Source organism: Bos mutus, chromosome 5 (assembly GCF_027580195.1).
Source record: "Bos mutus isolate GX-2022 chromosome 5, NWIPB_WYAK_1.1, whole genome shotgun sequence".
NCBI lineage: Eukaryota > Metazoa > Chordata > Mammalia > Artiodactyla > Bovidae > Bos > Bos mutus.
Window position 1 is genome coordinate 105,476,082 of NC_091621.1, and position 70,807 is coordinate 105,546,888.

General features: G+C 52.2%; 2 protein-coding genes across 2 annotated transcripts; both read right to left on the reverse strand.

Moving 5' to 3' along the window:
• Positions 1-1,463: 1,463 nt before the first annotated feature.
• Positions 1,464-32,134, reverse strand: SAMM50 (SAMM50 sorting and assembly machinery component). Its single transcript, XM_070371469.1, has 15 exons — positions 31,976-32,134; positions 26,734-26,844; positions 25,388-25,489; positions 24,569-24,656; positions 22,298-22,404; positions 20,981-21,111; positions 20,654-20,741; positions 19,379-19,507; positions 18,810-18,881; positions 17,470-17,556; positions 14,617-14,687; positions 13,291-13,358; positions 7,727-7,873; positions 6,578-6,719; positions 1,464-1,668 (listed from the first exon to the last, which is right to left on the reverse strand). Exons 1-15 carry the CDS (start codon positions 31,994-31,996, stop codon positions 1,623-1,625), a joined length of 1,410 nt encoding a protein of 469 aa, XP_070227570.1. The 5' UTR covers positions 31,997-32,134; the 3' UTR covers positions 1,464-1,622.
• Positions 32,135-45,112: 12,978 nt separating this feature from the next.
• Positions 45,113-67,465, reverse strand: PNPLA3 (patatin like phospholipase domain containing 3). Its single transcript, XM_070370149.1, has 10 exons — positions 67,206-67,465; positions 67,163-67,170; positions 64,466-64,698; positions 63,221-63,286; positions 59,920-60,129; positions 58,357-58,417; positions 55,103-55,303; positions 52,158-52,290; positions 47,120-47,224; positions 45,113-45,606 (listed from the first exon to the last, which is right to left on the reverse strand). The coding sequence occupies exons 1-10, from the start codon at positions 67,358-67,360 to the stop codon at positions 45,600-45,602; spliced, it is 1,179 nt and encodes a 392-aa protein (XP_070226250.1). The 5' UTR covers positions 67,361-67,465; the 3' UTR covers positions 45,113-45,599.
• Positions 67,466-70,807: the final 3,342 nt, after the last annotated feature.

Sequence of the window (70,807 nt, forward strand, 5' to 3'; positions counted from 1 at the left end):
GGAGGATGAAGCTGAGGGGCACTGAGCCCCAGCCGGGGGCGTGGGGGTTGGGAGGGATATCTGATAGGAAACTCTGGCTAAGGCCCACTGGGATAACACCTGCACCCCTGGACATTTTTACAGGGTACCGTTTTTAGAAGAATTCAGAGGAGGTTTAAATTGTTAAAACTTTCTTCTCACGTGAATAATTAAGTCTACCCTAAAATATTACTTTGAGAGATAGATACTACGTGTGTTAGGCAGGATAAAGGTTCCCCAAAGATGCCCACGTTCCAGGTTCTCCTGGAACCTGTGGGTATCTGACTCAGTGTGGCTGGTGCATTATTAGATTGTTGTAGAACTGAGGCTGCTGACCACCTGATGGTAACATCAGACCAGCGTGGAGTGTCCGGGTGGGCCAGAGACGAGGCAAAGAGTCAGAGGGAGAAGGAAGATTGAGCTGTGGCATTGAAGACACAGGAAGGGGCCATCAGCCAGGGATCGTGGGCGCCTCAGGAAGCTGGGGAAGGTCAGGAAACCGACCCTCCCCTGGAAAGTCCAGCAGGCATGCGGCCCTGCGGACGCCTGGTTTCAGGCCAGCAAGACCCATTTTGGACTCCTGGCGTATGGACTGCAAGGGGACAGCTCTGTGTCACGCTGAGCCTCTAGGTGTGCGGTGCTTGGTTAGGGCAGCACGGAAGCGGATTCACGCGTCTTTAACACGAGGTGGCTGCGCCTCCCTCCCTGCCTCCCTGCCATCAGGCTGGTTCATCCTTGCAGGGCGCTCACACTGGCTGAGATGACCCTGTGCCTGCAGCCCTGCACAGGCCCTTCTCAGCCAGCACTGAGTCAGAGCATGCACGCCCCCTAGCGGCGGGCTCTGCGGATCGCTTCATGGAGAATGCCCATCACGGTCATGAGAATTTGAGGCGGGGGCTCACAGAAGCTTTGAGAAACAGCCCAGATGGACTATTTCAGTCAATCCACCAAAAAATATAATAGTAATGATGATAATGAGAGTTGTTAGTCACTTAGTCCTGTCTGACTCTGAGACCCTATGGACTGTAGCCCGCCAGGCTCCTCTGTCCATGGGACTCTCCAGGCAAGGATACTGGAGTGGGTTGCCATGCCCTCCTCCAGGGGACCTTCCCGACCCAGGGGTCGAACCGGCATCTCCTGCACTGGAGGCAGATGCTTCGCTACGGAGCCAGCCACCAGGGAAGCCCAGGAATGAGGATAATAATAACTCTTTCTAATGCTGTTTTACAGTTTGCACACAGCCATCCCATTGCTGATTCCACCTAATCTGTGGCAACTGAGCACTGAGACCCGAAGAGTCCGGGATGAAAGGGGAATCAGGAGGTGACTGGCCGGCCCCCCACCCGGCGGCACGCACGAAGGAACGCGCACAAGGCCACCTGACCTCAGAGAAAGCGGCAAGCGCAGCCTCGGAGAAGAAATCCCATCCACGACGCGGCCGAGGATCTGTATTTGAAAATTTATTGACATGGTTTTCCACAAGGACTGCAGTTGAAGGATCCGTGAAGCGTGTCTGTCTGGAGAGAGAGTGTGGCCCTGAGAATCTCAGTGCTGCCTGCATCCTGGAGCCGCTGCTGGGGGGGCCGGAGGACGCGCTGCATCCGCTACAGGAACCTGATCCCAGCTCCGAACTGGACGCCGTCACAGATCCTGGAAAACAAAGTGCTTTCTCTTAAGGCAGGAAGTCAAAGCTCAGGTCTGCCCTGCTCGCCCCGCCGCTGTCGGCACCAGAGACGTGCACGGCTCAGACACAAGGCCCGTGGCCCTGCCTCTCGGGAGGCCCGGGCCCTCCTGGCCTCCCGGCCTCACCCGCTGGCCCTGGCCACTCCCTCCTCCACCTTCGGAGGATGGATGAGGGAACGAAACGGGAGACACAAATACCCCTCCCTGCTTCCTCCTCTACTCCTGTTTCCCCAGTCCTGACCCAAGTAGAGACAACAGGAGGACCTCGAGCGAAACAGTCACCAACAACAAAACTCTGGGGTGGGTGGTGGGGCGGGTTGGGGGAGAAGCTTTGTTTATTTCTAAGGCTACCAGGATGACCCAGGGAGGTCGGGGAGGGAACTGGCAGGAGTGCAGAACCCAGAAGAGTCCCAGGGTCTGGCAACAGCAGAACCCACAGTCCCGCAGGGTTTGCCCCGACCACCGCTTGGCAGCCTGCTCCTCTCACAGGAAAGAAAGGATGCAGGAGGTCACGCGGGTTGCAGCATCTGTCACCCACTGAAACTTTCGCAGGTTCCCTTCTGTGTGCTGTTGATCACCAGCTGACAGGCCCCTGGGCCCAAGTTCAGATGGGCAAGGGGGCCGAGCAGCAAGGAGGCGGCTGTGGTCACGGCAGGGTCCTGGGAGCCGAGCTCCGCACCCAGACGCACGCGTGCCCGAGGGCCTGGCAGTGTCCATGACGGCCTGGCCCCTGTGCCAGCCGCATGCAGCACACAGGCGGAGAATCACTGGCCGAGGTGCGTTCCTGGGACCCCTCCAGTGATGTTGATGCCCACCGGGCCAAGAACTGCCCCCCAGCACGGAAGGTGGTCTCCTGCACTGCCCACCTGCTGGCTGGGCTCAGAGGCAGGACCAGGGCTGTATGATCCTGGGGTCACAACGCCAGGAAGCAGAAGCTTCCAGCGAAAGCGGAGTTCCAAATCCCAACCGGCAGTTGATGACGATATGTTTGTGGAACACGGCGTGTTTTTGCAAGTTCTGACAGTTTCCAGAAAAACTGGACAAGAACAGCCCCCTCATTCAGAGGAAAGCTGATGTTTCAGTGTCACAACACCTGTGCCTCCCCGCCCCCCATCCTTAGAACTTAAGATGCAAGAAAGCTGACAGAAAGTGGTTTTCAGCCTGACTGTGAGCCGGGGAACAAAATAACCAGATCAATTAAGAGACTCGAGACAGAGAATCACTGCTGTTGCCAGTGACCACCTGCAGGGTCAAGGGTACTCACTGACCGACGGTGTCAGCAGAAGTCACCTGACCGGAAGGGACGCCACAGTCCAGCCCCAACGTGACCCTGAGTAAACCTCACTGCTGTCCTTAAATGGCAAAGACCCACAGTCAGGACACGACTGTGTTTGCACAGCTTAATTCCGCTGAAACCCAAACAACGTGTCTTTACCTTTTATATTTCCGGGTCCATAAAAGGGGGCCCAATGCCTACGTTCGCTATTTAGGAAAACGTCTGAAACAGGCTACAAGATAAAAACAAGTCAAGTCCTAGGTTCACATGTTCGCTATTTAGGAAAACGTCTGAAACAGGCTACAAGATAAAAACAAGTCAAGTCCTAGGTTCATATGGTTCAGAAACAAGCAGGCATTCCAATAAAGGCTCGTTTACTTGGACTATATAAACAGATTAAACAACTTTACAAGTGCATGTTTATGTTCAGAGACCGTATAAACGTGTCACAGGAAAGACACCTGCCACACACACCCAGAACGGTGTGGCCGATGCCAGGAGCATGGAGACAGCCTCACCAAATGCCCCTCATCCTGTTCTGTGTCCCCTGTAACTTGTGAGCTTGTAACTCAGGAGGCGCGTCAGAAATCCCCCGTGTCTTCAGTCGCCCCCTCCCGCCGGCACAGTCTCCGGCCCTGCAGGGTCCCCCAGCATCAGGCTCCCATCATCCCCCTGCAGGCCCCGGGCCTGATCTGGCACGGACGACTCCGCGGGAGGCAGGCTGACGAGGGCCAGAACTCAGAGACCCTGGTGTGTGCCCGAGGGGAAAAGGCCAGAGGAGACGCGAGGGGATGCGAGTGCCCGGAACTCAGTCCCCGCCCGGCATCAAGGCCGCCCCACGCCTCGCTTCTGCCCCTGCAGAAGGGGTGCAAGCTGGCGCCCGCAGGCATCTCCTGCTTGCAGAGTCTGCGAGGAGAGTGGACCCAGCCGGGCTTCCTCAGAGCCTCGGATTCTGGGAGCACAGCGACACCCAGTGGACTCCAGGGACGCTGCAACTACACTTCCAGTGGGAAGGATGGGAGGCCTCCCCAGAGCCAGCAGGGCGGGCCCAGGTCACACAGCCAGGGACAGGCAGGGGCTGGCCCTGCAGCCCACCCACAGCTCAGCCAGTCGAGGGGCCGTGGCCACTCCTCCGCGGCTGACAGTCACGGTGAAACAGTAGAGCTACAGCGAAAACCCCACCCGCGTGTCCAGGCTCCCCTGAAACAAGGAACACCTATGACCTATTTACTTGTATGATTGGGACTAATATTACACACGGTTAATCTCCATCAAACAATCGTCATGGAAACAGCCTGGGTACTCTCTGAGACAGAGAAGCTGGTAGCGAGTCAAAGTGTGAATGAGGAGACAGAGACAGTTTTCATCTTTGCTTTTGCCTGCGGTGTGGCGCAGCCTCACGGCAGGGGTCTCTGAGCAGGTGGGTGGGGTGCTGGGCTCCTCTGCTGGCATCGGGGGTGGAGGGAATGGCGCGCGCTCTGGCCTCAGCGGGCTGGTGCTCCCTGGCACCCCTGACGGACACACACACCATCGTCCTGCTCACCCAGGCACATGATGGCTTGAGAAGCGCCGGCTGGAATGGTTCTCCGTAACTCCATCCCAGGGCGGGTGCAGGGTCAGCACCGCACCTCGGCCGCTCCCTGCAAGGATTCAGTGAGCACCTGGGTATTATGCCAGGGAGCCCTGGGTCCACACCTGTGGCGGGCAGGTAAGATGTCACCTAGTGCACAAGCCTGGCTCTGGACAAAGTGCCCGATCCCCCACACTGCACTCTCCCTGAAATCAGGACACATCACCCACCTCTATTACATGTCTCCATCACAGTGAGCCAGGTGGCAGCCCCGGGCACACTGCAGACGGGGAGGGAGCGGGGGGACGCGGTGTGCTTCCCAAGGGAGCAGCTGGCCGGGGTGACTGCACCGGTCACAGCAGCACCATGAGGAACAACCAGCCCTGCTGACGCCGCACCGGACACGGCCTGCACATGAGTGGGCGCTCACTCACTCAGTCCCCAGACCGGCGGAGCGCTCACTGCCACTAGTGCCCGTTCTCTAGACGTGAAAACAGAGGCCTGCAAAGGTCACGCCCCTCACCCCAGGCCACACGGCGGCCGAGCTGGCTCCAGAGCACACCCAACCTGAGCACCCAGACCCTCCTCGGCTCTGCTCCGTGCCGAGAACAGGCAAGGCGTGCAGAGGCGTTAACCATGGTCAGAGCCGCAGACCCGCGAGGGCGTGGGGAGGAAGGGCTCCGACATCACGGGGGGCCCCGGCCCGAGCCAGCCTTCCAGCGAGACGAGCAGGGCAGACTGCACTGGGCCAAGGGTCACAGGGGACTCAGGTGATGGCTGCTGACCCACACCTGAGAGCACAGCCTCGTCAGAAGGTCCCTGACACGGCTCCTCCTAGAACACCGTCACCCAGCGCGCCGAGCGGAAAGAGGAGGGAGCAGAGGCGGCACGGGACCCCCTCCAACACCGCAGACCACAGCTTGGCACTGGATGCCTGGGCAACGACGACTCAGCATCACGGCGGATCACAGACAGAACGCCGAGGATGAAAACACACAGCCGTCGAGACTCTGAAGTGTGTGCGTGTGAAGATACTCAGAGGTTAACAGAAACATGTGGCCTCCCCACCCGCATAAGCTGAGGCCCGAACCCTAAGCTCACGTGACGGGACCTGGGGAGGTGACCCAGTCACCACAGACGAGGGAGCTTAGCCAGGATGGGGTCCTTGGTGGGCTCAGTGTCCCTGTGAGAAGAGACACCAGAGAGCTCGCTCTGTCCCCAGGTGAGGATGCAGAGAGAAGGGGCCATCTGCCAACCAGGAAGGGCGCCCTGGGCCACAAACCGCACCTGCCAGCGTCCTGACCCCAGCCTTCCCAGCGCCCAGACAGTGAGGAATCCACGTCTGCTCTCTAAGCTGCCAGTCTGTGGTATTACATACTGTGATGATGTTATCTCTGGGCTTCTTAAACTTTCTAAAATGCAAACCAAACACTTTAAGAAACAGAATTAATTTCTTCTTCAGCACAAATCAATGACGGCTGGAGAAACTCCAGACAGCCGGGTCCTCTGCTGCCCAGAGAAGGCTCTGGAGGGCGCAGAGCTGCGTCCACCCCAGCCTTTCGGGCTCCCGGCCTGCAAAGGCCCCACGGCAACACCTCATCCCCCTCAGCACAGACCAGCAGCGCAGGCCACCACCTCCAGCCAGACTGCCCGGGGCTCCCGCTGCTCGGCAGCAAGTGCAAATAGCGTGAGGTGGGGGGACGAGGACACCCCACAGCCTGTCCTCCAAATCGGATGGAAAGAAAAACCCCGCGGAGGAAAATCCCTGTATTTTCACTCCTTTGCCAACTATTCAATTTCTCCTAAAGTCCTGAATCTTAAAGGCTGTTGGTGAAGTGACTGCTGCTGCTGAGTTGCTAAGTCGCGTCTGACTCTTTGTGACCCCATGGACTGTAGCATGCCAGGCTTCCCTGTCTTCTGGAGTTTGCTCAAACTCCTGCCCATTGAGTCGGTGATGCCAGTGATGAAGCAGGCTCAGAGCACAGTGACGGGAGAGGCCACGTGCCTCTCGAGAGGACCCCCGCACCTACCTGTCCCCGCGCTGCACGCCCATGGGGACGCAGTAGTTGAGCTCCAGCCGCGCGATGTTGCCCAGCCTGAGGACGATGCCCGCCCCGTAGGACCAGCGGATGCACTCGGCCAGCTTCCGGATGTGGGCTTTGGGGCCCTCCCCTGAAAAGAGAGGGGAGGGGGGCGTGACCAACCGCACGTGGCCCCCCACGCGCTGTCTGTGGACAGCCCCGGCTCTCTCCGCGTGGCCTCCGATCGTGAGAGCCAGGTCGAGCTCTGTGAGGAGAATGCACGACAGTGACACCAGGTCCCAACTCAAGACAGGGCTGGGGACCACACCACCTCGCCGCCCAGGAGGACGCAGGCCTCAGTTCTCTGGGCCCGGCGCCTTGTGGCCCCTTTTCTGTACCCGGGCGCCCAGGAAGCCTAACTCCAAGCCTTGGTTTCCAGACACCTCCCATGTCTCTGCTGCTGGATATGTCTGTGCCCCTCACCCAGCCCTGAGCTCCGAGAGGAAGAGACCGGCTCTGTAGCCTTAACGACTGGCACAGAGTTACGTTTGCTCGAGAAATGTTTGCTAAATAAATACCTTTTTTTTTAATTTGGCAAGAGAGCACCAGATGATTTTCATGCATGTTTCAGTCATTTGGCCAATCGCTTTACTCTGAGCATCGTATCAGATGACGTAGGCATTGAAGGTGAGCACGCGTGTGCACGCTCAGTCGTGCCCAGCTCTTCGTGACCCTATGGACCGTAGTCCACGAGGCTCCTCAGTCTGTGGAATTGTCCCAGCAAGAGTACTGGAATGGGTTACCATTTTCTCCTCCAGGGCATAGTTGGTACATTTAAAGATGACATAATCTAAACCAGGGGCTTCCCAGGTGGCTTAGGGGTAAAGAACCCTCCTGCCAATGCAGGAGACATGAGGGACGAGGGTTCAATCCCTGGGTCGGGAAGATCCCCTGGAGAAGGAAGTGGCAACCCACTCCAGTATTCTTGCCTGGAAAATCCCCTGGACAGAGGAGCCTGGCGGGCCACAGTCCATGGAGTCAGACACGGCTGAGCAACTGAGCACAGCAATCTAAAGGAGAAAGACACCTACTCGCGTCCCGTGCCTTTAAACATAAGGTCAGGTGTGCCGACTGGCTGCTAAGGAGTCCAAGTCTTACCGTAGTTGAGGTTGCAGAGGTTCCCCGCGTTGAGGAAGAAGTGTGTCCTGAAGAGCTCGCCAAAGCCGCCCTGGCCGGGCCGGAAGGGTAACGGGGTGTACAGGTGCAGCCCACCGGCCCAGTAGGCTTCCCCGCCCAGGTAGTCACCTAGGCAAGGAAGGAGCACAGATCAAAACGAAGTCACAGGTTCAGGACCACCCCGACTGCCCACCAGGAACAAGAGTGAGGGGTGTGCTGTGATCAGGACACACTCCATGCCCGGGCCACGAGCAGCTGCTCTTCTAACCGCTGAGGCCGTCAGCCTCCTTTTAAACAATGTTTCTTATTCTCTTTGTTTGTTTTATAATTTGCTTTAACTGAAGGAAAAAAAAAGCTAATACGTCATTTAGGAAAGAATGAAACCAGTAATTGATCGTATCTGTGAAATGCTTACAACAAGCGAACTAATGGAAATCGCTTTCTCCGCAACTGCAGATGACTAGATCATTGTTGCTTGACAAATGAAATGCATTATTCTGCAGAAATTTCAAGACCGCACTACAGAGAGACAAAATGCAGAAAATGTCTCCGCAGTTTCTGGAAATGGTCAGACTAGCTATTAACCCAAAGGTACGGAGGGCCAGCTCCCCACTGCACAAGGACGCTGTCCCAGCTCAACGTCTTCAGAGAAGAGGCTCGTTCTCAAAGGTTCATGACCACGTGGGGTTTTTTTTGTTTGCTTACATAATGCATAATAATACAAATTACTTCTACAATTGTCCCTACTATTTCAACTACAAATAGCCACAACATTGAAACAACAACAAAACCCTCTGAATTGTTTATACTTTGTTACTAAATACTATTTGTAAAGTGCCTCAGTCTCCTTTAATACAAAATGACCCGACCATGACAAAGAAAACTGCAGGTTGTCTCCAAGATTAACCTCTCAAGGGATGAACTGCTTATTCGAGACTCCAGTGTCTCCTCACCCCGGTCAACACTGGAGTTCTAGAGGGAACAGCGGACCGAGAGCAGGAGGTCAACCGGGCCTGATGTTCATTTCCCAGCAAGTGCTCCTCTCCTTCCTTAAATAACCTCTTTATTCTCATCACGGGAGTATAAAAAAGGAAATTCTCCTTTAATTTCTACCATTAAGAGAAAACCAGCTAACATCCTGGTGTCCTTCCTTTCAGTGAATTACAATGAAACATTAAATAAGAAAATAAAATGTAAGTATATATATACATATTTTTCAGTCCTGATTTTTTTTTTCATTTACTGTACTATAAGCACTTCCCTCTAAGACTGCTTATTCTTTGAAAATGTGATTTTGATGCCTGAACAATCAGATATATGGACCATAATGCAATGACCTGTGGTTCGGTCGCTAACTCATGTCTGAGTCTTTGACCCCACAGTCTGTAGCCCACCAGGCTGCGCTGTCCATGAGATTTCCCAAGCCAGAATACTGGAGTGGATTGCCATTTCCTGCTCCAGGGTACCTTCTGGGCCACAGATGGCACCTGCCTGGGCTCCTGCAGGCAGTCTCCCGCACTGGAGGCTGATTCTTTACCGACTGAGCCAGCAGGGAAGCCCGATGTGACGGCCTACCCTTGACTACTGTCCTGTCGGTGTTCAGCTTCTTGAGAGTGGACGTTAACCTGTGATGGGCTTTCCTGCACACGCACGTTTTTAAACCGTCTTGAAGGATAATATACACACAAAAAGCACACACATCCTAAGTGTACAATGCAGTGAATTTCCAGGCCCAGAACACACGATACAGTGAGCACCTAGACCAAGAGACAGACACGCGCAGCGCCCTGGGAGGCCCGGTGCTCCCCTCTAATCACCACCCACGCCAGGGCAACCGTCAGTGTCGCCCGACAGCGCAGAGCTCTTTACCCGGCCGCCACACTTTGCACAGATGGAACACAGAGTGGGCACCTGCTGGGGCTGACTCTTTGCGGGGAGGTGTATGTTTCTTAAGTTTGTTCAGGCCACCCCATCAGTGGCCCTAACTTGCTCGTCCTCGTTGCTATATGATAAACCACAGTGTGAAGACACACCGTTGAGCTGCCTGTCCTATGGCTGGCGGGCATTTGGGTTTCCAGTTTTCAGTGCTGTTATCCACGTGTGTTGGTCACTCAGTCGTGTCCAACTCTTTGCGACCCCTACAGACTGTAGCCAGCCTGGATCCTCTGTCCATGGGATTTTCCAGGCAAGAATACTGGAGCGGGTTGCCATTCCCTTCTAGTTCTTGTATATATATATACGTTTTAGGCTCCTGATAAATATTGTCAAACCGCTTTCATAAAAAGTTACGGCGATTTACACCCTTACTCACAGAATCCTACCAATGGCCTTTTAATAGGTAATTAAATAAAACATCACTGTGTTTTAATTTTCAGGCAAACAGAAGACTCCAAAACTTTTATCTAGTCACTAAATAATACTTGCTACAGTGAAAAAAAGAAATTGTTACTTTTCCAAGAGAAAAGGACAGACTAATAAAAGCAACCTAAAAGCAAATGAAAACAAGTAATTTATATTTTGTACAAAAATTTATGCTGTGGATGATCATTATTTTTAATAATATAAAATAAGAACAACAAAGATGTTTAAAAAAGTTAAGAAAATCAGGATAGACTATTTTATAATATAATAACATGTGTCCTATCTAAATGATGTTTTTCATAATACATGGCAATTCTCTAATAAAACGTCAGAGACTGGAGAGAGTTCCCGAAACAGGATGCTTACACTCTGCTAGACAGACTATGACTGAGCACCATATAAACCCCTGAGGATACTCAAAACCCATCGATCTAGCAATTCCAACCTAGGACTTTATATTATATAGTAAAACTTATAGATAAGCACAAAGATTGAGTTAGGTTATTCACTGACACACAGTTATTTAAAATAAGAAAAAAAGAAAACAGTCTAAATGTCTAACACTTGGGATTTGGTTTAGAAAGGTCACAGTATGGCAAGAACGTGAAATATGCAGCCATTAAAAATGATAAGGCTTTTATCTTTCTGAGTCATTGCTGGTGGGAATGCAAAATGGTATTGCTATTTTGGAGGACAGTCTGGCATTTTCTTACAAAGCTAAACATAATTTTACCATACAATCCAGCAATTGCACTCCTTGGTTTTTATCCAAACGAGCTGAAAAATCTTACGTCCAGATAAAAAAAAGCTGCACACAGATATCTCTATCAGCTTTACTGTAATTGCGAAAAGTTGGATGTCCTGCAAGCAAGATGTCCTTCAATAGGTGAATGGATAAACCACCCTGTGAAACAGCCAGGCAGTGGGGGGAGTATTATTTGGTGATAAAAAGATATGAGCAATCAAGCTATGAAAAGACACAGAGGGCCGAGTCACTATATTGGACATCTGAAACAAATACAATGCTATAAACCAGCTACACTCCAATTAAGACACACACACACACACAGAGCTCCTTAGACACACACACACACACACACACACACACACACACAGAGGACATCTGAAACGAATACAATGCTATAAACTAGCTACACTCCAATTAAGACACACACACACACAGAGCTCCTTAGACACACACACACACACACACACACACACACAGGACATCTGAAACGAATACAATGCTATAAACTAGCTACACTCCAATTAAGACACACACACACACACAGAGCTCCTTAGACACACATACACACACACACACAGAGCTCCTTAGACATACATACACACACACTGGACATCTGAAACGAATACAATGCTATAAACCAGCTACACTCCAATTAAGACACACACATATACACACACACACACACACAGCTCCTTAGACACACACACACACACACACGTAAACAAAACGTGATAAATACATTGACCAAAAGAGGGAAAAAGATACAGAGGAACCTGAAATGCGTACTGCTTCGTCAAAAAAGCCAGTCTGAAAAGCACATGTACTGTGACTCCAACTATATGACATTCTGGAAAAGGCAAAACCAGGGAGGAAGTCAAGGTCAGAGGCTGTCAGGAGCAGAGGAGGAGGCAGGGAGGAGGGAATGAACAGGTGGAGCACAGCGAATGTTCGGGGGTGAACGCTCGATGGACGCGTGCCGTCACCCATCTGCCAAAACCCGGACACTTCACAGCACAGGCAGGGGATGCCCACGGGAACCATGTGGCTTAGTTGGTAGTAACAGGTCAGTACCTGGAGAAGGGAATGGCAACCTGCTCCGGTATTCTTGCCTGGAGAATCCCATGGACAGAGGAGCCTGGTGGGCTACAGTCCATGGGGTCGCAGAGTGGGACACAACTGAGCCATTTAGCAGCAGCAGCAACACGTCCCTGCTGGCGCATCAGCTGTGACACCGCCCCACGCTAACAGAGGGCGCTGGTGAAAAAGGGTCCCATGGGCGTGTACGGTGAGCGCTGCACTCGGTGCCCAATTTTTCTGTTAAACCTAAAACTACTCTCAAAAATAAAGTCCATTACACAGGGTATAGAGTCGACGACATTTTATGAATCCCTACGCTGCACAACTAAAATTTATGTGATATTATAAACTGACTATATATCTCAGTAAACAAGCTTAATGTAAACGTGTGAAAAATTTGCAAAGTGCAGAAAAACACTTTAAAAAAAATGTCATTCATCGGTCCCATCACCCAGATAAAACCATAACTAATGTTTAGTTATATTTTCTCTAAGTATTTTTATAAAAATGCATGTTTATTGTTTACTTTTACTATATGCATTTTTTAAAATTTTAAATAAAGTACACTACTTAAAAAAATTGTAGTTTGTAGCCAGGACATGGAAGCAACCTAGATGCCCATCAGCAGATGAATGGATAAGAAAGCTATGGCACATATACACAATGGAGTATTACTCAGCCATTAAAAAGAATACATTGGAATCAGTTCTAATGAGGTGGATGAAACTGGAGCCTATTATACAGAGTGAAGTAAGCCAGAAAGAAAAACACCAATACAGTATACTAACGTATATATATGGAATTTAGAAAGACGATAACAATAACCCTGTATACGAGACAGCAAAAGAGACACTGATGTATAGAACAGTCTTATGGACTCTGTGGGAGAGGGAGAGGGTGGGAAGATTTGGGAGAATGACATTGAAACATGTATAATATCATGTATGAAACGAGTCACCAGTCCAGGTTCGATGCACGATACTGGATGCTTGGGGCTGGTGCACTGGGATGACCCAGAGGGATGGTACGGGGAGGGTGAAGGGAGGAGGGTTCAGAATGGGGAACACATGTATACCTGTGGTGGATTCATTTCAATATTTGGCAAAACCAATACAATATTGTAAAGTTTAAAAATAAAATAAAATTAAAAAAATTGTAGTTTGTCAATGAGATAAAATAAGCAGCCATAAAAAATGATAAAGTACTTATTCTTATAAACATCTTTTCATATACTGTTACTGAGGGGGTGGTAAGTATATATTATTTTGTAATTTAAACAAACAAATACAGGGTTCAAAAATGAGACGTAAATGCAGCTTCGGTTTTTTTCCAACATGGTGTATTCTGGGAAAGGACAGACCTTCGCTCTGTGGCCCGACGCTGTGCATGCTGAAGCCCCGCACGCTGGTGGGTCCGCCAAGGTAGAACCTGGAAGAGGGAAGAGCTGTCAGAGGAAGTCGCTGTCACACACCGCAAGTGCAGAGGGCACGCTCGCTTCTGGGGGGCCCACATCGCCACGCGCTGCACATCTCAGGACTGGGGAGATGCACGCGAGAACGGAGAACGCCGTTAAAACCCAAGCTTTGGGGGGGGGGAGATACTTCATTATATTAAAAATTGTATGTTCTCTTTGAGTATGAAAGAAAAAAGTTCATACGGGTTATCGTTTAGTCGCTTAGTCCTGTCCAGCTCTTTGCGACCCCCACGGACTATAGGCCGCCAGGCTCCTCTGTCCATGGGATTTCCCAGGCAAGAATACTGGAGCAGGTTGCCATTTCCTTCTCACGTGGATCATCCCGATCCAGGGATCAAACCTGCATCTCCTGCATTGGCAGGCAGATTCTTTACCACGGAGCCACCACGGAAGCCCCGTATATGTTATAGAAACACAGAGAAACATTTAAGAAAGTAATAAAACAATCCTGTCATTGCAAGCAGGGTTAACATTTAGGATTACAGTGAATCTGTAATCTGTAAACAACCCACTGGCTTCCCTTGTGGCTCTGACAGTAAAGAATCTGCCTGCAATGCAGGAGACCCGGGTTCAGTCCCTGGGTCGGGAAGATCCCCTGGAGAAGGAGACTGCAACCCACTCCAGTATTCTTGTCTGGGAAATCCCATGGACAGAGGAGGCTGGTAGGCTACAGTCCATGGGGTTGCAAAGAGTCAGATACCACTGAGCGACTTTCACTTTCTTTCACTTGAACAACTCAGAGGTTAACCCAAATATATCCTGCGGTCAGTCCTCTGTGCCTGGGCTTCCTCCACAGCCACAGATGTAACCAACTCCTGGCCATGCAGTGCTGCAGTGTACTGCTGAAGGATGCCCACCAACAGGTGGACCCCCGTGATCAAACTCACGTTTGTTCAGGGTCAAAGGTACTTACTGTTAATCAATTTTTTGTGAATGTGTATTTGTGTGAGAGTATATACATACAAATTTATGTACACATCTGTATTAAATTGGTGACATACTACATTTTGCATACATTTTTGCATCCTTCTTGTTTTTTAAAAATTAGCATAAAGCTATACAGGGTATTTTGAAATTAGCTTAAACCTAAAAACTAAATTAGAATGTGAAATAAGTGCTCTCCTAAATAGTTAAACTTCTTTTGTAAGAAACCAACCAGAAAGATCCAAAGGAAGCCACTTGCAAACCACCCATTCGTTTATTATCACTTACCTATCAGCAATGCTCGACGGTTTATCACCCATGGGTACCAACATGCCACCCCAGAGAGATGCGGAAAAAACCTATTGAAATAGAAACAAACAACCGTTTTCTTCCAGCGTTTCTTTCCTTCCTAGTATCAGCGGACAGAAAATGCGCTGAGGTCTGGTCACGGCCCCGCGTGTCCAGTGCGGAGCTCTGGGCTGGGGCGTGAAGGCGCAGAGGGGAACGCCTGGCTCGGGCAGGGGAAGAGCCACAGCTCGAAGCGTTCTGAGGGTATCTGTGTAACTCGCAACTTCAAATTTCAAGACGTATGAGACATAAGCAAAAAAACAAGCCCAAGCCCTCAGCAGGGCCTGGCTCTGACACTGGGCAGCACCCTCCCTTCTGAGAAGCCAAGCCCAGTAGCCATGCCACGGCCAGATGGAGGGGGACCAGGCCCCGACAAGGGAGTCGGCATCCAAAGGCCTCTGTGGCTTGGCCTCATGTCCTGAGGGTGCCTGGCATCTCAGGAGAGGGAGGCAGCAGGTAAGAAAATGCTACAACTAAGAAATTCAGGGCTTTGCTGGTGGCTCCACGGTAATGAATCCACCTGCTGATGCTGGAGACACAGGTTTGATCCCCAATCTGCGAAGACCGCAGGTGCTGCAGAGCAACTAAGCCCGTGCACCCCAACTACCGAGTCTGCATTCTAGGGCCCAGGGGCGCAATGATGGGAGCCCTAGAGCTCGCACTCTACAATGAGGGAAGCTGCCACAATGCGAAACCCTCACAATCTGACCAGAGAAAAGCCTGCAGAGCAATGAAAGCCCGGAATGGCCAAAAATAAATAATAAAACAAAGGAAAAAAAAAGAAATGCAGAGAAACACACGTCCAACCCAACCCTTGGGGACAGCACTTTCGTCTGACAGGTCAGGGTCGGGGCGGTGAATGATCCCATGCAGGGATCTGATCTTCACGCCATGTCATCCCTGCCCAGAAATGCCCCGGTGATGCCTGAGACCACAGTGGGCCCTCTGGGCTCCTGACCCCTGGCCGTCATCATGCGCCCCGGCATCTCCTGAGCGCTCCCCACAGGCTTCTGCCCAACTTGTCCTCTTGGACATGCAAAGTCCACATCCTTCAAAGCTGCCCAGAGGGCTCTTTTTTAGAAGCTTCTGTAGGAAGAATCGCAGATGAAAACCGGGGCAGAGTGGGCAGAGAGGGCCAAGCGCACATTCTATTCTGAGAAATGCGTCTTTGCTCAACAACGGGACAGACTGCTGCAAAACAGGGCGAGGGGCTGGAGCCTGGTGCGCGGTGGGGCGGCCGCCCCTTGGACAAGACGCTCCTGGCAGACTGTCCTCCCCGCCCCGACCCCCCAACGGTCACGACCTAAGGGGCGGGGGGCGACAAGGAGCACTGATGCCCCGCCAAGACAGGCCCACCGTGCCACGTGTCCCACTGAGCTCAGTGACCACGGGAGCCCCAGGTGCCCCCACAACTAGGCATCTCCACCCGCTCCCTCCAGCACCGGGCACCCCAATTCTTCAACACCAGCAGGACGATGAGCCCACCCCCTGGTTCCCTCCTGTCCTGACTCCCCACTCACCCCACTGAAATCCCACGGCCTGTTACTAAAAATGAGCTGCTTTATGCACCTCACATGGCTGTCCCCGGGTGGGTTGGGGGCAGGGGGAGACACCCCTGAGGGTAGAGGGGCTCATTAAAGACGCCCCCCTCCCCCCCCGACCAACGACGATGAGGCAGCACCCCCATGGCCACCTTCTACCCCTTCAGTCTGCTGCCCTGCTCCTCCCGCCTCTCATCACCACCTGCCGGGTTACATATCCATCTCAGTGCTTGCGGGACTCCCCTTCCACTAGCGTGTGAGAGCACGGACTGCTTTATTTACTGGGGTGTTCTTGGTGCCCAGACAGTGCCTGGCAGCCAGCCAGTCTGTGTGAGAAGAAGGGAGGGATGGATGTACGCCGAATGGACAGGTGGGAGGACAGATGGGCGGGCAGACGGATGGACGGAGGGAAAGGAGGCCAAGGAAGAGACATCGAGGCATGGGAGGAGAAGGCATGATGCAGTCCAGGAGGGCTGGTGGTGTGCCAGGGAGCAGGCACAGGAGGGGACAGGAGAGAGCTTGCTGAACTCAACAGGAAATCGGCCCCGGCAGCCTCCGGAGAAGCAGAGAAAAAGAAAAGGCAGGGACCACATTCTGAGTGCGCTGAGTCCAGGACCGATCGGAAGCAGTGATAAATGATTTCACGGTCAGACGTGTGTACTGTTTCGTCAGAACTCGCGCCTTGCCCCCAGGTTCTGAGGCAGCAGTGGGGTGTGGAGGGCTGTCCCCAGCCACCCAGGCGCTAGGAAGAGTGGACAACAGGCACAGTGTCTCCCGGCCTGGGGCTCCACTGCCTCGGGCAGAATCTGGTCACTCGCTCCTCAGGTCCTGAGGGAAGCAGGAGGAACTAAACCAAAGCTGGTTAAAAACATTTAACACACAGATTCCTAGAGACACCCAGAGCCTAAAGACCTAGAAAAGTCAGGTGAAGACGCAGAATTTCTAGGGACGTAACATCAGGAGGCAAAGACGGAGGCACACTTGTCCTCCAGACACGTTTCTTGACGGCCCTGAGATGATGGTGAGTGGGGAAGGGGCTCTTCCGTGTGAAATGACTGACAGGTGAGTTTTAAAGGAGCTAACCATCGCTTCTCCCCAGAGCAGCCTCAATTCTGGCCACACTTAAGAGATGACACACTTGAGCTTTAAGCGTGACTGTTCTCATTTCCTCTTCCGAGCTTTAGATATTCGGGAACTAGGATCTAGTCAGATTCCAGAAACACAGGTGACAAGCAGCTGACGAGATACTCACTGTGTCAAGGATGAGTTGTTTATTCAACTGAAGCTCAAAATCTTCTTTTAAGAAGCTCACGTCCCCTCCGGTGTAGCCAGCCAGCTCCTGTCAGGGAGGATCCTCAGGTGGTGTGGAGCCCACAGACTGACTGCAGAGTCACTGCAGTCAGCACTACAGGCTGTTGTTCTGTATTTTTAGAAAGGCAACAGACCACGTCTGTGTCCCAGAGGCTGCCTGCTGGTCGTTCGGGACAGCATCAGGGGCCTGGCAGAGACACTGTCACCAAACACAGAGCGACCACAGAGAAGTCGCTGCTTACATGTGCCAGGAAAACACTGGTGACACCGATGTTCATTACAGAGCTTGCTAAGGATGGTGGCTCAGGCGCAGAGAACCTGCCTGCTGATGCAGGAGATGAGGGTTCAATCCCCAGGTTGGGAAAATCCCTTGGAGTAGGAAATGGTAACCTATTCCAGTATTCTTGCCTAGGAAATCCCATGGACAGAGGAGCCTGGAGGGCTACAGTCCATGGGGTCGCAAAGAGTCAGGCACGACTTAGCAAGTGAACAGTAACAGGATGACATGACTTGTTCGGCCCAATCAGTGCTCGGAAAAAGAATATTAGCCCATCTCTCACAATTTCATTTTCATATGAAAATGGGAGAAGGAAAAGGCAGCCCACTCCAGTACTCTTGCCTAGAGAGTCCCGTGGACAGAGGAGCCTGGCGGGCTACTGTCCATTGGGTCGCACAGAGTCGGACACGACTGAAGCGACTTAGCATGCATGTATGCATTGCAGAAGGAATGGTGATCCGCTCCAGTGTTCTTGCCTGGAGAATCCCAGGGACAGAGGAGCCTGGTGGGCTGCCATCTACGGGGTCACACAGGGTCGGACATGACTAAGTGACTTAGCAGCAGCAACAGCATATGAAAACTGGATTCCCAGCTGCTCCTCTGACACTGAGTTCAGGCAGACAGAGGGTCGGAGCCCCCTCCCCAGCCAGCTTCTCCCCGAGGTCACCAGCTGGGCCCTGCCAGTGTCAGGGTCACAACCCCGGGCTTGTGTGCTCATCAAGGATCACCAAGGAAACCAGCCCCACCAAGGCCCGACTGGGCTCCGGTCTGTGAAGTGACACGGCATCCTGGCACCTCATCCCGACTCAGCTCCGTGAAGGCAGAGTCTGAGCGGAGGGAGCAAATCCAGGGCTAGGAACCCTGGGAGGGAGGGACACCCTCGCAAGCCATTCCAGAACGACCTTTACAGCTAAAGGCAGCTGCAAGTATTAACGACGTGACCGCCCCGAGGGACGCCCCAGTCCCCCAGGAGCCTGCGGGGCCACAGGGGAGGGACCGCTCACCTGGTTCACTTTCAACAAAGCACCTCTTTTCGGCAGGATGGAGGAGTTCCGAGAGTCGATGACCATCGAGTGCTGGAAGAGGTAAGGACAGGGTGTTTGTGCTTTAATATGGAATGACACTCCCTGAGCGCTGGCTGCTCACCAAGCTCAGTGCCGAGTGTTCCCTTAGGTGGCTTCACCTTCAGGAAAACCTCCCATTCTGTGTGAGGACCCAACAGAGTCAGGGAGACAGGTCATGTCTGCTGGCTGGGTGACTCCGAGCCCGTCCCCAGCCCTGTTTTCTCAGGGAGCTTGATGCTCTGATGGACGTCAGCTCAGCCTGCTTCCAGCTAAGACACCATGGTGGGCCCTTATTCCCTCCGTTTCCATCACCTCCAATGTTACTTAGGAAAAAAGGACATGAGGCTGTGTCCAGATATTTACAGTGACCGGTCCTAGCCACCGTTCTAGCTGCCCCAACCGTGACGCCACTCAGTCCCTCCTGATGGAGGTAAACGCGATTCTCGCAACGCACACGGCCTGGCTGCACCAGGGCAGGCACACGTCGACGGCAGACGCAGAGCCCTTACTGAGAGAGACGACTTCAGCGAGTGCCCGCTCTCCTTCCGGACGGCGAAGGACGCGACCCTGGAGAGGCAGCCCAGCTCCCGCCAGACGCCCTCCCACTTGACCGTGTGGCTCGTCTTCCAGGTGGGAAACTGCGAGCAAACACAGAGAACCGTCAGCCTTCGTGCTGCGTGGACGCGGCGTCATCCCAGCCCGGGTCGTGGGGTGACGCGTCATTAGATTGTTAGCCGATCAAAAACTAAGATGCTCTGTGAAACGATGGGATGGGAAGAGACCAAGACAAGGCAAGCTGGGAAGGAGGGAGTGGAGGCGGGCGGGGCAGGGCTGGGGGAGAAAGCCAGGGTCGCCATCAGAGGGAAAAACTGTTTGAGCAGCAGGGCTGTGCTCTGAGCCAGGAGACGGGCGTCGCTGGTCTGACGCTGCAGGGAACTTTATAACCACCTGGTTTCTTTTCCATCCGAAAGACCACGGGACACGCACCCCACCTAGTTTGCTGAAGCCAGGCAGGGTGACCCACGTGAGCCACCTCAGCCCCCAGAGAAGAGTAGGGAGACGGGGTCACAAGTCCGTGATGAGTGGAGGTACTGGGTGGGGGGCATGCCACAATAGCTTCCTGGGCCCCTCTCTGGAGATGCTCACCCAGCAGGGCATGCAGGGCCATGAATGTGCAGGAGAGGCAGAAGCAGCGGGTCTGAAGACCGCACGCGAGGAACTACTTTTACAAAGCACGTGCCTCAAGTCTTTCCTCATCAAACTAAAGCCTACACCAGGAGGGGAGGAAGGGGGACAAGCTAGAAAGGAAGGTAAAGAAGAGCAGGGTTCGTTGTAAAATTGAAAAATGGTCAAAGAACAGTAATTCCACGCGATGCATCCCGCCGGAAGGGAACGCGCTATAAACCGATGATGAAAGCATCCGGTAACCTGATGTGACCTTAACTGGCTGTCAGGAGCGATCGATCTGAGCGTTCACGAGGAAGGACAAACAGACGGTGTCCCAGGAAGTCAGGGGCAGGGAAGAGACGCGACAGGGGCAAAGTACCTGCCGCTGTGGGAGTTGGCCACCCTCTCTGGCCCTGGCAACGGGCACTCGGCGAGTGGGGAGGGGCCGCCCGGGAGGCAGCTGGCAGCAGGACAGGCAGCGAGGGTGACCCCAGCGACGGGGCCCCGGCTCCAAGCTTAGCCCACTGTGGATGCGCGCCTGGCCCCGCCCCCTCGGCCGAGCCTGGGGATCAGGTCCCACGTAGGCACACAGAGGGAAGGACGGGAAAGCCACTCACGCTGTACTCTGCTGACACGCCTCGGTCTGTCTCCCGGAGCGAGCTCCAAGGGAACTGTCCCGTGACTTTGTATAAGTTTACGGAGAAACTAGAAGACAAGGGGACAGAGCTTTACACGCTGGGAAGGTGGTTATGCCTGGAGCACCACCTAAATCAACAGACTCACAGCTACGCCTCGGGGCTCATCTGCACGGGGAAATCTACGTGTGTGGTGACGCAACAGAAGCGTTGGCTGATCCTGCAAAGTTTCTCTTCAGAAACGTCCACTACGGCTACCTTAACCCCTAAACCAGGCCACTGAACACAGCGATCCGCTGGGCTTCCTACTTTCTATCGAAGTTTCCAGGCTGTGGTTTGAAGAAGGACAGGCCATACGAAGTCTCTTTTGTTCCATAGGAAAACTGGAAAGTCACCTTTTCTGCCCGGCCTAGAAGATTGGGAAGTTTGAGGCCAAGGACCTGGGAGCAAAAGAGAAACAGCAGAGGTTCTGTAAGTGGGTTCATCCGCGCCACTTCTTTTTAGAGCCCACGTGCAAGGGCTGTGTGTCCTTCCGAGTTACCTCACTCGGCACGACAGCCCACTTGCAAGGGGTGTGTGTCCCCTTCTGAGTTACCTCACTCGGCACGACAGCCCACTTGCAAGGGCTGTGTGTGTCCTTCCGAGTTACCTCACTCGGCACGACAGTCTCTAGATCCACCCACGTTGCTGCAAATGGCATTGTTTCGCTCTGCTTAATGGCTGAGTAATATTCTGTTATATATACACACCTCTCACGGACTTAGGGGACAAACTTAGGGTTACTGGTAGGGAAGGGAGGGGGAGGGAGAGTGAGCGAGTCTGGGATGGACATGTACACACGGCTGTATTTAAAATGGATAACCAATAAGGACCTGCACTCAATGTTTCGCAGCAGTCTGGATGGGAGGAGAGCTTGGGGGAGAATGGATACACGCATGCGTACGGCTGAGTCCCTTTGCTGTCCACCTGAAACCATCACAACACTGTTTATCAGCTACACCCTAATGCAAAATAAAAAGTTTAAGGAAAAAAATGGAATCATACAAAAAAGAAAAACAGTAGGGGTTTAGATGGAAGGAATAACTCTCACAGACACGGAGTAAAGATGTACACGAGGGTCCACCTTTCATCTGTAATTGCTCTTCTTTAAAGCCTGCCTCTGCCGGGGGCACAAGCCTGATGAATGTTAGGGTTAGGCTAATCCTGCTGACTGTGAAGCTCAGAGAAATGGACTCTGTGTACTTGGAGTTCAGGAGAATTTGAAGAAGAAACTATTAATATGAACATGGGTTATCGACACCCCGTTCTCAAACAACCCATCTTCATAACAAAGCGTGTTGTAATCAGCTCTAGGAAGATTAATGAGAACCACAGGACAGCTTACAAATAAAGACTAAAGGTCATGGAAAAGTTCTGGAACTACCATTAGTTTTTAGAGCATAGTTCACAACTGGGGACTTCCTGGTGACTGGGACTCCACACTTGCCATGCGGGGGCCTGGTCAGGGAAGCAGATCCCTCACGCCACAGCCGAGACCAGAACAGGCAAATAAAGAAACATTTTTTAAAAAATTAGAACTTCACTATGGCAAGTCCCACCCTCAGGAAGGGAAAGCCCGTGTCTTACCATACTGCCTTCGTTGTTCCCGACCATGGTGTTGTAACTGCCCGTTAGCCTCCTTAACTCAGTTACTTCAAAGGTAACATCTAACCCGTTGGGAAGTGCATCATCACCTAGTAAGCGCGAAAGATGAAACAGTTAAGGCAGCGTGGGTGTGCAGCTTTATTTTCAGTCCCGCTGAGATAAATGGCAGGATGCAAACTGAGCCTCCGCTGACTTTATAGCCTCCTTCGGAACACACACACCGTGGTCTAAAGCCCAGGAACGTGCGTGAAAACCCCATCACATCCCGACACACGGCTCTGGTTTCCGTGGTGGAAGACCGCGAGGTCTTTCAGCTGCTGCTGAAAGGAGTCATAAGCAGCAGCAGCAGCATTATGTAAACACACATCATTTGCATTACTTCCTTACGGTACTTGTTCCCCCACAAATGAGCTCCTTAAAAATGCCGGGGGCCTCAGTTCAATGGACGTTAAAACGTGGAATTCGAGTGAGAGGGGCTCGAGTAACCCTGACGGAGAAGCAAGAGCTGGAGCCGGATGTAGGACGTGGATGGTTCTGTCCTTCCCAAGCTGGTGGCATGGGCCTGAGTTCAGTAGAGCTGCCCCTCACCCATCGAGGGTCCTGCAGGGCAGGGCCCTGAGCGCCAGAAAGGCCGAGGTTGATCCTGCAGCCCTGGCTGGACACCCACGGCCTCTGGGAGCTGTCAGACCCACGGACACCCAGGCAGGGGCTCCCGAACTCTCAGATTCAGCTGGTCCAGGCTGGAGCCTTGGCGCCACTTTTTTTTTTAATTAGCAGAATTTATTGTTTAGAGGAGCGGTTTTAGGTTTATAGAAAAACTGAGCAGAAAGTACAGAGAGTTCCCATAAGCCCCCTCTACACACACCCCCTCCCCCCATTCACATGCTGCACTGGTGGCCATGTTTGTTACAACTGATGAACCAACAGAGAGATGTTCCTGTTAACTCAAGTGTGGCCTGCGCTAAGGTTCACTTTGGGCACTGCACATTCTAGACATCTGACAAATGGATGATGTCCACATTCTTTCTTAAAAGCTCCTGGGTAGTTCTAAAGGCAGCCAGGGTGGAGAACCACAGACAGGAGTGAACCAGCTGACCACATACACATCACATTCACAAAAGACAGGAGAGCGCTAAATCTAAACGTCACCCCAGGACTCGCCACCAGTAAGCACTCCGGAGCACTGGCAAGGGCCACTGTCGCACCCTGTCCCGCTAGGGGAGAGAGACCACGGGCCTCTGTTAGTCACAGATGACTCTGTATTCCAGGTAATAGAAACGTCTTTCATTTACACAGCATTTTATATTTTTGCAAGCACTTTCATATACTGTTTCATTTTCATCTTCTCAAAATTATCTTTCACTCAATCCTGAAGAGTTCACTTGTTCTCTGATTCATTCCAAGTATGTATTTTTCGGGGGACATCGGAACGGAGTGAACCGCCACACACGGAGTCCTTCACAACCCGTCTCCTGATCCTTCTCCTGCCTCGTCTTGCTTCACTCATCCCCATGACTGCCTTCTGGCTCTGGAGCCCTGGCGTCCACCCAATGACCCTTTCTCTCTGGCCACAGGGCCTATTCTCTCTCCCTAGAACATTCCTCATCAGCCCTGCTCCCCAAACGCACTCATGCGCATCTTTTAGGTCTCAGCATCTGTGTCACCTCGTCCAGGAAGTCTTCTCTGATCCACTTTGCTGACCGAGAGGAGGTCTCCTCCTCCAGGGCCTCGCCCCCATACAGCACAACCTATCAGCTGAACTGTCCTCACTTCTCTGTCTGTCCCCAACCCTCTTCCACTTGACCAGAAGCTTCTTTGGAAAGATACCATGTCTTATCTGCCACGGGCTCTTCCTACGGCATGGACTCATTAACCAAAGAATAAACACCAAGGTAAGACAGCTGCCCAATATCATAGCAATTGAGAAAGTGAACAGACGCTCAAAAGTGAAATCTGACTCCCACTTGCCTCCTCTTCTTAACACATATTTAGGTGGAATCTGCCAAGAGCTTATCCAGACACCCGCTGGGGTGGGCTATCCCGAAAAAGCCCGGCTCTCTCCTTCTCAGAACCCTGGTCCCATCAGCAAGCAGCATCTTCAAAGTTACCTGACCTCCCTCAGCCTGACTTGAAGACCCAGTGAATTCCTTGAGAACGCACGTGCTCTCTGCCTGGACACGTAAATAGCGTCCGTGATCCTAGGGGAACATATCCTAGGTGAAATCAGAGAGAAGCTGCAACCAGGATGCCTACCCTGACACGTATCGATCAAAACATCCACTTGTCTGAATATTCCTAGACGCAGCAACTTTTCACGGGCTTCGTGAGATTTCCTCATAACCTGTAAGAGAGAAAAACAGAAACTGTATTCCTCTAAGATACAGAGACATACACGGTGGCTGTGAGACCAAGCTGGCGGCTTAGCATTCGTGCAAAGTTGATGATTCCCTGAGAAGAATATTAATCTTTAAAAAAAAATACTATATTTTTAAAAGCGGGAATGGCTGAACACTGCTTAAGAGATCACATGCAATGGGGGCTGGAGCCAGCCAGACGTGGTCACGAGGAAGCTGCTGGCGACTCTGCCAGGCGCCTAAGTGTGGTTCCGAGAGCAGACACAAGAAAGCCACAGAGGAGAGGATGGTGCAAGCCGGGAAAGATGCGGGGCATAAACAAGTAAGGGCCCGAGGAGTCGGCAGGGGTGGGTGGCAGGGAAGAGCCCAGCCCCCATGGTCATGGAGGGCCCTGAAGGGAAAGTGCGCTGAGCACCAGGGGGGTGCAGGAAGGGTCAAGACCCCCCACCAGCAGCTCTGCAGCAAAGCTGGGATGGCTGCAAGGGACACGGGGATGGGCGGCCCTGGGCAGGACGGGGAAACACCTCTTCTCTGGGGTCAGGGTGGACGCGAGAGCATGTCAGTTTGTGGGGGGGCTTCTGGGAATGGAGGGGGTTCAGCCCCCTTCCCGGGAGGAGGCGAGCTCATCAGTGGGGGCGGGATACCCGGTGGTGCGAGCAGAGGTCCACGGGGTCTCCAGAAGGGATGGGAAAAAGGCCACACAGAGGGGAATACTTGCCTCAATAAGGTTTTTAGCCTTAAAAACATCTCTAATTTCATACATGATGATGTCGTCCTTAGTCCTTCCAAGTCCATCGAAATGCACATGTTGAACCACCACCTGGACGTGATAAGGGGACACAAGACTGTTGAGGACAAGACGCGGCAAAAGATCAGACGCCAAGGCCAAAGACAAATGCCTAAAGTTACTTTCAAAGACTTTCTTTTTTTAATTTAATGAGCCACGTTTCTTAACTCCATGCCTTTTCAAAACAACTGGTCCCTTGAACTGACTAGTGAACTAGACTTACAAGCTCCCTGCAGCCAGATGACCAAGGGCCAGGTCAGTCCTAAAGCCAGGCAGGGTGCAGAGATCCTCTGGACCCCCTTCCCCACATGCTCCCTGGGGCACTGGCCTCTGGATGATGCCGACTGTGACCTGGTTTAATAACTGAGTATTTTGCAGGAGATCCTGTGTGGATCTCAATATGGCATGATAAACACCAGCTCAGAGCCTTTCCCTTGTCTATAAAGACTTACTTCATTCATTCATTCAATGAAAATGCACTGATTACCTATGAACCAAGTATCATACTGAACACTGAGAATATATCAGCAACCAAAACTTAAAAATTTCTGACTCTATGGAGGTTATATTCTAAAAGGGAGAGAAACAGGCAATGTACATAGTAGAGTAGATGGTAGTGAGTAACAGAGAAAAATCAAGCAGGCATAACGGGGAGTGCTAGGGCCTGCATGACTTATAGGTGATCAGAACACTATACTACAATCGTAATCAAAGAACTAATCAAAGGGAGGAAGGCGAGAGGGAGGTTCAAGAGGGCAGCGACATATGTTCACCTATGGCTGATTCAGGTCGATGTATGGCAGAAACCAACACAACAGGGTAAAGCAATTATCCTCCAATTAAAACTAAGTAAATTTAAAATAGAAAAAGAACTAATTAAAATGTGTTTACGTTTCTCTATTTAATTTCAAAGGCAACAAAGTTTAGAAAAAGTTTCATTCAAGACCCAAAGTCTTTTCTGGGAGGAGGGAACACAGTTTAAATTTTAACACCACTTGAGTTTCTCTTTGAAATACTTTTGGGTTTTTTTTCTAACAGAAATACAAAAATGGGTTTGTTTACCCTTCCCACACAAAGAATCACCAAGAAAAAACTGTTCCTCTAAAACCAGAAGCTATTTCTTTCAGCGTCCAGTCTTTCTAAAATGTAGCTGGCTGCAAACTCTTCTTTGATTAAGGTGTCAACAAGATTAACCCGTCTGTTTTCCCAGCGGTTTGTGGAAGCGAGTGCTTCTAGCAACAACAGTATGGAGCCCTCACCCTCCACGGGATACGTACATCCTTGTTCTCAAGAATTTCCTGCTTAGCTTCAGGTTCAACTTCAACAAATTCAGCTTCTTCTCCTAATGCTCCGAAATCAGGTCCACTGGCTGGAAGAGGCTCCAAACTCTGAAAGGGAGTGGGGGGAACCACAGATAAATGAACTTCCATTAAAAAGCCAAATCTTTTCGTTTTCGTCTTCAGATGGCGCTCCAGAAAACTCAGGACCACAGCCCCTTCTAGTGCTGGTGGCAGTGGGGTGGGGAGCACAGAGAATGGGAGCAGCTGTCGACTTGCGAGCCTTCGGCTGACAGTGACCCTTCGGGGTCCAGAGTATTGTTATTACAGAAAACAAAGGTGAAAATTAATCAACAAAAGGATCAGGCGCAAACTACAATGACTGTTCCAAGAACTTAGCTCTGTACACCTGAGACCCATGTGAAAACAAAAAAAAAAAAATTGCTTTCCTGTTATAGAAAGCGTCCTCATTTTTTTAAATCAAAACTAGATACAATCTAGGATAGTTACATTAACACACCAAATTATTTAAAGATACTTCTTCGGACTCTGATAAGATTTGTTTTGGTTCAGAAAGTCTCACTTACACACTGAGGGGAGCAGCATATGCCAGAAAGCAGTCCTTCAGTCTGAAGTGACATTACCTCCAAAGCGTTCAAGCATCTTCTGAGGAAGGATTCTACAGTAATAATTATGGAGATATGATAATAGTATGCAAAACAATGCACATATAATATGGTATATTTATTACATACATAATTGCTTCAGTCCACGGGGTCACATGGTAAAGCCGAGCCAATACATTGCTGGAGACCCGGGTTCAATCCCTGGGTAGGGAAGATCTGGAGAAGGCAATGGCAACCCACTCCAGGACTCTTGCCTGGAAAATCCCATGGATGGTGGAGCCTGGTGGACTACAGTCCATGGGGTCGCAAAGAGTCGGACACGACTGAGCGACTTCACTTCACGGGGTCACAAAGAATCAGACACGACTGAACAACGTGACTCCCAGACGCTCGAGTGGCACCAGGTGGGTGCACACACAGGCAGCTCTGGGAGCACCATGGTACCCGTAGCCGGCTGCTTCCTCCCGCCACCAGCTCTCTCCAGAGAGAAGCACTTCTGAAGCGCGCGGGCGTGTCTGCCGCCTGCGGACCGTGCAGCAAGGCGGGCTCCGGGCCGTTCTCGCCTTTTCCCTGGAATGTTCAGTGGCCTGTCAGCACACCCTTCATCATGGCGCTGGTCCTCTGGAAAGGAACTGCCTGACAGTACCATGGCCGATTTCCCATCCTGGCCCTAAAAAGCGCCCCCAGGGACGCAGTGCAGCGGACTCCTCAGCGGGGCGCGGAGGAGCTCCACTACGCAGCCCCTTCCACCACTCCAGACTCGACCCGACCACACGCAGCCCTCGCCCTCCTGTCTGGGCGCCCCCGGTCCTCTCCGCCCAGGATAACCAGCCTCCTCCCCAGAGGTGAGCTGAAGAACCACCCTCGGCGTTATCTCCTCTGTGAGCCGTCCCTGCTTCTTCAGCGAGAATCCGGCCCTCCTTCACAGGGATACCCCTCGGCCGAAGTTTACGACCTTGGCAAGTACTCCTTTCTATTTTTACCTGCCCGGCTATATCAGAAATACGCATTTATGGAATGGGTTAGTGAATTATTTTTTTTCTTTTGTTCTCAAGTTTAATAAATATCTGAGTGCCTACTGTCTGCTTAAGAGCAGGGAAGGCAGCCGTGAATAAGACAGACTGGGTCCTTCCCCCGGGGGTTGACATGGATTATTTACATGAGTAAAAAGGGAAGATGATGTTGGGCAAAGAAATAGAATTTATTTCACATAATTATCCTTTCACTTCTGTTGTGTAAATATTTAAAACAGGGGATCATTACTGTATTTCTCAAACATGCGAACAAATCAAAATAGTAACTTTTTAATTTTTTTTAATGTGGACCATTTTTAAAGTCTTTATTGAGTCTGTTATCATATTGCTTCTGGTTTATGTTTGTTGGTTTTTTGGCCACAAGGCATGTGGGATCTTAGCTTTCTGACCAGGGATCAGACAAACACCTCCTGCATTGGAAGGCGAAGTCTTAACCACTGGACTGCCAGGGAAGTCCCTAAAATAGTAACTTTTTAATGCAACCTTTCATGAACATGCTTCTGTATTTACGTTTGCTAAGTCCCTTCAGTCGTGTCCAACTCTGTGCGACCCCATAGACGGCAGCCCACCAGGCTCCCCTGTCCCTGGGATTTTACATAGTGCTAAAAAGTGTATTACAGATGAGTAAATCCTATATGCAGAGTATATACTATGGTTAGGAACATACACACATATTCATTGTTCTAAATCCGAATGCTTGACAAACAGATTTTTGTCTGGACATAAAGTTCATGTGCTATTGTGCTAAAAAAAATTCCCTTGTGGTTCCTAAAATCTCGAAGCACAGAACATATTTCACCAAAGACTTGTCACACCCATTTGTAGTCTTAAATCCGAAATTTACACTTTAAGTTCAACAGATGGTGTCTTTACAGTCTCACCAATTGCACCAAAGCTTGATGTCCTAGATTAACTGCTTCACCAGTAGAGATTCATTCATTCACCAAATATCCATTCACTACGTGACAAGCACTTGCAAGAGTCTCACCTTCACAGAATTTACATTGCAGTGCCTGGCTAAGTAGTCAGTGAAATGAATTAAAATAAATATTTGGATCCAGCCTCTAAGCTTTAAGCAGATGTCTACTGTGAGTCGACAAACTTTACCGAGCACCACATGCCAAGCACTGGGCAGGCAGTGCTAACAGAAGAAACAGGACATGAAATAAATTTAATGAGTTATGAACACCATCTTTAAAGTGATATAGACTAGAATAAGACAGAAAATACCAGAAAAACAAAAAGATGATAAATACTGTTTCAGAAAACTTTTTTATTCCAATTTTTTTTTTAATTTTTTGGTCTTGCCACGAAATGTTTGGGATCCTAGCTCCCCAACCTGGGATTGAACCTTTCCTGCACCCCCCGCCCCACAGTGGAAACAGCATCCCAACCACTGGACCGCCAGGGAAGTCCTGATTCAGAAAACTTTTGTTTCACATATGCATGAGGGTACTAGATAGCAAATATGGGAAGTTTTCTTACTGTGAGTTCTGACCAAAAAATTCAAACACTAGCTAGTGAAGTTAAAGAACTGAAATTACTTTTTGTCAATATATTCAACAAAGGAGTGGCAGTTTCCGTGTCAAAGGAGCTCGATAAAAGCAAAGTCTTTTTGTTCCTGTACTCTGAGCACCTAGAACAGTGCCAGGCAGCACACAGCTGACCATCGGTAAACAACTTTGCCAAGATGCTACAAGGGATCCAAGGCAAATAAGATGTGGTTCATATTGTCATCTAGAAACTAAGAATCTAAAAGGTTAAGTGAAAAATGCAGAGCTAAAACAGAGCACCAGAATAGAAATGTCAATCAAGGAGGTTGGTAGCACATCCAAAATGAGGAACGGACGGGAGACAAGGTTTGTGCAGAAAATGATTTGAACTGAGTTCTAAAAAACCATGGGCTTCCTTTGTGGCTCAGCTGGTAAAGAATCCACCTGCAATGCGGGAGACCTGGGTTCGATCCCTGGGTTGGGACGATCCCCTGGAGAAGGGAAAGGCTCCCCACTCCAGTATTCTGGCCTGGAGAATTCCATGGACTGTATAGTCCACGGGGTCGCAAAGAGTCGGACACGAATGAGGAACCTTCACTTCACTTCTAAGAGACTGGCCCGTTTCGCCAGCTATTGCGAGTGATGAGAGAGAGGAGCTACGCCCACCAGCACGGTCCAAATAGTGTTTTATTTGAAGGAAATATCTGGCAAAGGGAGGTTAAGTTCAATTCCGGACACCATGCTGAGACATCTGTGCTAAATTCAGGAAAACTCCTGAAAACTTCTGAGCAGCGCAGCTATCTACGCTGCAGAAAAAGTTGTGCTGTGGGCTGGGACTCAGGAACATGCAGATGGTTCCCAACATTCAGTTTCAGAACATTCTGAGGCTTGAACAGTAAGGCCTTGGACATATATTCTTTCTCTGGGCCTCAGTTAAGATTGCGATAAAGGAGAGCAGCTGGGCAGTCTGCCTACCGCACCGCAGGCAAGCAAGTGCATTTACATGCATTCTGTTTCAATTCTCCCAAGGGCCCAGTGAGTGGACACTATTACTGCCTCCACTCAGCCGGGTTTCCTCTTTGCGCGGCGGTAACCAGGAGACATGAGGACTCCTGAGCCTGGGTTGGAAGACTTCAGAAGATGCTTCCTGCTCTAGGAAAGCCTCACAAGACCCCAGCAGCAGCTGAGCGGGAGAGACTGGAAAAAGCAAAAAAGCAGAGACATTACTTTGCCAACAGAGATCCATCTAGTCAAAGCTCTGGTTTTTCCAGTGGTCATGGATGGATGTGAGAGTTGGACTATAAAGAAAGCTGAGCGCCGAAGAATTGATGCTTTTGAACTGTGGTGTTGGAGAAGACTCTTGAGAGTCCCTTGAACTGCAAGGAGATCCAACCAGTCCGTCCTAAAGGAAATCGGTACTGAATATTCTTTGGAAGGACTGATGCTATAGCTGAAACTCCAATACTTTGGCCACCTGATGCGGGCCACCTGATGCGAAGAAACCAACTCATTGGAAAAGATCCTGATGCTGGGAAAGATTGAAGGAGGGAGGAGAAGGGACGACAGAAGATGAGATGGTTGGGGGACATCACCGACTCAATGGACATGAGTCTGAGCTAACTCCGGGAGTCGGTGATGGACAGGGAGGCCTGGGATGCTGCAGTCCACGGGGTCGCAAAGAGTCGGACACGACCGAGCAACTGAACTGAAGGAACTCAGACGCCCGAAACCGCTGAGGGCAGAAAAAATTTATTCCTCCGCTGCAAGACATCGCGGAAAGCCTGCTGGCCCTTTCTAGGCCCCACTGCTAAGTGACCTTGGGCAAGTCAGGTCTCTCCCCTGGGTATCGGTTTTCCAGTTCGGAAGCCTGCCGTAGCGGGTGGAGGCATCTTTGCGGCCTCCTCCACCCGGCCCGCGGCGGCGCAGCGCTGGGGCTCCCCCCACCCCCACCCCGGCACCGTTCCCCGAAGGCTAGCGGGCCCCGCCGCCCTCTTTTTACCCGGGCAGCCCCGGGCGCAGCCGCGAGAGCGTCTCCCCGCGGCGCCCGCCCCGAGGTCACGCAGCCCGCGCGGGTCGCTGGGCCTCTTACCCGGGCGTGCACCGTCCCCATGGCTCCCTCTCTGGCCGCCGCCTCCCAGAGCAGTCCCGGCCGGACGAAGGCTCGGCGGGTGAGGACAGAGGGCGGGGCTCCGGTGACCGAGCTCCGGGTTAAGGCAACACCCACAAGCCCCTAGACGCTGCGGACTGGGGGCGGCCATGATGTCCCGCCTTCGCCCCGCCCCTTGGCTCACGATGCTTCCGCTCATTGGCTCATAGGCGTCCGTGACCCGGATGTACACGCGAACGCCCGGAAGCCCTGAGACCCAGAGACGGCCCCAGCACCGCGCGTTCGTTGGCGTTCAGAGGAGCTGGCGGCGAGTGGACGGCGGGTCTCCGTGGTTGTCTAGTGGGGGTAGGCGCCCCGGAGTTGCCCCTGGGGTACAGTACGCCAGCTGGTGAGCGCGTCGGGCCTCATGTCTTTCCCTTAAACCTCGTGTTTAGTTCAGTTCAGCCGCTGAGTCATGTCAGACTCTTTGCGACCCCATGGACTGCAGCACGCCAGGCCTCCCTGTCCATCGCCACCTCCTCGGAGTTTGCTCAAACTCGTGTCAATGTCCTTGACTCCGCGGTGCCTCTCTGGTCCCCGCACTTTGGCGAAGCGCCGCGGCTCTCCACGCCTGGCTGCGGCTGTGGCCTCCCCCGCCCCTGCCTGCGGAGCCTCACAAATCCGGATTGGCGCCCTGCACCTCTTCCGCTGGCCACATGGACCCTTCAGGTCTCTGAAGCTCCCAGGGCTAAGGCTCCTCGTTGACAGAATGAAGGTGACGTCTTACCTGCTTAGCAGGGATGGATTACAAGGCTTTTGCACGACAGTATAAAAAGCGCCGGGCACAGGGCTGGGCACTGAGTGAGCAGCTAGTCAATGGCCCCTATTCTTTCAACTGCAGTAAATGTCAAGAGTGTTAACCAGGGTTGACGTGGGGACTATTCACATTGAAAAACAAGACAGCTCTGGTGTTACTGAGTCTAAGCTCGCTCTGATCCTGGTAGGATAGGCAGTGAATCTGGGGAGAGGAGGAAATGAGGCCAGGAGTCTGACTTTATTTGGAAAGCTGGCTGACTGAGAAGAGGGCAGACTGATGTCTCAAAGTAACCCATCTTGTAGGGGTCTGGATGCCAGGTTCTTTTATGGATCTGAGATGGGGGAGGGATGAGGAGACAAAGTAAAGTAAAGGCCTTTAATCTTGGAAATACTCTTTTAGAATGCCAAGTCTCAGGCAGAGAGATGTGTTAACTTCTTTCTTCCTGCCTTCTCCAGGTGGACAGGGTTATGCACAAAGGCACTTTAGCTTAACAGGCAGAGGGGCAGAATTCTCTGAGGCAGGGCATTATGTATGATTGTAATAACGAAAGCAACAGAAAGCAAGTGGAACAGTTTCAAGGTGGAGTCAGAATTGACTTCTCCCTGCAACATGGGGCTTTATTTTGGTGGTGGAAACAGCTTCCTGTCTCAAATGACGGCATGTAATAAGTAATAGCACATGGTGATAAATGCAGTGAGATAAACAAGAGAAGGGTTTTCAGTATCATGTGGTCTCACGTTTCCACCCCTTCCCAGAGACTCTGACACCCTTTCCCATTTAAGTAGCAGTACCTTAATTCTCTTGCCTTCCTGGGGTAAATATTAAGTCCACGTTCCCCTTCTTGCCTGGGAAGAAACAAGACATTAGCTCCTCCTAGGCGCCCCTTCCCACACTGCATTCCTTGCCAGTTGACCTAGTTATCTGTTTGAGCTGGACTAGTGCCTGGAGGCACGGCCCAGTCCTTCGCTCCACGAGCCCAGAGGCTGCACAGTGCCTGGCGTGGTGTAGCGACTCAGTTAATATTTCCCGAATTAACTGCTCTCCCACCGTAGGCTACAGCAGACAGAAAGACACTGCTTATATTAAAAATGCACATTCCTGGGCCTCAGCCCTGATCTACTGAACCAACCCCCGGAAAGTAGAACCTGGAGATGTGAGTTTTTTAAAGTGGGCTACATAATTCTTTTAGCCATTATGTTTAAGAACCCCACAGTAAAGAATCTGCCTGCAGTGCAGGTTCCGTCCCTGGGTGAGGAAGATCCCCTGCAGAAGGAAATGCCAACCCACTGCAGTATTCTTGCCTGGGAAATGCCATGGACAGAGGAGACTGGTGGCCTACAGTCCATGGGGTTGTAAAAGAGGCAGACACGACTTCGTGATTAAACAGCAACATTCTAAAAAGCTTTAGATCTGTGTCTGACTTTATCACTCATTTCTAAAGTCTCTGAAGACTTGGGCTACTCACCTGCTTATAAGGAACTTGGCCAGAATTGAGTGGAGAGGTGCTCAGCAAGGGGGAGGAGGAAGCAGAGGCTGCGGCAGCAACAGAGCATCTGCAAGCGGGGCAGGGCTGTGACAGAGGTCTGGCCCAGAGGCTTCTGGGTCTGGGCATACATTTGAAGGACAGCGAGCTGATGGAAGAACTGGGCTGTAAGTTAGCAGTTGACCCCTGGCAAGTTACACCCTCTTTAAGGGTTACTTTTCTCCACTGTAAAATAGAGATGAGCTTGCTAAGGACCAAAAACAGGTTATTGTTTTACATGTTTTATATTTTACACTGGGAAGTAACGGGTCCTGGGCTTTTGTACTCGTTTAGGCCATTTAGGATCACCCCTTGGCAGGAAACCACAACCAGATTAGTTCCCCATTAATGGTTATGAGAGCTGGCTTTATGGGCAGACCCACTGGTTGGGTTTCAGCCATGATTCTGTCACTGCTAAGCTGTGTGGACTTAGGCAGGGCCTGTACCTCTCTGGGTCAGTTTCCTCTTTGGTGAAGTGAGGGTGGTGATGGTATCTACCTCATAAGGTTAGTAAATAAGGTAAAGGTTTGCCTGGCCTAGAGAGAAAGGGCAGGTGCACACACACGCATACACAGACACAGCCTGCAACCAGGCCTAGAGAGAGCACGTGTGCACGCCCACACACACACACACACACAGCTGCAAGCAGGCCTAGAGGGAGAAGAGCACGTGAGCACAGTCACACAGAGCCTGCAACCAGGCCTAGAGAGAGAGAGCACGTGTGCACACCCACACAAACAGAGCCTGCAACCAGGCTTAGAGAGAGAGAGCATGTGAGCACACACACACACAGAGCCTGCAACCAGGCCTAGAGAGAGAGAGCACGTGTGCACACCCACACAAACAGAGCCTGCAACCAGGCTTAGAGAGAGAGAGCATGTGAGCACACACACACACAGAGCCTGCAACCAGGCCTAGAGAGAGCACATGTGCACACCCACACACACAGAGCCTACAACCAAGCCTAGAGAGAGAGAGCATGTGAGCACACTCACACACACAGTGCCTGCAACCAGGCCTAGAGAGAGAGAGCACGTGTGCACACCCACACACAGCTGTAACCAGGCCTAGAGAGAGCATGTAAGCACACACACACACACACACACAGCTGCAAGCAGGCCTAGAGGGAGAGAGAGCACGTGTGCACACCCACACACACCCACAGCTGCAAGCAGGCCTAGAGAGAGCATGTGAGCGCACACACACACACACACACACACACACACACAGCTGCAAGCAGGCCTAGAGGGAGAGAGCATGTGAGCACACTCACACACATAGAGCCTGCAACCAGGCTTAGAGAGAGAGAGCATGTGAGCACACACACACACAGTGCCTGCAACCAGGCCTAGAGAGAGAGAGCACGTGTGCACACCCACACACAGCTGTAACCAGGCCTAGAGAGAGCATGTAAGCGCACACACACACACACACACACACAGCTGCAAGCAGGCCTAGAGGGAGAGAGAGCACGCGTGCATACCCACACACACCCACAGCTGCAAGCAGGCCTAGAGAGCATGTGAGCACACACACACACACACACACACACACACAGCTGCAAGCAGGCCTAGAGGGGAGAGAGCATGTGAGCACACTCACACACACAGAGCCTGCAACCAGGCCTAGAGAGAAAGAGCACGTGTGTGTGTATACACACACCCACACAGCTGCAACCAGGCCTAGAGAGAGAGAACATGTGCGCACGCGTGCACACACACAGCCTGAAACCAGGCCTAGAGAGAGCATGTGCGTGTACACACACACACACACACACACACACACAGCTGCAAGCAGGCCTAGAGGGAGAGAGCATGTGAGCACACTCACACACACAGAGCCTGCAACCAGGCTTAGAGAGAGAGAGCATGTGAGCACACACACACACAGTGCCTACAACCAGGCCTAGAGAGAGAGAGCACGTGTGCACACCCACACACAGCTGTAACCAGGCCTAGAGAGAGCATGTAAGCACACACACACACACACACACACACACAGCTGCAAGCAGGCCTAGAGGGAGAGAGAGCACGTGTGCACACCCACACACACCCACAGCTGCAAGCAGGCGTAGAGAGAGCATGTGAGCGCACACACACACACACACACAGCTGCAAGCAGGCCTAGAGGGAGAGAGCATGTGAGCACACTCACACACATAGAGCCTGCAACCAGGCCTAGAGAGAAAGAGCACGTGTGTGTGTATACACACACCCACACAGCTGCAACCAGGCCTAGAGAGAGAGAACATGTGCGCACGCGTGCACACACACAGCCTGAAACCAGGCCTAGAGAGAGCATGTGCGTGTACACACACACACATACAGTTAACCATCACAGTTAGGGGAGCTTTTATAAAGGATGAAACAGACCCAGAAAGAGTAAGCAACTTACCCTATAGCCAAGCTGGACCCAGAGTGATATGGCCCCGCCACTGGCTCTTAGCCACCTCTGAATGATGCCCACATGTCCCAGGGTCTGGAGACAGGGCAGTGAAGTAGATATGACTTAGAAGCCTCCGGACCCTTAAAAGGGAGGGGGGAGCATATATAACAGGCTGTGCTGGATTGTTTCTGGGCAAGACCCTGAGGGGCCTCGGCTCAGTGCCCACAGGCCCGGACCCTGGGTCCCCGGACACCTGCCTCTGGCCACCAAAGTGACGCTTTGAGGGTCTTACCGATCCCCAGCTCAGACACAAAAGATTGTGATGTGTGAAAACTTGGACACAGATTTCCAAAGATAATCTAGGAGAAGGAGCAAATTTTAAGCACAAGTCACACAAGTTGGACACTTATTTTTAAAATTCATCCTCCTGTTGCCTGAACCTCAGTTTGCTCAAGTACAAGATGAAGATAGTGGTTCCTAAAGCATAATGGTGTAGTGAGGATTTAAGGAGAGAGAACACGGGGCCTGGCTCACTGAACGCTGAATAAACTAGGCTTTCTTCCTGCATTTCCTTGTTATTTTCTTACGAAAGCCTCCTCTCAAAGATAAGCCGTGACTTTGACCTGCAGATTACAACACAAGTCCTGAGCCAAATATCTGAGAGCCTACTGTGTACAAGGGCCAGGGTAGCTGAGGACGTGTCAAACACAGTCACAGCTCTGCCCTCTCTGGTCACAACGTACGCTTTTTTTTTTGGTCACGCCGTGTGGCATGCAGGATCTTAGTTCCTATCCAGGGATCAAGCCCTTGCCCCCTGCTATGCCCCCTGAAGTAGAAGCATGGAGTCCTAACCACTGGACTGCCAGGGAATTCCCCGTACATTAACATTTCAAAGGCTCTGAGACATCCTGTAATGCATACACCTGTTAGGGTTTCTTTACCCCAGTATTTCCTGGGTTATTTATTCTGCCATAAAGACTTTGTGGTTTTTTTGAGGTTTTCAGTGGCCCTGTTCACCAGAATTTCTGCTCTTCCTCTTTGGGGCAAAAGGTAGACTTGGGTTTGCATGCCCCCCATCCATGTGACTTGCTTTGGTCAACAAGTGGTGGGCGGAAGGGAGAGCTGACACCTGGATGGAAACCTTCAAGCACCATGGGCCACCTGGGTCCGAAGGGTGGCCTGAGAAGTGAGACTTTGGGGAACATAACACCGTTTATCCTAACTGATAAAAGTCCCTAGTCCCATCTGCAAGAACATCAGCGTTCTGGAAAACTTGGTTTACGAAGGGCTGACCTAAATGCAGGTTAGTGACCACACTGGTTCCCTTGACAAAGGCAAACCCTGAGTCTCAGAGGTCATGAGGAAGGCACACTGGGTCTTCACGGATCCCTGCAGTGGCGACCCCTGCTTTTAGTTTGGGGTGGCCTGAGGTGAGGGCCTCGCCTCCATCCCGTCTCCCCAGCTCCTGCCACCGGAGGAGTGAAGGTGAGCGGCTACGAGGAAAGGACAAGGGTGCCAGCAGGAAGTGGAAGACCAGGCAGGATGCCCAGGGCTGGGGGCATTGCAGGGAAGGCATCTTCTTCGGGTTGGGGTGGGAGGTGACTTGACCGATTCTGGGCCCAAGAATGGCCCGAGGCAGAGTTCAGGCCACCAGCCCCTGCCCAGAAGTTGTTGCCACAGCCCAGGGCAGGGGCAGGTTGCCAAGAGGGACTGGCTTCCAGATGCCTGAAGTGGAAGTGGAGGTGGACGGGCAGGACAGGGACTAGCTGGGGGAGAAGGGCGGCGGGACTCAAGGCGCCGCTCGTTCCTGGCTCGTTCCTCGCTCCGATGACAGAGCTGAGGGGCTCTGCCCTGGGGGAGGGTGTGAGGGAGGCAACCAGGGGCAGGTGGGGGGTGTTAGGTGGGCTCTCCCCCGAACCAGAGACTGGGGAGTCCTTGGAGTGAGCGAGGCCTCCCCAGGGGTGGCTGGATGCTTTCCGCAGAGCTGCACGTCCAGGCCCTGGGGAAGAGCCGGGTACCCAGGATGAAATCGGGGTGTCTGGGGTCCCAAAGGAAGGAGGGTCTGGGCCTCAGTGTTCAGGACAGAGCATGTGAAGGCCGCCTGGCCTGGCGTGGCCCATCTGGGGCAGCGGACCCGTGAACCTGCTTAGGGATCGGGTGGGGGGTCCCAGAAGAGATTAAAGGAGCTTGGCCATGAGGCAAGGAAAGCAGCACAGCGCGAAGGATGCAGAGACACGGGGAAGCAGTTGAACAATCACATTTGTTATGAATTATATCCTGATGAACGCAGAAATTTAATATAAAATGTAATTACAGGGAACGGCATCATGGTAACCACCGTCGGTAACCGGGCAAACAGTCTTTCAGCCTCCACTCTACACACACATTTTATTTCCTTAGCAAGACTGGGCTCGTGCTTCTCAGCAGGCTCTGCTATCTGTTTACCAAACAGGCGGTTGCTCCCTGGCATGAATCACACTGCACACCAGTGATTCCTGATACTGGAGCATCCCAGCATACCGAGCGGATCATCAATATTTGACAAGGTGGGAGAAACTTGAGAATGTTTTACACGCTGATGAGAAACCCGCAGTGCTGGAGAGGTGAGGGCCTGGGGGGCGGTGAGGATGTCGGGGGGTGGCCTGGGGTCAGCCAATGAGGAGGAGACAAGGCACCAGTGAGGCGGAACCCGGGATATTCCTAAGAAACAGTAATACACTTCCTCGTCTTAGTGCACGTTTGAAACGAATTAATAAAACACATGCTGATCGTAAGAAGATGGAATAATCACAGACAGTAAGAAAATAAGTCCCATGTAATCCTATCTTAACACATCTTTTTCCCTACGATGACATCAGACCCAGTGCAGAGAATACTATCTAAATGGAAGTGTCTTGGTTATTGTAAAATGCTGCTAAGGTGGGGTTGCATGTGTTTAGATCCGGGCCATGGTTCTGGGAGAGAAAGCCACTGGGACCCCGAGCACCGGGCTCAGGGAAGGTGTGAGGGTGTCACCAGGAGTCCAGGTCAGCTCAGCAAGGGGACAGTGCTTTGACTTGGGGCCCAGGTGGCCAGAGAGCCCACCACTCAGCCTTCCTCACTCGGGAAGTGAGGGTTACCAGCACAGGAGACCTCAGAAACGTGAGGAGCCAGCCAGGAGCCCCCACGGGGCACTTCCCTGCACTGCGAGCCGACCCTGTGTTTTCACAGGCAGCCCCTGCCTGCTGCCCTCACAGTGCGGTGCTCTGTCTGGCCCTGCTGGTTCTTCGGCTCCAGGACACCTACACGATGTGGGTGAGAGCTGCGACTTTTCACGCCCACAAGTAGGATTTGAGCTGATTGTTCCTTTCCTTTTTGGTATCCTCAAATGCATAAATAAGCAAAACACACACCACATTGCTCCTTGGGTCATATTACACGGGCAGTGGGCCCATGTAATCTGTGCCTGCCAACAGATTACCACCCTGGAGAGACGGTGCGTGCCTGCCTCCTGCTCGTCTCCATTAGAGCTCTGGCGGGGGGAGGGGGAGGCAGGTGCCAGGGTGACTGTCTTACGCGCTGGATTTTTATTTTCAAGGCTTCTTCTCTGAATATTTTATTGATTCTCATAATAGATAATTCAACAGATTTTAAGAATCCTTTATGTTTAATATCAGTTCAGTTCAGTTCAGTCCAGTCGCTCAGTCGTGTCCGACTCTTTGTGACCACATGAACCGCTGCACGCCAGGCCTCTCTGTCCATTACCAACTCCCAGAGTCCACCCAAACCCATGTCCATTGAGTCAGTGATGCCATCCAACCATCTCATCCTCTGTCATCCACTTCTCCTGCCCTCAATCCTTCCCAGCATCAGGGGTCTTTTCAAATGAACTCTTCACATCAGGTGGCCAAAGTATTGGAGTTTCAGCTTCAACATCAGTCCTTCCAATGAATACCCAAGGACTGATCTCCTTTAGGATGGACTGATTGGCTCTCCTTGTGGTCCAGGGGACTCTCAAGAGTCTTCTCCAACACGACAGTTCAAAAGCATCAATAATTCTGTGCTCAGCATTCTTTATATTCTAACTCTCACATCCACACGTGACCACTGGAAAAACCATAGTCTTGACTAGATGAACCTCTGTTGGCAAAGTAATGTCTCTGTGCTTTCTAATACCCTGTCTAGGTTGGTTATAAATTTCCTTCCGAGGAGTAAGCACCTTTGAATTTCATCTTTTAATTTCAGATGGTGGCTGCAGTCACCATCTGCAGTGATTTTGGAGCCCAGAAGAATAAAGTCAGTCACTATTTCCCCATGTATTTGCAATGAAGTGATGGGACCGGATGCCATGATCTTCGTTTTCTGAATGTTGAGCTTTAAGCCAACTTTTCCATTCTCCTCTTTCACTTTCATCAAGAGGCTCTTTAGTTCTTCACTTTCTGCCATAAGGGTGGTGTCTTCTGCATATCTGAGGTTATTGATATTTCTCCTGGCAATCTTGATTCCACCTTGTGCTTCCTCCAGCCCAGCGTTTCTCATGATGTATTCTGCATATAAGTTAAATAAGCAGGGTGACAATATACAGCCTTGACGTACTCCTTTTCCTATTTGGAACCAGTCTGTTGTTCCATGTCCAGTTCTAACTGTTGCTTCCTGAACTGCATACAGATTTCTCAAGAGGCAGGTCAGGTGGTCTGGTATTCCCATCTCTTCCAGAATTTTCCACAGTTGATTGTGATCCACACAGTCAACGGCTTTTGGCGTAGTCAAGAAAGCAGAAATAGATGTTTTTCTGAAACTGTCTTGCTTTTTTGATGATCCAGCGGATGTTGGCAATTTGATCTCTGGTTCCTCTGCCTTTTCTAAAACCAGCTTGAACAGCTGGAAGTTCATGGTTCACATATTGCTGAAGCCTGGCTTGGAGAATTTTGAGCATTACTTTACTAGCGTGTGAGATGAGTGCAACTGTGTGGTTTGCTTGAGCATTCTTTGCATTGCTCTTCTTTGGGATTGGATTGAAAACTGAACCTTTCCAGTCCTGTGGCCACTGCTGAGTGTTCCAAATTTGCTGGCATATTGGGTGCAGCACTTTCACAGCATCATCTTTCAGGATTTGGAATAGCTCAACTGGAATTCTATCACCTCCACTAGCTTTGTTCGTAGCGATGCTTTCTAAGGCCCACTTAACTTCACATTCCAGGATGTCTGGCTATAGGTCAGTGATCACACCATCGTGATTATCTGAGTCGTGAAGATCTTTTTTGTACAGTTCTTCTGTGTATTCTTGCCACCTCTTCTTAATATCTTCTGCTTCTGTTAGGTCCATACCATTTCTGTCCTTTATTGAGCCCATCTTTGCCATGAAATATTCCCTTGGTATCTCTGATTTTCTTGAAGAGATCTCATCTTTCCCATTCTATCGTTTTCCTCTATTTCTTTGCATGATCTCTGAGGAAGGCTTTCTTATCTCTCTGTGCTATTCTTTGGAACTCTGCATTCAGATGCTTATATCTTTCCTTTTCTCCTCTGCTTTTCACTTCAGTTCTTTTCGCAGCTATTTGTAAGGCCTCCTCAGACAGCCATTTTGCTTTTTTGTATTTCTTTTTCTTGGGGATGGTCTTGATTCCTGTCTCCTGTACAATGTCACGAACCTCCGTCCATAGTTCATCAGGCACTCTATCACATCTAGTCCCTTAAATCTATTTCTCACTTCCACTGTATAGTCATAAGGGATTTGATTTAGGTCATATCTGAATGGTTTTCTCCACTTTCTTGAATTTCAGTCTGAATTTGGCAATAAGGAGTTCATGATCTGAGCCACAGTCAGCTCCCAGTCTTCTTTTTGTTGACTGTATAGAGCTTCTCCATCTTTGGCTTCAAAGAATAGAATCAATCTGATTTCAGTGTTGACCATCTGGTGATGTCCATGTGTAGAATCTTCTCTTGTGTTGTTGGAAGAGAGTGTTTGCTATGACCAGTGTGTTCTCTTAGCAGAACTCTATTAGCTTTTGGCCTGCTTCATTCTGTACTCCAAGGCCAAATTTGCCTGTTACTCCAGGTGTTTCTTGACTTCCTACTTTGCATTCCAGTCCCCTATAATGAAAAGGACATCATTTTGGGGTATTAGTTCTAGAAGGTCTTGTAGGTCTTCATAGAATTGTTCGACTTCAGCTTCTTCACTGTTACTGGTTGGGACATAGGCTTGGATTACCAAGATATTGAATGGTTTGCCTTGGAAAGGAACAGAGATCATTCTGTCGTTTCTGAGATTGCATCCAAGTACTGCATTTTGGACTCTTTTGTTGACCATGATGGCTACTCCATTTTTTCTGAGGGATTCCTGCCCACAGGAGTAGATATAATGGTCACCGGAGTTAAATTCACCCATTCCAGTCCATTTTAGTTCGCTGATTCCTAGAATGTCGACATTCACTCGTCATCTCCTGTTTGACCACTTCCAATTTGCTTTGATTCATGGACCTAACATTCCAGGTTCCTATGCAATATTGCTCTTTCCAGCATCGAAAATTGCTTCTATCACCAGTTCCATCCAGAACTGGGTGTTGTTTTTGCTTTGGCCCCATCCCTTCATTCTTTCTGGAGTTATTTCTCCACTGATCTCCAGTAGCATATCGGCCACCTACCAGTCTGGGGGGTTCATCTTTCAGTGTCCTATCTTTTTGGCTTTTCATGCTGTTCATGGGGTTCTCAAGGCAAGAAGACTGAAGTGGTTTGCCATTCCCTTCTCCAGTGGTCCACATTCCGTCAGACCTCTCCACCATGACCCGTCCGTCTTGGGTGGTCCGTTTGATCAGATTGGCCCTGTGATTGTGGTTTCCATCTGTGTGCCCTCTGATGCCCTCTCTCAGTGCCTGCTGAGAGTTATGTTTAATATAACTCCACCAAATATTTAGGATAGGTAAGTACTATTGCCTGGAAAATCCCATGGACGGAGGATCCTGGTAGGCTGCAGTCCATGCGGTCGCTAAGAGTCGGGCACGACTGATTCACTTTTCACTTTCATGCACTGGAGAAGGAAATTGCAAGTTAGACAAGCAGCACATTGCTGAATGCACTTTCCACAGCATCATCTTTCAGGATCTGGAATAGCTCAACTGAATTCTATCACTGCCAGGAGCCAGCGTGAGGAACTCCGCCATGACAAGGTCATGAGGAAGGAGGCTTGCATACGCAAAAGCGGGATCGAGCCTCAGGAGTCCCCATCTACCCCAAAACCAGAGTCTGCCTACTTTCTGCTTTGTGCCTTCACCCACCTCTGATTTTGCAGGGGCTGTCCCCACTACCTCTCTGAGGAGTTGGCTTGCAGCTCCAGTTAATAATTCCTGGGTGTGACAGTGTTTCTACAAAGAAATCCTCTGCCTGCCTGAATAGGTTTTTCTGGCCACATTGATTGTTCAAAGCCTTTGAGAGGCAGGAGATGTTCTAAACTGTCTAAACAAGATTCTTTTATAGTTAAAAGATTGATTAGAAATTGTAGTGAAGGATTTTCACTTGTTGGGCCAATGTTTGCTGCTAAATATCCCTTACCTGCTGGTCCCTGGCAGTGTATTGATTAATATAATTGGTGTAAGTAGTAGCTTTAATGTTTGTAACCTGGGAGCCTTGAGTTAATTCTTTTTCTTGTTATAGCCCACCACACCTTTGCTCTGTAGGAATGCAACTTTATCTAATGCTTTTGGAGGGTGGCTCTGACCAATCACCTTTAGAGAAAAATAAGTTTTTTGAAGAAAGGGTCTTAAAATGTTAACAAGCCTCCGGGCCAGAAGATGATGCAAATCACCTAAGCTTTTGCATATGATAAGTTTGCAGGAAGAAAGCCTGGCTTCATTTAGGACCATGCATGACTCACCCCTTCCCCCATTATCCTCTTGCCTTAAGGTATAAAAACTACTTTGAAAAAAAAATAAATAAATAAAATAAAAAAAATTAAAACTACTTTGGAAAATAAAGTGCGGGCCTTGTTCACCGAAACTTGGTCTCCCCATGTCGTTCTATCTCTCACCTTCTGGCTGAATTATTCAGCCTCTTTTTTCCACTGAATTTCCTCACTGAGCTATCCTTATTTCAGCCTCTTTTCTTCACTGGGCTATCTTATTCTATTACTCTTTATATCCTTAATTAACGTTTAATTAAGCAGTTGTTTCCTGATCTTCGCCTACGCCGTCTCTCCTTCGAATACCCTGGATCAGCCGGGGCTGGACCCCGGCACATTCCAGTATTCTTGCCTGGAGAATCCAGGGACAGAGGAGCCTAGTGGGCTGCCGTCTATGGGGTCACACAGAGTCAGACACGACTGAAGCGACTTAGCAGCAGCAACAGCAGAAAGATGTACCAGAGTTCATGTCAGTTACCACCCTCGAATGCCCCCTGAAACCAGGGGTGTCCTTGGGAGGATGGCACCCCACCTCGCCCGACACTGGCTGCTTTCTCTATGGAGAGATGGGACCACAGCCCTTCCCCCAACCACTGTGACTGCACAAAGGGCAGCCCAGCTCCCGCCACAACGTCCCCGATCCAAACACCAGTCACCCTAGGAACCTGCCCTGGGACAGCTGAGTGGGTGACGAGTCAGCCACAGATGCCCCCACGCCGGGCTCCCTCGTGGAGTTTCCCAACCGAGCCAACGATACTTAGAGACTCATATCCTGGATATGCTTGAGCTCTGCACCCACCGCGCACACCAAGAGTAGCTTCCTAGCTTTTTGTTAGACAGAAAGATTGCCTTTGGTTTCAGGACACTACAAACTCAGCACACAGGTCATTCTGCGGACATCATAGTTGTCAGCTCTAGCCTCTGCGGGACGTCCACTGGGTGGGTGTCCGGATCCTAGGAGGAGCAGAGAGCCCAGCGACGCCCACAGTGTCCTGGTTGTGGAGGAAGGCCGTTGGCCGCTTGCTGGGATTTAGGATCTGAAACAAACAAAGAATTCTGACTCAGCTGCCGACCTGCTGCTCTGGTCTGCAGTGTCTGTGGGGATGCGGGAGGGGGACATTGTCACACGGTCTGGGGTGTGCAGGGTGGCCCAGCCCAAGTTCACCACCTCCTCGGATCCCCCATCCCCGTGCTGGGCTGACATCACTATCCCAGGCCTCCAAACCTGTGGCCCTCCCAGCCACCTGGACACCTCCCACTGGACATGCACAGGCCCGGAGGAGCCCATCAGTCACCTCCAGGCATACCAGCTCACCCGCCAGGGTGGCCCTCTGCAGCCACACCACCATCCCCCCCACCCCTGCTCCTGCCTGCCGACCAGCCTGGAGCTCAGCAGCGCCTCCCAGCTGCTATCATCCTTCTGACTGGAGCCTATGAACAGCACTCAGCCCTGCAGTTTCTCTGGAGAGCAAGCCCTTCCCCTCGATGGGCCAGTTCTGCCCTCTCTGGGGATCTGGCCTCTGCAAGCCCACTGCTGTCATTTCCCAGCACAAGCCAGACCCCTCCATCCCTACTTTAAACCTTCCATGTCTGTTAATAGAAACACTGGAGGGCTCATCTCCCAGCCACCTGCCACGTGTCAGGACTGAGCTGGGGACTCACAAAAGCCTCACAGACACCTAATGGGGTGAGGAGGCTCACCCCCGGGGAACGGGGGAGGAAGCCAAGGTCCGAGACTTTCAGGACAAAAGTCCCAGAATCATTGCTGGGACCAGGCCCTTCTTGCTCCTCATTAGCTTTCAGAATTCAGGAAGTGGTGGCAGCAGTACCCGGGCCATGTTAACAGTGTGGACGGCCGGGTTCCAGCCCAAGAGACCAGGATTCAGGGGGTCTAAGGTGAGACAGGAATTTCCATTAACAGATGCGCACACATTCACACACACACATTCACACACAGACACACACGCAGACACACACACAGAGGGGCCCTGCCCCTCTCTCCCTGCCTCACCCCTGCCTGTGCTACCGGTACCCAGAGCCACTCCCTTTAGGCAAACCAATGCTACCTGTCCACTGGCCCTGCTCCTGCTCCATCAGCCAGCTCCCCCCTCCTCTGCCCTCAAAATGGGCTCAGTGGGGGACTTCCCTGGCTGTCCAGTGGCTAAGACTCCGTGATCCCACTGCAGGGGGCCGGAGTTCGATCCCTGGTCAGGGAAGTAGAGCCCACACGCCACAACTCAAGATCCCACATGCTGAAAGTAGGACCTGGCCCAGCTAAATAAACAACTTTTTAAAAATTACGCTCCATGGACACACCTCCCCGGGCTTCAGCACACTCTCTGCAGGGGAGTCTCGGTCACTAGCTTCCAGCAGGTACACTGGGACCTCTGATGGGCCCAGCTGCCTCCCGTAAGGCAGGGCCTCTGGCACCAGGGGACACGGTCCCTGTCCCCTCTCCGGGGTCTGATGACATTCCTAGGATGGTGCGTGAGGCCTGAGCAGATGAGAGGGTGCTGGGTGGACCCCCAGACCCACAACCAAATCACTTACCTGGAAGCGGGGAGCAGACGCGCCATGGCTTGAGAACACACGTGGGAGGTGGCCGACCACAGCCACTGGATGTCGCCGGGCATGTCTGGAAGCCACGTCACCAGTCTGCAGGATGGAAACGCAGACACGCACACCTCGTACGTGAGTGAAGACGAGCCACAGCAGAAAGGACAAGAAGAAACCCACCCCGAAGGCAGACACCTGACGCCAGTACCGTCGTTCAGGTACTGCCAGGGTCACTTCTAACCCCAAGCTGATAAATGCCGCAAGGCAAACCCACCTAAAAGCCTAAAGCAAAATGAGGCCACTTTGGACTCAGGAAAGCTCAAAGGACTTACACGGAGATAAAAGGCCTGGGTCTTCCCAGAGCCCAGTCCTCTGGGGCAACGTGGACCCTGGCACACAGCATCTTCTGGTTGAGACACTATCCCCTGCGCCCACATCGAAGGTGCTCGGCCACGTGCGTGCCCGCAGAGGAAGCTGCCAAGGAGGCCTGACCTCTGCCCTCCAGGCTTCCAACACCCCGGACACAAAAAGGACCCCACGTCTCGGGCTTCAAGAAATGTCAGCGGAGGACTTCCCTGGTGGCTCAGTGGCAGAGCCCGCCTGCCAATGCAGGAAGCATGAGTTCGAGCTCTGCTCCAGGAAGATCCCACACACTGAGGAGCACCTAAGCCCATGCACCACTGTTGGGGGCCAGAGTGAGTCACTCCGCCCGTGGCAAAGGTCATGAGGAAGGAGGCTCGACATACGCAAAGGCGGGATCGAGCCTCAGGAGTCCCCCTGGAAATCCTCGAGCATCTACCCCCATAACCAGAGCCTGCCTGCTTTACTACTTTGTGCTCCCACCTACACCTCGGACTTTACGGGGGGCTGTCCCCCACCACCTCTTTCGGAGAAGGAGTTAACCTAGAGCTCCAGTTAATAAAAACTCCTGGGCGTGACAAGAGCGTTTTAACCTACAAACTCCTCTGAAGGTTCTCTAGCCTGCCTGACAGGCTTGTCCGGCCACATGTGATTGCTCACAGCCTCCCAACCGTGAGAGGCACGAGATGCTTTAAACCTTCTAGAAACAGGTTCCTTAGAAAAGTTAGAAAACTATTAGGATAAGTATAATGGGCTGATTAGAAATTGTATTGGTGAAGGGTTTTTCATTTGTTGAGCCAATGTTTGTTGCTAAGTCTCCACATCCCCTGCCCTTACACACGTTAACGAATATATAGAAGAAATAAGTATTAACCTTTGATATTAATCACGTTAGACCTTAGGCTAAGTAAATTCTTTTCTTAACTAAAACCCACTACACTCTCACCCTATAGGAATGTAAGTTTATTTGGGTGGTGTCTGTTTTAAGAATAATCACCCCTGGAGAAATAAGTGTCCTGGTTGACTGACCGCTGTCACAAGGAGAGGGTCATAAATTGTCAGCAGGCCCCCTGGCCAGAAGATGATGTAACACCCCTAAGACCTCTGTATACATTGGTATGAAGCACCTGACTTTGATAAAAGTCAGGACTGCTGACCCCACGTGACTTTTGCATAACATCTCACTGTATAAAAGTAGACCATGGAAAATAAAGAATTGGGATCAGTTTCTCGAAATACTGGTCTCCCCATATTGCTTTCTCTCTCACTCTGGCTGAGTGTCCATCTGGAGCGTGGAACGTGCCATGCTTACTAATTATGCCTGGGCTTCTAAGATCCGACCGGGGAGGCCTCAGTGTCTCCTCTCCTTCGGGAGAACAGAAGGACGCCTGCGGCCTACGTAAGTGGTGCAAGCTTCTTGTCTTGAATTTTATTGGTCTCCCGCGTAAACCAAGCTACTCAGCCTCTTTTCTCCACTGAATTTTCCTACTGAGCTATCCTCATTCTATTACTCTTTACATCTTTAGTTAACATCTAACTGAAGCTATTGTATCCTGATCCTCGCCGACGCCGTCCCCGCTTCGCATACCCTCGATCAGCCGGGGCTGGACCCCGGCACACCACAACTACTGAGCCTGTGCTCTCCAGCCCGGGAACCGCAACTACTGAAGCCACGCGCCCGAGAGCCCGTGCTCAGCAACGAGACGTCGCTGCAGTGGGAAGCCATGCCCGCACCTGGAGAGCAGCCCTCACTCACCGCAACTAGAGAAAAGCCCACGCAGCAACGCAGACCCAGCACAGCCAAAAATAAAGAAATATTCTTTAAAAGTGAAACTGTTAGTTGCTCAGTCGAGTCCGACTCTTTGCAACCCCATGGACTGGAGCCTCTGTCCCTGGGATTCTCCAAGCAAGAATACTGGAGTGGGTTTCCATTCCCTTCTCCAGGGGATCTTCCCAACCCAGGAATCAAATCTGGGTCTCCTGCATTAAAGAAAGAAAGAAAGAAAGAAAAACCTACTGTATAGCACATCGAACTCTACTCAATGTTATGTGCCAGCCTGCTTGGGAGGGGGATATGGGGGAGAATGGATACGTGTATATGTATGGCTGAGTTCCTTCACTGTTCACACAAAACTATCAGAACATTGCTAATCGTCTATACTCCTATAAACATGTTTTTGGTGTTAAAAAGATTTAAAAAAAAAAAAAATGTCAAGGGACTTCCTGGCGGCCCAGTGGTAAAGAATCTGCCCTCCATTGCAGGGGACGAGGGTTCAATTCCTGGTCAGGTGCCGGGAGCCGGCATATTGCATACTGAGTGCATATTGCATATTGAGTGCAGCACTTTCCACAGCATCATCTTTCAGGATCTGGAATAGCTCAACTGGAATTCTATCACTGCCGGGAGACAGCGTGAGGAGCTCCACCCATGACAAAGGTCATGAGGAAGGAGGCTCGGCATACGCAAAGGCGGGATCGAGCCTCAGGAGTCCCCCTGGAAATTCTTGAGCGTCTACCCCCAAAACCAGAGTCTGCCTACTTTCTGCTTTGTGCTTTCACCTACACCTCTGACTTTACGGGGGGCTGTCCCCCACTACCTCTCTCTGAAAAAAGAGTTAGCTTACAGCTCTAGTTAATAATTCCTGGGTGTGACAGTGTTTCAACCTACAAACTCCTTTGGAAGTCCTCTAGCCTGCCTGAATAGGTTTTTCTGGCCACATGTGATTGTTCAGAGCCTCCCAACTGCGAGAGGCAGGAGGTGTTCTAAACTGTCTAAACACAGATTCCTTTGAGTAGTTAAAAGATTGATTAGGAATTGTATTGGTGAAGGGTTTTTCACTTGTTGGGCCAAGGTTTGCTGCTAAGTCTCCATACTCCTTACCTACTGCGTCCTTGGCAGTGTATTGATTGATAGAATGGGTGTATAGAAATGTAAGTAGTAGCCTCAATGTGTGTAACCTTGGACCCTTGAGTTAATTCTTTTCTTGATTGAGCCCACCTCACCTTTGCCCTATAGGAATGCAGCTTTGTCCAATGCTTTTTTGGAGGCTGGTGCCTGACTTTGGAATAATCACCTTTAGAGAAAGATAAGTTTCTTAAAATGTTAACAGGCCTCCTGGCCAGAAGATGATGTAATTCACCTGAACTTTTGCATATGATAAGTTTGAAAGCCTGGCTTCGATTAGGACCAGGAACTGCTGTCCTTGCATGACTCCACCCCGTCCCCCATTATCCTCTATGCACAACTTAAGGTATAAAAACTACTTTGGAAAATAAAGTGCGGGCCTTGTTCACTGAAACTTGGTCTCCCCATGGCGCTCTCTCTCTCAAATTCTGGCTGAGTCTCCATCTGGAGCGCGGAACCCGCCACACTTGCTAATTATGCCTGGGCTTCCAAGATCCGACCGGGAAGGCCTGTGTCTCCTCTCCTTCGGGAGAACGGAAGGACGCCTGCGGCCTACGTAAGTGGTGCAAACTTCTTGTTTTGAAGTTTTATTGGTCTCCTGTGTAAACCAAGCTACTCAGCCTCTTTTCTCCACTAAATTTTCCTACTGAGCTATCCTCATCCTATTACTCTTTATATCTTTGATAAAACATTTAAATAAATAGGTCGCTGACGCCGTCCCCGCTTCGAATACCCTGGATCAGCCGGGGCTGGTCCACGGCAGTCAGGGAACTAAGATCACACACGCCCCAGGGCAACTAAGCCCGCTCGCCACGACTAGAGAAGCCCATGTGCATCCTGGTCTGAAAACCAAGCACAAGCACAATACACAAATCAAAGAAGTTATCAAAGCACTTTTCTAAAACAAAAGAAAAGGAAGGAAAACCTATGCCAGAGCAGCCAGCCCTCCTCCCAGGGCAAGGCAGGTGGCTGACTGGCAGGGCTGGGGAGTGATCTGGGAGGTCCAGCAGAGCCAGAGAACTGAGCCGGATTTTGAAGGATGGCTGGGACTTTTAGGGGCTTCCCTCATAGCTCAGTTGGTAAAGAATCCGCCCGGTTTGATCCCTGGGTGGGGAAGATCCGCTGGAGAAGGGAAAGGGTACCCACTCCAGGGTTCTTGGGCTTCCCCTGTGGTTCAGCTGGTAAAGAATCTGCCTGCAATGTAGGAGACCCCGGTTTGATCCCTGGGTTTGGAAGATCCCCTGAAGAAGGGAAAGCCTACTCACTCCAGTATTCTTGGCCTGGAGAATTCCATGGACTGTATAGTCCATGGGGTCACAAAGAATCGGACATGACTGAGCAACCTTCACTTTCACTTTGGGACGTTTAGAAAGACAGACTGAAAGACATGCTGACTACGTTGCAAAAAGAAAATAAACACTAAAGAAAATCTGAAGAAAACGGAGGGAAAACCATGCCCGGGAATCTAGCAGCCACACAGCGTAGGCCTCGGGATCCTTCCAACACACAGGAATAAATCCCCCTCCCTCCCCAAAACGCAGACCTACAAGAAGCCACAAACCTGAGGGAGCAATGGGAAAGGAGCTGGGGTGGCCAGGGGCTCCCGACCAGGCACCTTTCCAGGGTGTTCCACGCAGACGGCGAGCTCCACCCAGATGTGCAAGGAGCCAGGCTCTGGGCTGAGCGCCCAGCGTGACTCCTCTCACTGAATCCTCACCCTACCTCCAAGCCCCGAGAGGAAGCCAGAAAGCCACGGAAAGCGTTCACCTCTGGACCACAGCGATGGCAGACTCCACGGGCAGCGTACAGGGCAGCATCACGTAGGACATGATCTTAACTGGTAAGAAGTTGCAAATCCTGTTTCTGTACCCATCTGGGTTTCTGACTGCCTTCCTCAGAGCTGAAAAACACAAGTTGGAGGTCTGTTTCCCACCAGCGTAAAAACCAAGCCACCTTCCCCAACTGGTGCCTGGAATTTCTATAAATCCTACCAATCCTGGCAGCTAAGCAATCAGAAAGTGAAAAAGTGAACGTGAAAGTTTCTCAGTCGTGCCCCACTCTTTGTGACCCCATGGACTGTAGCCTGCCGGGCTCCTCTGTTCATGGGATTCTCCAGGCCAGAATACTGGAATGGGTAGCTGTTCCCTTCTCCAGGGGATCTTCCCAACCCAGGGATCAAACCCAGGTCTCCCACATTGCAGGTGTGTCCTTGACCATCTGAGTCAGCAGGGAAAGAATCAGAAGCTATGACAATTGAGGTCAGATGTGGAATGTGCCTACACAGCCCTTGGATCGCCGACAGGACACAGGATCCCTTTGAAAGAGTCTCCTTTAAACTGACTCCCTGCACAAGGGAATGGCAACCCACTCCAGTATTCTCGCCTGCAGAATTTCATGGACAGAGGCATCTGCTGGGCTACAATCCACGGGGTCACAAAGAGTTGGACACGACTGAGCAGCTTTCACTACTACATTTTACTTCGTTTATTTTTTATTTATTAAATTCATTTGGCTGTGCTGGGTCTTAGCTGTGACATGTGGGATCCAGTTCCTGGACCAGGCATTGAACCTGGGCCCCGTGCTTTGAGAGCTGCACTGACTCTTAGGCACTGCACTGAGGCTTCCAGAATGGAAATCCCACTTCACTACCTCTTTAAATTACTTTTGGAGGCAGACACAATTGTCTCAAATCTGGCCAGCCCAGGCTTCATGAGCTTTTCTTTGCATCTGCAATTGGATTCCACTCTGCCACCTGGGACCCCTAGCCTTCTATTTTCCCCTTTGTGATGACCTCACCATGCCTCAGATCACAATAACCTGAGCAGCTGCTGGTCAGTGCGAATCCTAGGGCATTAGTACCTAAGGCAAGAAACGGCATCCCTTTCATCTTTGTTTTATTCAGCGGCTCAGTTGTGTCCGACTCTTTGTGACCCCGTGGACTGCAGCATGCCAGGCTTCCCTGTCCTTCACCATCTCCCAGAGTTTGCTCAAACTCATGTGCGTTGAGTCAGTGATGCGATCCAACCATTTCATCCTCTGTCGCCCCCTTCTCCTCCTGCCCTCAATCTTTCCCAGCATCAGGGTCTTTTCCAATAAGTCAGCTTTGAAGTGAAGTCAAGTTGCTCAGTCGTGTCTGACTCTTTGCGACCCCGTGGACTGTAGCCCACCAGGCTCCTCCGTCCATGGGATCCTCCAGGCAAGAGGACTGGACTGGGTTGCCATTTCCTTCACTTTCCCCAAATGCCTGACTGGAAACTGGACGGTGCACTCATCTGTCCATCAGATAGTTTGTGATGACACGATAAGATACATCACCTTCAGTGAAGGTTCAAAACTGTGGTTTGGGGAGGAGGAAGACGTTTGGAGGGGCTCCTCAAGAGAGAGAAGACTCTTAGATGGGAGGACAGAGAGCAAACAGCATCGTCAAAGAACGGGCCACCCCAGGAGGCCCCCTAGAAACCCAGTGTGTTTGGACTTTTGAGCAGAGAGCACAGCAGGTTAACTCAAAACTCAGCTAGAGGACGTTCCTGGTGGTCCAGTGGATAAGGGTCCTCCCGCCAGCGCAGGGGCCATGGGTTCTAGCCCTGGTCCAGGGAACTCCATATGCTGTCGAGCACTAAGCCTGTGTGCCACAACTACTGAGCCCTCGCGATGCAGTGACAGAGCCCTTGCAGCTGGAGCCTGTGCTCCGCAGCAAAAGAAGCCACCGCAATGAGGAACCTGGGTACCACAACCAAGAGTAGCCCCTGCTCGCTCAGGGACAGCAAACAAGACCCAGTTCAGCTCAGTCAGCCAGTCGTGTCTGACTGTGACCCCATGGACTGCAGGACGCCAGGCCTCCCTGACCACTGCCAACTCCGGGAGCTTGCTCAGACTCATGTCCATCACGTCGGTGATGCCATCCAACCATCTCATCCTCTGTCATCCCCTTCTCCTCCTGCCCTCAATCTCTCCCAGCATCAGGGTCTTTTTCAGGGAGTCAGCTCTTCACATCACGTGGCCAAAGTATTGGAGTTTCAGCTTCAGCATCAGTCCTTCCAGTGAGTATTCAGAACTGATCTCCTTTAGGATGGACTGGTTGGATCTCCTTGCAGTCCAAGGAGACTCTCAAGAGTCTTCTCCAACACCACAGTTCAAAAGCACCAATTCTTCTGCGCTCAGCTTTCTTCATAGTCCCAACTCTTATATCCATACATGACTCCTGGAAAAACTATAGCCTTGGCTAGACGGAACGAAGACCCAGTGCAACCAAAAATGAATTAGATTAAAAAAAAAAAAACAACCCAGCTGCAATGTTATGTGCCAGCCTGGGTGGCAGGAGGGTTTGACAGAATGGATACCTGTATGGCTGAGTTCCTTCACTGATCCCCTGAAAATATCAGGACACTGTAAATCAGTTCTACCCCAATATAAAATGTTTTTGGTGTTAAAAATAAATAGATAAATGAAATAAAAACTCAGTTGGAATTTGTTTTCCTCTGGCCATGACTAAATGGGAAGGGAGACAGAGCAAGGACCCAGGGGGATGGGAGGTCCATGCGCGGAGGTGGGGGTCCCGACCAACGAGCGTTGGTCGCTCTGCCCTGTTTCTCCCGGGGCAGCAGCAGGACCTTCCTCCACAGCTCACGGGGAAGCCGCCCTTCCTCCTCTGAAAGGGTCACTGACCACCGCCTCCTCTGCACCCCCCGCCTCCCCGCCCCCAGAGCCAGTACCCATGCTGAGCTCGGGCGACAGGGTCTCCAGGACGCCCTCGTCCCAGGTCAGCACGCTGAGGCGCAGGTGGTCCAGCAGCTCGACTGCCTCAGGCCCCGCCTCCCACGTGGCCACACCCAGAAGAGGCTCCAGGCTCCTGGGCTCCGACTCTGCCTCTGCGGGGGACGCGCTCAGGCACGGATGGGGCCCCTCACGGATGCCTGCGAAGGGCACGGGAACAAAACCCATCAGGCGATTTCAGTCTGCAGGGCCACTACTCGCCCAGCCACCTGCCCACCCAGTTGGAGGAAGCTAACAGGCCTGTTATAGGTACGCAGCGTGGATCCACCTGGGAATAATCCGCCTGGGATCCCCCCTGCTCCACCTCGAACAGGGACCACCAGTCCTAACAGGGAGAGCGCAGGGTGGTACTTGGAAGGGGACGGATGAGGCGGGCAGCTGGCTCTGTCACGCACAAGCCGTGTGGGCTCTAGAGCCACATGTGGATTCATGAGGTTCAGAGGAAAGGATGATTCATAACAACTGAACCACTCGAGAAGCCCAGTGTTCCAGGCCCTGCACGACCCATGCAGCTGCTCCCAGCTGAACGCTGAGGAATCAGAAGCCAGAGAGGTGAAGGGATTTGCCTAAAGTCACACAGCCGACACGCGGCAGAGCGATATTCAAACCCAGGTCTGATATCAAAGATGGCACCCTTCCGTCACCCGACCTTGAGAAGAAGCCACAGGTTGGAGAGTCTGTGCTGGCCCTGCCCTGGGTGCCAGGGCTCAGGGGCTGATCCCCGTGGGTGATTGCTGCTCTCACGCTGCGTGGGGACGGTGGGACGGGTAGACTTGGATGCCCACACCTCCCCGGGCTCACCTCTCGCTTCCAACCTCAGGTTAAAAGCCCAGGGGCTGTCCCTGCATGCCCCTCGCCTCACTCCCAAGCTACACCTCCCGCTTCGACTCCCTTGCATCTTTCCAGCCTCTGACAGACACACAGCTCAGCCTCTGGGGACTTATTCTCTCTGAGGAATGTGTCAGAGAATCTGTTTCCAAGGAACACCTGTCCCGCCCCCATGCATCCTCTGCTGAACCCCAAGGAAGCCAGGGTGACCGAGGCAGAACCTGGCTTAGATCCTTAAACCCAAACCCAGCACCCATGCTGCAAGCGCCCAGCCCACGCCAGGATTTAGAATTACTAAGAATCAGTCGGCATCATTCACTCCAAACTCCTCTTGCTACAGATGTGGAAACAGAGGCCCAGACAGAGAAGGGGCTAGCCCAAAGTCACCTAGCAACTTCTAGAAGGTTCCTCATTGTCTTTTATTTCCAGGTGGCTCCCAAAAGCCAATCCCAGTTCAGACCTGCGTTCTAGAACCTCGAACTCTGACATCACCATGCCTTCTGTGTACATGCCTGCTAAGTCGCTTCAGTCGTGTCCAACTCTGAGACCCTGTGGACTGTAGCCCGCCAGGCTCCTCTGTCCATGGAGTTTCTCAAGGCTAGAATACTGGAGTGGGTTGCCAGGCCCTCCTCCAGGGGGTCTTTCCGACCCACGGAACAAACCTGCGTCTCCCACGACTCTCGCGTTGGCCAGTGGGTTCTTTACCACGAGTGCCACCTGGGAAGGCCCAGTCCCTCTGCCAACCACCCAAATCTCTCCCAGGGCACCACCCATGGGGCTCTCGAGCTTTCCTGCAGGACCCGCTCCCTCCCAAGGGCCCAAACTGTGAGCACCACCCTCTGCTCCGGTCCCAGCCACAGACGCCAAGGGCAGGACTTCATCCCCGAGTCCTCCTCCTCGGCAATCTCTGGTGGGTCGTCTCCAAGTCCTGTCCCCTCCGGCCCCTTCCACCTTGCTGCCGTGACCCCAGCCAAACCCATGGTGGCCACCTTGACCGGGGATGTTGGCCTCACCCTCTCTGTACTGCAGCCAGGGGCCCTGGCAGAGCTCCCTCTGCCTGCCCTCACTCCCGCGTCAGCAGCCCTCCCTGGCTCCCTATGGCTGTGAGAGGCAAGCCCCTCTCCACCTCCACAAGGCCCAGCCTTGCCCCTCTTTCCATTCACCCCCATTCCTGTTCCCTCTAATCTGTTCCTCTGTCCCCACCCCACCACTCCAGTGACACATGCCTCTTTCCACCTCGAACAGACTACCTGTCTGCAGGACTCACGCTCACACCCCCCCATGCCTAGAACATTCCTGTTCACCCTCAAAGCATCACTGCGGATTTGCGTCCTCCCAGGAGCCCTGCTTTCCCCTGCCTTGCAGAACCCCACCCCCTTCCCCTAACTGAACCCCAGCTGAATCTACAGCATCCTGTACGTTCCTGCCAGGGCACTGAGCCCTCTGGCAGCCTTCTATTCAGGCACCTGGCCCCTCCCCAATCCCAAGACTAAGCTCCAGGAAGGCAGAGGCTGCATCTGTCTACCCACTGTGGAGTCCCAAGCACACAGCCAACTGCTTAGCGCCCGGAAGGTATACGGTAAGCACTTTCTGAGCAGATAAATACACGGATGTCCCATGAACCACACCAGCTCCTCGGCCTCGGACAAAGACTAACTCAGAGGATCAGTGACTGTAGCAACCGTTAGTGTCCGGGAAAAATAGCTCGAGACACAACTAATACTTGGTTCCACACTAACATGTGAAGAACCCAAGTTCCCCAGCCCAGACCAGCCAGGACCTTCCCCAGAACACAGCTGGGCTGGTGGGCGCGGCCCACACCTGGCTGGAGGCAGCTCTCCTGATGGCTTCACCTGAGACTCAGAAACCGTTTCTCTTCCTTCCTCATCAAACTGCTGCTGCTAAGTTGCTTCAGTCATGTCCGACTCTGTGTGACCCCACGGACTGCAGCCTACCAGGCTGCTCTATCCATGGGACTTTCCAGGCAACAGTACTGGAGTGGAGTGCCATTGCCTTCTCCCCATCAAACGAAAGGTTCACAATTGTTCAAGCAAAAATGAAAAAGCAAAGGAGCTGCCTTCGGCTGGCAGACAGGGACACTGCGGAGGGAAAGGGACCCTGGGGCTGTGACCTCTGCAGGGTCAGCCAGGCTCACCCCAGCCCTGCTCCCCAGACTGCGGGCCGTGGCTGCCTCCATTTCTCCATCTGTAAAATGGGCCAATGATTGCCTATCTCTCAGGGCCGAGCCTGATGGCAGGTGAATGTGCTGAGCGTTGAGTGATGGCACCAGCATGGCTCCCCTGGTGACCAAGACTGAACAGAAAAGTGACTCAAAGGGCATGCCTGCCGCCCTCGCCATACGCACCGTTCTTCTCCAAGAACCTGAGCGCGTCCACATATCCTTGAAGGCACAGCTCTCCAAGCATCTGTGGACAAACCACGTGACGTGAACCGCAGGCGGAGTCACTAAGCGGCAATCCTTCCAGCAGCGCCTGAAGACGGCAGGCACAGAGCCAGGAACCCCCGAGCTCCGAGTCGACGCCGCCTGTGGACAGGGTTCTGCGCTCCCCGGAAGAGGCAGCCCTTCTTCCTCGCAGGACTCCCCTCGAAGGACACCCGCTCCGCGTGCAGCCTGGACTGGCATCCCAACATGACGGGAGCTGGTTCCTCTGGTGTCCTTTGGTCCCTGGATGAGCCTCCATCCTCACAAATACCGGGGCCTGATCTGCTTGTCATGGGACACTGAGCTGCCTCCTCTGCACTCAAACCACATGGGCACCCGATGCTGTGGTCCAGCCTTATCTCTACCCATGACGACACGCCTTCACGTACGCTGTATGGCATGGCCTTCTTTCTCCCCAGAGAGCTGTCACTGTGCAGATTCTACCAACTTTCTTACTATATTAGGGTGGTAAGTTCCAGCACACTATAGTGACAGTCAAAACAAAAGATTAAATGGGGAATTTCCCGGTGGTCCAGCGGTTAAGAGTCCACGCTCTCAGGCCAAGGACTCGAGTTCAATCCCTCAAGATGCTACAAGTCTCAAGGCCCAGCTGGGGAAAAAAAGGAAAAGATTAAACCACCAAACGCAGTGTAATTCTTGACCATGGCTGCCAATAATCACTGGGGGCCTCACCTGGTGGTCTGGTGGCTCAGGCTCTGCACGCCCAAGGCAGGGGGTGTCGACCTCCGGTCAGGGAACTAGATCTTGTGCCACAACTAAGACCCAGTGCAGCCAAATTAATTAATTTAAAAAGAATCATCGGGATAATTAAATAATAAAAACAAAACACCCTACTGCCCAGGCTGTGATGTGCTATGGTCGGTCATGTCCAACTCAATTGCTCCTTTGCCTTGGGATTTCCCAGGCAAGAATACTGGAGTGGCTTGCCATTTCTTTCTCCAGGGGATCTTACCAACCCAGGGACCAAACCCCAGTCTCTTGCATCTCCTGCATTGGCAGATGGATCCAGGCTGTGGATACTTAAGCCACAGCCCCTGGAAGTGAGATCTCAGTGGCAACCCCCAGCCCTCCGTTCCAATGGCCCCAGGGGATTCCGGTGGCCAGCGGGAGGCAGCCCTGAACTGAGCTCCTTTCCAAGGATGGGCTTTGTTGCTGTTGGTCCATCAGTGTGGGGAACAGCTGCTGCTCTGCTCACTCAGTCATCTCCGACTCTTTGTGACCCTTTGGACTGTAGCCCGCCAGGCTCCTCTGTCCGGGGGATTTTTCAGGCAAGAATTATGGAGTGGCTTCCCATTTCCTTCCCCCAACTCAGGGATCGAACCCACATCTCCCGAGTCTCCTGCATTTCAGGCAGATTCTTCACCCAGTGAGCCATCCGGGAAGCCTGAACAGCTGCTGGGTCGCCTGGCAAGGAGGGACGCAAAGGGGAGAACAGCACCCCCAGAACTCACAGCCCCCTCTCACCTTGACATCCAGCATTAACAGCGACCGGAACATCAGGTAGAGGTTCTCTGTGCAGAAGTGCATGTTGAGCTTGGTGAACCCTTCGTTAAGAAAGAACGTGGACTTGACTTTGGGGCAGATGTCGCTCTCCCCATAGAAGGGGGACACAGTGATGGTCTTTTTGGAATCAACGAAGGGCATGATATCACTTACTCCTCCGTCCACATATCGCTTTTAAGGGAGAGGACAAAAAAAAGGACACATTGTCATTAGTTCTAGGCTGGAGTTCTCTGTGTGCTTCAGATTAGGGATAGAGACTTCTCAGAGCCGCAGGGAGACCTAGTGAGAGACCAGGGAGTTTGGAACAACTCTTGCAGCAAATCCCCAGCGAGCATTTCTGTGCCAGGCCAGGCTGCAGGCTGGCACTCAGGACTGCCACATGCTGTTAGCGAGCATTTCTGTGCCAGGCCAGGCTGCAGGCTGGCACTCAGGACTGCCACATGCTGTTACGCAGCGCGCGCGCTGCACCAGAACAGTGCCGGGTGAAGAGGCACACGGAGGCTGGCGCCTGGCCACGTTGCTGTGCCCAGTCACGAGCGACCCCAGGCGAGTCCATGTAATTCGCATCCACTAGGGGCGCTGAGCGCACTCAGGGTAGAGTGTGATGTAGATGGCGCCAGAGAGAGACAGATGGTCATGGGTTCGATTCCCGAGGCCCCCTGCTGCTTGAGCGATCTTGGACGAGACACCTAACCTGTGGTCCTGACTCTCTGTCCACACCTGGGCAATGAGAACCAGCACTGGAGACTTAAATGACACGGCAAACCCAGGACTTGCGCTTAAAAACTGGCATCTTATCCCACAGGAAAGGAGCATCTGGGTAAGCACTGTGAGAATCCATTTTCCTATATTCCATGTAAGCGCTCAGGAACTCTGTTGTGTCCAGCTGTTTACGACCCCATGGACTGTGGCCCGCCAGACTCCTCTGCCCATGGGATTCTCCAGGCAAGAATACCTGGAATGGGGGTGCCATCTCCTACTCCAAGTGATCTTCCCGACCCAGGAATCAAACCCAAACTCTTGCATCTCCTGCATTGGCAGGCAGGTCTTTATCACTGTGCCACCTGGGAAGTCCTCCTATTAATGTATTCATAGCCTCAAACAACCTTAGTGCCCACGGCCAGGCTGGGGCAGCAAGGTTGTGCTACAGTTTGGATCGAGTCTAGACCTATGAAGCCAACATCTTGAATGATTCCCGAACCTCAAACCATCATAGTCTAGCTGTCGTTGCCCATGGTGGGGGTGGGGGAGCCTTCAAATATCACAAGGGGGAGGCTTTCCCCAGCCAGTCCTTCCAAAGGGAGACATGCCAGGGCACACTTTGGCCTAATGTGAGTCCCGGACAGGATTGGGCATGCTCAGGCACGCCTTCGGGATCAGGAGAGTCCTCCCTTGAGGCCCACAGTGATCAGCTGTGCACACACACCACTAGTTTCTGCATCGTAGCTGTTTGTCATCGTCAGATCCCTCACTGGCAGAAAGGGACTCGGAACCCAACATCAGCAAAGTTGAGATTGAGATGGGCAGAAGCAAGGGACTGTTTTTCCAATTGTTTTGTATGTTTTTAATTCATGTTTGCTGGAGCCTAGGTGCTTCCCACTGTCGTCTTACTTTCTGTTGTACAACAACGGGCAGCTCTTATACACACACACACATCCCCTCTTTTGCCGCTCAAGGTCTACTGTAAAGTCCAATGACTCCTCCGTCCTGTGGGGTTTTCCTCCAGCCTGAACTTTCCTGGAGGAATGTTCTGAGTTTGCTCAGTGGAATCCCAAGAACACTCTGCTCTGACTTTCAGCAGGTTTTGTCTGAGGACACTGAGGCTGTGACTGTGTGTGGCCCACGGCCGGGGCGGCCAAGGGGAAGTGCAAAGATGACAATGACAACAACGACAAAACAACCCACATTTACCTAATACTTAAGAGTGCCGGCCTCTGTGCCGGGCACTTCAGTGCATTATTGCAGGTAAGTTCCACGAAAGTGCAACAACTGCACACTATTATTGACTCCCAGTTTGCAATTCTTTCTAAGACTTAAGAAATGTGTCCAGAGACTTTTCTGGAGGCTCGGTGGCTAAGATCCCACACTCCCAATACAGGGGGGCCGGCTTCAGTAGCTGGTCAGGGAACTAGACCGGGGACACCACAGCTAAGCATTTGCATGCCACAACCGAAGAGCCAGAGTTCCGCAACTAAGACCCGGCACAGCCAAATCAGCAAATAAATGTTAGAAAGAAAGAAAGGAACGGATCAACGTGGCCCAGCTAACATGGGCTAAAGCAGACACTCGATTCTAGGTTTGTCTGCCAGGCAGGGGCTGTGAGAACCACAGGTGACCGCTTCATGGCTCCAGGCCTCGGTTTTCTCATCTGTAAATAGGGCCAGCTGTGTGTCTGTCCGGCGGAAGCTCCGGGGCACGAGTGAGCCTATTCGCAACCTGCCTTTGCAAGTCGCTTTGCAGTGTGAGGCCCGCACTGCTGTTAAAGCGTGAACCGAAAGGGCTTCTGAAGTGCCTTCCTGCTGAGACATGGGGATGTCTCGTCTTCTCTCCCACAGCTGTGACAACCTAAACGGTCTCCAGACGTCGCCAGATGTCCCGGGACAAGGGACAGAATTATCTGACAACCACTGCCCTAGAAGGAGGCTGCCAGGTGGTCCAGCATCCAGCCCAGAGTCTGTAGGACCGACACCTCAACTTCTGCTCTTCCTCCTGAGCCAGTGCTCAGGAACAGCCACATGTGTCTACACCGGAGTTGAATCACAGCCCTGTCGGAAGCCTCTGCCCAAAGCCATGGACCGAAAAAGACAGAGTCAGAGGCAGAGAGGATTGAAACTCTCAGCTCCTCAGAATTAAACCTTAAGTGAGTAAATTGACTCTTGAGCAACTTATACTCTAAGTAGGCCACTGGGCACCTATGTCGGTGCTCATGTGGAGATAATGTGAACAGCTTACGTTACAGGTGAGCAGTTAATTATCCCACACAAAGTCAGTTTTGCTTCAAGAGAGCTTGGAAGGGGTTCAGCTGTGGAACCTCTGTCTGAAGGCTGAGAGGCAAAAGGCTTTCTTCATTTAGGGACAGGTCTCAGGGGCCCAGGGTGCCTGAGCCCAGGGCCTTGTCTTCCTTTTTTTTTTCCAAGATGCTTAGTACGGGATTTAGTTCCTGGACCAGGGATAGACCCAGGCCCTTGGGAGTGAAAGTGCAGAGTCTTAACCACTGGACCACCAGGGAATTCCCAGAAACACCGTTGAAAAGTGGACTTACCACGCCTCTGAAGGAAGGGGGGATCCAGCCACAGATGAAAGGGACGTAGGAGGAACAGCACAAGGCCTGCGAAGGCAAAAGAGAGTGAAACCACAGCACAGCCCAGACCAGGCGGCCTTTTACTCCCTGGGCCTTCACAAGCCTTCTACAAGCAAGGACAGCAATAAGCCTGAAAGCGCTGCTGGCAGAGCAGGTGCTTTTCTGAATGGTTGGATGAAGATGAGCCTGCCCACACACTTATTACTTCAGCGTGCTTGTGTGCTACGTCACATCCGACTCTTTGTGACCCGCATGGACCGTAGCCCACCACGCTCCTCTGTCCATGCGGTTTTCCAGGCAAGAACACTGGAGTGGAGTGCCATTGCCTTCTCTGGGAGATTAGATCAGGGCTTTGCAATTACTGACACTCATCAGAATCACCTGGAAAGCTTGGCCAATCACAGACTCGGGGCCCCACCCCTAAGATTCTGATGAGGCAGGCTGGAGGCGGGGCCTGAGAGCCTGCACTTCTAAAACACCCCCAGGAGATACTGCTGCTGCGGGTCCCCGGGGGACCACGCTCTGCATCTCACCGAGCTAGCGAGCACTAAATTAAGCATGATGTAACACTGGTGCAATGAGAGAAAAGGGCTCCTGTGGGAATGCACAGGTGCTGGGACCTAGAAAATGCTCCCAGAAACAAGGTTAAGTGGAAGACGACACTGGCTGCTGAGAAGCAGCTGGTTATATTCGCCAGGCAGCTGGCTCGTATGGACCTGTGTTAAGTGAAATGACGCCCAAGGCATTCTCACAAAAGACTCAGCCAAACCAAACGGCATTTTGATATCGCCAATGATCTTCTCTGTGCTAGAGCCAGAGGACAGAGGTAACCAAGACACGCTCCCACCCTTGTGGGCTTCACTGGGCGGGTCCTCATTAAGGAACAGGCATCGTTGGGAGGACGGCCACACACATAAGGTCCCTGGAGCAGGAGGTTATGAACCAAGTCGTGAAGGAGGGGGAGACACTGTTCGAAGCTGACACTGTCTGGGACACCCCAGGTTTGCACAGGCTCTGGACCAGCCCGCTGGAGGCACACAGCTTCCATCACTCTGGTGCAGGAAGCCAACCTGCATCACGGGCAGCCAGGTTCTCCTGCATCTTAAGTAAAACATGGGGCAGACTGGCTTACAACAGCCCCTCCCTGTGTTGCTTCCAAAACGAAATGGCCCTTCCGACTCGACAGTACCCAGATAAGCCGCTTACGTCCACGACTTCGTCTTTGGAATGAAAATCCGACACCAGCACGTTTTTTCCGTCGGACACTCTGGTAAGTGAGACGACCATCTTGCCCGAGACAAGCTGGTGGACGTTGTCAGGGAGGTGTCTCTGGAGACCGTCTCGGATGTGCTTGCTCAAACTGAAGCCTGGGTGGACGATCCCGAATTTCTGGCTTCTGGCGCTCCGGGTGAGGTCCACGAGGATCTGCAACGTCTGGTCTGGGTGGGGGGTGAAGTGGAGGATGGGCAGGGAGGGGAAGAAGGGAGGGGGAGGGGTGGAGAGAGAAATATGCAAAGGAATGTACCACCCTGGAGGTGGCCATTGCTTTGCGGTGGGACCAGAAACCTGATGGCAAGGAAGCTGCCAACCCTCTCCTTTGTCTAGGCCTGGGCTGCCGGATCGGGCCGGTGGTTCCTGAGCCTGAGATGTGGTTAGTCCACACTGATGGGTAAAAGACGCACGGGATCCCGAGGGCTTAGAATGACGATCACAACAACAAAACGCTGACTATCGCATGGGTAATGTTTTGTGTTGATTAGACGTGAAAACGGCAATATTTGGGCTACACTGGGATAAATCAAACACATTTCACTGATGTCTTTTATTTCTTCCACGTGGTTCAATGGACATGAATTTAAGCAAATTCCAGGAAATACTGAAGGACAGGGAAGCCTGGTGTGCTGCAGTCCACGGGGTGGCAAAGAATCAGACACGACTTGCTGACTGAACCACAACTAGGAAATAAAGATACACATAATCCTGTTGGTCAGAGCCGTTCTTGACCCTCCCGGGCCAGAGGAACGAGCCTCCAGAGGCCCAGGGAGCCCTCCCTTCGTCTTCATCCCTCCATCAAGGCCAGATGCCAGGAACCCACAGCATCAGAGCTTGAGCATGGATGGGCCTAACCCTGCAGGGAGCAGAGAGCAAGCGCAGGCTGGGACCTGAGTTTGAATCCTGTCTCTACCGCTTACTAGCTGAGCAACTTCAACACGTTACATCACTGCTTCTGAGCCTCAGACAGTATGTTTTTAATGTGGGACAACACTCACCTACATTCTGGAGACGGAGAAGATTAGGTACACTAAAATCTGTACACGGTCAACCCGGAGGAAGCACCTCGTAAATTTCTAGACTTAACTTTCAAAAACACATTTGCTTATTTATTTGCTGCACCAGGTCTTGTTGCGGCACATGGAACTGTGTGAAGATCTTTGATCGTCACTGTGCAGGCCAGTTCTTCCCAGGCAGCATGCAAATTCCCAGTGCAGCATGAGAACCCTTAGTTGTGACATGTGGGATCTAGTTCCCCAACCAGGGACGCAACCTGGGTCCCCTGCATTGGCAGCACGGAGTCTTAGCTACTGGACCACCAAGGAAGTCCCCAGACTTAACTCTGAACCTCTGGAAAGGGAGTCACTCAGCCCCGGGGCTCCTCTGTCCATGGGGATTCTCCAGGCAAGAATACTGGAGTGGGCCATGCCCTCCTCCAGGGGATCTTCCCCACCCAGGGATCGAACCTGGGTCTCCTGCAGTGCAGGCAGATTCTTTACCCTCTGAGCCACCAAGGACACTTTTAACCTCTAATGCTACAATTGCCAGACCGTCTAGTGGACACAGGGCCCTTTCATGCTCCATCTGACCTCACTCACTGGCCTGGGCCCCTCTGGTGGCCTGCACTGCCCTGGCAGGCAGTGCCAGCCCAAGCCCTGGTCATCCACAGATGCGGGGACGCAGAGGGCCCGGACACACCAGCAGGCCCTGACCCACTTCCGACTCCACTGCGTTCTCCCTGCACATGTGGCCCCTTTGAGGCCAGACAGAAGGCACATGATTGCACAGAGCTGCTTGGTTCTGCCAGGCTCTTCTTCCAGGTCAGCCCTGGCTGAGAGATGCGCTCAGGAACCCTGCCCAAGCCACAGGCCCTGGGAATGCTCCCCGGAGCTCCCCAAAGTCAGACAGGCAGTTAAAGCAGGAAACCGGGGCTCCCAGACCCTGCGGAGCAGTTCTTGCCAAAACCTCCAGACCCTTTCGGGGGACTTGCTGGTCCCGAGCCTCCCCCTGCAAGCCCAGCCGCTCCGCTGCACCTGTCCTCTACCTGTGAACCTCCTCCAGGCTGGATTCGGCCAACTTCCGGTGCTGGGGTCTGTGCATCTGAATCAATGAAACACTGGACTGTGTGCATGTCTCCAGGTCACAAGCCGGAGACGCAAGGGTTGGCTTTTATCACAGCTCAAGTCCAAGCTGTGCAGACTGGCTGTGTGTCCAGTCTAGTCACCCCCGAGGTCACATTTCCTGCTCTTTGCCCCTCTCCCTCTCGATGGAGACGGTTGCCACCGTGGCCTCTCTCCTGGCCTCACGCTCACAATGGGAACTCAGGGCTCACTGATCGCGTCCAATGGCCTCCCTGTCGCTGGCCGAGACCACCTGGCTCTCAGTCCCTGAGTACGGTGGGGTGCCCTCAGCTGTCCCCGGGTAGAGCAAAAAGTAAAGTGTTGAGGCCAGGATGCGCTCGGGTGAGAAGACGCCCGCTTCCAGGGCTCCCCGGCGCCGGGCAAAAAAAGATGCACTGGACGACCCAACTGTTTGGGAGAGACCCCGGCTTTACCCCCGCAGGGCCCGCTTCCAGGCCCGGCTCCCAGCGCGCGCCCCATCCTAGGCAAGATTCAAACAGCCAGGACCTACCCAGCGGGATCCCGGGACGTGGTGGGGAGGATGGGATGGGAACGTCCAGTCGCCCGACGAGGCGCCGAAGAACTTTTGCACTTGGCGGAGGAGGTGCGGGGCGTGCTCGCTCAGGCAGCGGGTCACCCCGATGCAGTAGACGCCCAGGAAGCCGCAGCCGGCGAAGGACAGGCTCCAGCCGCTCTCGGCGTCGTACATAGCGGCGGGAGGTTGGGGCGGTGGGCCGGGGTCCGAGCGCGCCGCGGCTCCGTCCGGAGCCCACCCTGCTTCTCCGCCGGGCCTGGGCGCCGCAGCCCGGGCTATTCCCGGCGCGACGTCACCGGCCCCGCCCCCCCCCCGCTCGGACCACGCGAGCCAGCCTCCGGGCGGCCCAGTGCGGGTAGCGCGGCCAGCCCGGGCGCCAAAAGGGAATTGAGGCGAGGGGGCCTGGGAGGCCTGCTTCCAGGGACCGGCGCCGGGCAAAAAGATGCGGAAGACCAACTGCCAGGTGAGGGTGGAGGAGGGAGTTCCTGCAGCTCCTTTGACAGTGCAGATCCAGAGCTTCCTTGCCGGTTCCTTTTCACCCCGGGATCCCCTTCAAGGAGGTTCAGTTCAGTCGCTCGCCGTCGCGTCCGATTCTTTGTGGCGGAGGACCCGGGGCGAATCGCTCAGGCGCCAGGCCTCCCTGTCCATCACCAACTCTCAGAGCCGGCTCAGACTCAAGTCCAGCCGAGTCGGCGTGATGCCATCCAGCCATCTCATCCTCTGTCGTCCCCTTCTCCTCCTGCCCCCGGCGCCCCTCCCAGCATCAGGGTCTTTTCCAATGAGTCAACTGTTCCCGATGAGGTGGCCAAAGTACTGGAGTTTCAGCTTTAGCATCATTCCGGCCCAAAGAAATCCCAGGGCTGATCTCCTCCCCAGAATGGACTGGTTGGATCTCCTTGCAGTCCAGGGACTCTCAAGAGTCTTCTCCAACACCACAGTTCAAAAGCATCAATTCTTCGGCGCTCAGCCTTCTTCACAGTCCAATCTCACATCCATACGTGACCACAGGAAACCAGTTAGAACGTTACAGCTGCCTACTTAACGTTCTTTGTTTAAGTTTAAAAACAATTTTTTTTTAATAATTTTCGGTAGCCCTGTGTCTTCTTTGCTGCCCCAGAGGACCTCCTCTTCACTGCAGTGCGTGGGTTTCTCCTCGTTTCTCTTGTTGCCGAGTGCAGGCCCTAGGCACACCGGCTTCAGCAGTTGCAACACTCAGGCTCAGGAGTTGCAGCGCGTGGGCTTTTAGGACGCCTGGGCTTCAGTAATTGGGATCCAGGGGCTTAGTTGCTCCGCAGCGGGTGGAATCTTCCTGGACCAGGGATATAATTCCTGTGGCCTGCGTTAGTGGGCAGACGAACCACGTGGGAGTCCGCCACTTAGGTTCTTAATATCCTTCGGACCGTGTATTCATTTACCTTTTTACAGGAGGAAGCAAGCTTGCAGTAGGCACCAGCATCTAAATGGAATTTCATGTTTTTGACTTCCTGCAAGTTTTTGCATGATGTCTTCGGTTCTCGGCAAATGGTGGAGATTTTTCACTGAATGATAATGATAGGAAGTCCCCTTCAAAAATTCACTTCTAAGTCAAAATTGTACATAACAGGTGCTTGGGGGTTGGGTGGGCTGTGCAAGATCAGGGGTTCTGGAGGCTCAGGCCTGGGGTATTTCTTGTGCCCTTAGGAAGTGCCTGGGTTCCCCTTGGACTCTGTGATGGCACTGCACGGAGAATTTCCACAGCGCTCCACAAAGGGAGGTTAGGCTTTTACCCAGAGTTGCACAGCCAGCAACCACGCCATGGTTGCTGGGCCATCCCACCCCCTGTTTTGTGGACAGAAGCACCCCCTTCCCCCTCCACCAAGCCCATGTGGGGTGCAGAGTGTGGGCCTTGGGATCAGACCTCCCCCTCTGTGTAATCCTCATCTGTGAAACCGCTGGTGAAGATGCTGCCAGGACTCCGAATCTCACCTATGGCCTGGCCACATCGGTTATGCACGCCCCCCGCCCCCGCCTCCCACCCACAGAATTTCCCAAGTCTGAGTCATCCCCTGCTCCAGCTGAGCCTGTGCCTGGAGGTATGGGGGAGGGGCGTGCCAGGATCTGAGCAGAGGCTGAGGCTGGGCTGCTTCAGGAACTGCAGACCCCCAGGGTGAGCCAGTCTGTCTCGCCTCTATGGACCAGACCCTGGGATGTGGGATCAGACCTGAGTGACCATCTGGACCAACAGCGACCTCACACGGACACTTCACTGATGGAAGTCCAACGCAAGGAAAGGGCTGGCCCCTCGATTTGTCCTGGACCATGTGGGCTTGGCTAGGGTGAGGGTGGGGCTAAACTCACAGGCCTGCCCCGACTAACTGCTCTCCACACCCACCCAACACTCAGGGTGGGACAGAAATGAAATTTCTGGGTGGGAAAACTGAGGCTGTTGGCAGGGTCCGCTGGGTCCACATCTCTCGACGACTCCTGCCCCTTATCGGGGACTCCTGCCCCTTACCGGGGACTCCTGCCCCCGCCAGCCCTCCTGTGTTGCGTAGCTGCTCTTACAACTAAAATTAGAGGCTGTGAATGCAGGTTCCAGATGAGTCGTCTTGCCAACAACCACTGGCCTTTGCATTCTCTTCCAGTCCACGGATACACGTTCATGGCAGCTGCCAGGGACATCTGTGCTCCGTGGTGTGACCCGGATGAAGGTGGGAGAGGAGCAGGGCTGAGAGTGACTCTGCGGTACATGAACAGCAAGTGGACACCCTTATGCCCAAACAAAGAGAAGAAAGGTCTGAGCGGGGGTCCCAGGTCCCAGCTCTCTCAGCCCCTTGCCCAGTGCTCCCGCAGGGCAGGCTGTGAGCTTTGAGATGGGATCAGTGTTGTTGTGTTAGTTGCTTCAGTACTGTACGACTCTTTGCGGCCCCATGGACTCTAGCCCGCTAGGCTCCTCTGTCTGTGGAACTCTCCAGGCAAGAATACTGAAGTGGGTTTCCATTTCCTCCTCCAGGGGATCTTCCTGACCCAGGGATCAGACCCAGATGTCCCACGTTGCAGGCAGACTCTTTATCATTTGAGCCGCCAGGGATGACTGAGCCCATTGCAGGCTTCGCCACTCATTAGCAGAGTTAGATTTTTGCAGGCATCTTTCACCTCTTAGCTTAGTTTCCTTAACCGTGTGAGGGTGAGTGAAGTGAAGTGGCTTGGTCGTGTGACCTCATGCACTGCAGCCTACCAGGCTCATCCGTCCATGGGATTTTCCAGGCAAGAGCGCTGGAGTGGGGTGCCATTGCCTTCTCCATTGACAAGCTATTTACATTTAGTAAATTCCCTTAGAAATACACCCCAGAAAGCCTTCCTCTTCCTCTCTAATGGTAACGGTAGTGCAACAAAATCAGTAACAATTTTAGAAAGATGAAACAGATAACTTCAGTAATTCGCAAGTTAATATATGCCCAAAATCAAGGAAACAAGTCATGTTTATCCTAAGGATAATAAACTTATTGTTTGGAAAATAATATCATAAACACATAACCTCTGGATATGCTTTATTATGCCACAAATTTCCAGGAAATATAAGATATATTTCTGAATGGGACTAATACTTTCACAAATACTAACACTTTATTGACAACAGTC

Bases quoted from the DNA above. Each gene is read 5' to 3' on its own strand.
- SAMM50 (XM_070371469.1), bottom strand. From the start codon at position 31,996: ATGGGGACGGTGCACGCCCGG. The intron at 7,874-13,290 runs GTCTGTCCTTTC...TTCCTTGCCTAG, and splicing joins CGTCGGGCCACAGAGCGAAG to GTGACTACCTGGGCGGGGAA. The intron at 6,720-7,726 runs GTAAGACTTGGA...CTCTCTTTTCAG, and splicing joins CCTCTGCAACCTCAACTACG to GGGAGGGCCCCAAAGCCCAC.
- PNPLA3 (XM_070370149.1), bottom strand. From the start codon at position 67,360: ATGTACGACGCCGAGAGCGGCTGGAGCCTGTCCTTCGCCGGCTGCGGC. The intron at 58,418-59,919 runs GTGAGAGGGGGC...GTTTGTCCACAG, and splicing joins TGTTAATGCTGGATGTCAAG to ATGCTTGGAGAGCTGTGCCT. The intron at 47,225-52,157 runs GTGAACGCTTTC...TCCATCCTGCAG, and splicing joins GCCATCGCTGTGGTCCAGAG to ACTGGTGACGTGGCTTCCAG.